This window comes from Macrobrachium rosenbergii, chromosome 52 (genome assembly GCF_040412425.1).
Source record: "Macrobrachium rosenbergii isolate ZJJX-2024 chromosome 52, ASM4041242v1, whole genome shotgun sequence".
NCBI classification, from domain to species: Eukaryota; Metazoa; Arthropoda; class Malacostraca; order Decapoda; family Palaemonidae; genus Macrobrachium; species Macrobrachium rosenbergii.
The window spans coordinates 29,547,634-29,619,722 of NC_089792.1; the positions used below are offsets into that span (position 1 = coordinate 29,547,634).

Genomic DNA, 72,089 nt, shown 5'->3' on the forward strand with positions numbered 1-72,089 from the left:
ACAGTGAAAATGGTTACATTAGTAACGCCAACAAGTTTACACCATGTTGCTTTATTGGTTACAGGTTTTTCCGTTCTTTAGGCTTTCTGGTGCTTGGTTGCTGTTTGTTTGATCAAAGATGTATTTTCAAATATATGAGTATTGCTTTGTAATTAAGGTAGGAAGAGACTCACTTGGTACTTGTTGTTTGGGTATATAATTGATATTGGCAAGAAGGATGGAACTTAAATATGATTGTGATGCATCATTACAGAGAACAACTTGAAAAGTGTTAGTTGTGTTGCTGTATCTTCCAGTGTATTCAGTATCATCTTTAGTTACTTATTAAGTAGTGTAGGCAAAGCTTTTGAATGGGTATTTTTTCCTTATCATATTGTCTAGACATTACTCCATGATAGGAAGAAAACTAATTAGAAATGGTATATAAGAAGCTAGTGGGTGAAATTAAAGCAGACAAATGGCTTCAGGCACGAAGGTTCTGTCGTGAAGTGAAGAGGGTAGATATGAGCTGGAGGTGCAAGAGAACAAAGCAGCTTTAACCAAGTGGAGACAAGTTTCAGGGGTGATTCTTGATAAGACGATTCCTTTGATACTTAGTATGAAGGTCTACAATACAACAATCTGGCTAATACTTTTGTATAGTGCAGAAACATGGGCAGTGTGAAGAAAAGAGGGATCCCTGAAAGGACAATGCCATTGCTGGAAAGAATCAAAAGTGAACAAATAGGAAAAATGGGGTTATTTTTTAATAAAAGATAAATTCTTGAGGTGGTATGCAAGGGGATCAGGATGTTCAGGTTAAGAAAGCATATGATTTGCTGTAGAGGGTAGAAGAAGTGAAAAAGGCATAGAATTAGATGGGTGGCATTGTAGGGATAGACATGAAATTGTTGGGTTTAAAACACAATAGAATTCTGTGGAGAAGGTAAACTTGAGTGACTGACCCAATGGGAAGGTGGAATAAAGGCTGTACAAAAGAAGAAAAGTGTGTAGATGTACTAGCACAGAAAGTACCCCAGTTTAGGTAGTGAATTTCCTTGAAGAAGACTTCCATGTGTCTGACCTTTTAATCCTTCTATATTAGCCTGAGGGGTGAAATCCATGGGCTTATTATTTATTGGTTTACCTCTTTTTATTTTTGTAGGATTCCTAAATTAATTTTTTCATCAGCCAGGCATGCTATTGACACATGTTCTAATGAATGAATCATAACTAAAGAGATTTATCAACATAGTTAACTGCTAAGAATTTACTGTCTCAAATTTTGAATGGCTAAGCCAGATTTTCATAAAGTGAAATCAATTCTTTGTTATACAGTATTGGAAAACAATTAAACCCTGTATGTTACAGTATTAAGTCTGTAAGTTATTCGTTTATAGTCTACATTAGACCATAGGTTGTGAGTAATGCCTAAAGCTGCCCTTACTTTAAAACATATGGTTTTTATTAAACCAGAACTCAGTGGTTACCTTCGTCACTTTAATTTTCTACTGTGTTCTGTGAATGAAATTTATGCCTATTTGATAGAAACCAGCAATAATGGGAGACGGTATTTTGAAGAAATATTGTAGGAGGTAAAGCTCTTTTTGGCATTGATTACATATCATGATTAGAGACATTCTTTTAGTTGCATTTGTGTATGTAGTACTAAAATTCTTTTTCTCAAAGTTTGAGTAATGAGGCATTATTAGCCATTGCAACCTAAGTCTTGGGGCTGAGAGATTATATGAACAATGGGGTATCATGGAAACCTGTTGGACTCATTCAGAAGTATCATCCATGGGGATTTCCTATCAACAATCACATCCATGGTATCACTGAAGATTTTGCCTAACTCAATCTCAAGATTTTGTTGACAGAGGCTTCATCTAAAATTATGGACCACTCTAAGGATTCATGTGTTGCAGGATCATGCCAATCAACCTGCATCATCCCACACTTCAGCAGAAGGGGAAATACAACCACCTCTTCTGATTCCAATTGTCATTGGTTGTTGGTGTCCAAACATTACTGAGAGCTGTCTGAACTAGAACTTCGCCAAAGAATAAAGATGGAAGACATTATTCTGCTTATTTATGACTGAAAAACTTCTGTTGGCAATCAGCAGATTGAAAAATGACAATTTTCTTTTAGTGCTCTTTAGTCTGGCATTATTAAGAACTTGTCTAACTATTCTGATCAACTATAGGTTCTTGCTGTGTGAAAATACCATCAACATGGAATGGCTCAACATCCCCTAAAATTTCATTTCAAAAATATATCTATCAAACAGAAAAATGATTTCACAAGGATCAAAAGAACAACAGTATGAAAACAGCTTCATGAGTTTTACCTCTCAACTCTCACCTTAAGGTGTTCTACTCCTCATCTGCGCCTTCATCACATGGGACATATAAATTTGCAAGATTAGATACAAAACTTCAACACTGTGCTGTATGCCCCAAAAGTTTAAACACTGGGGTCTTGGGTATAATACTGGCACCTATGAAAGATGCTGGCATAAGCTAGAGCACTTTGTTTTTAGGGTGAAAGATGCCCTAAAAGGAAGCTAGCCTGTGAATAATCTTCAGTATTGAAGAAATGTATAGTGTACATATTGTATATAAGTGAGTATCCACTTCCTTAGCAATACCTACTTTGTTTCTGCCCTTATATCACGATTTTTTCATAAGTAGTATACAGACAAGAATATAGTGCAGTGTGAGAATAGGGAAAATATGCTCACAGACTTGCATTAATTCATCTCAAAACTCACAGAAAAGATTGTTTTATTTGGTTAGGTATTTAACAGCTAAATTGAGCATATTTTTAATACAAAAATTCAGCCTAGTGGTTTGAAACTTAAAAGTAACAATTGGATTTGTTTTCATGTTTAATTTTCACATAGCAGTTTAATATTCCTTGATGCACTATTGTTGCATGGGAAATGACAATTCTAGTGGTGATAATATATAATAGTTGGATGTTTTGAAGAGAAATAAGTGAAATAACGTGGTTTATCAAGAATAAAACTGCTTACTGTGGTCATCTGTAGACAGCATCAGTGTAGCAAATTGTGAGGTAAGGTAAACTTTGGGCATTCATTGGGTGTGATTTCTGGTATCAAGTAGATTGATTCACTTATTCACCTCTTTAGTCTTGTGTTCCTAATTGTGTTCTGACTCTACTGTAGGGATGAAAATGATCAACAGTGGGTTTGGTGGATGAAAATGATCAACAGTGGGTTTGGTAAATTATGTGGTCATTTAATAACTCGTATCATTGGAGGAATGAAACCCTTAGGGCCAGATCTTGATGTTAGGTGTGGATGGTTCCAGGTTCCTAACCTGGATTGGAAACTTTTTTTTTTTGAATGTCTGCAGTTTCCACAAGAGCACAGTGTCTTGGGACAGTGAACCAAGAATTAAAAGTGTAGTGTGAGGGCTTCACTTATGGAATGTGTTCTGGGACCTAGACAAGGAGTTTGAGAACTTGTCAACTCGTAGAACTTAGGGTGTCTTGTACTGTAGATATTAGTTTGTCAACACCAGTAAGCAGGAAAATATGTTAATTGTCATAATAAAGGTAATATACAAATGGGGAATAGGTTTGATATGATAAAGGTAGAGAAATATTTGTAAAAAAAAAAAAAAAGGGAGGGGATGACATGGATGTTTTGCCTTAATTTTGTCAGTGTGGTTTGGGTTTTGTCAGTGTGGTTTGGGTGCAGTCATGAAATGGAGATGCAAGTTTGCTTGTGGTCCTGCTGTGAGTTAAGTTCCCAGGTGGAGTGTGAAGAACCTATCCATAGTATAGTTTTCTTTCCGAGGAAAAATAATTGTGGGGTGTTGGTTCTCGTACCTAGCAGAGGCACTTTAGGTAGCACATCCTTCCCATGAATGTGATTCTCATGCAGAAGAATAATACAAAAACAGCCCGACTTCTTAGATCTGATCACTCTTGTTTTGACATTTTGGATATTTGATGAGCCTTAATTTTTTTGTGTGGATGTCTAAAATATAATCAACAATGAATGTCAAGTTTTGGAAACAAATCAAAGAACAGCAATCTTTCTGTTGGTAGTGTTTCTCCTACCTTGAAGGAGACCTCCCACATCTGTGTGTTTTGGCTTACGTTGCCATCATCAGTAGTGCCATCTGGTTTAAGTTTAATTTTGATGTAGGACTTCACAGCTGTCCATTAGTACCAGTGCAGTTTCTTGCTACCAAGACAATCCCCATCAGTAGCATGGCTCCTGAATTGAGCTTGAAGTTCCAGTGCAGTTCACAAGAGTGCATGGAACCCTGGCTAGGTATGCAGTTGCTGTGAGCAGTTCTAGACAGCCACAAGACCTTTGCTTTGTCTGCTGCTTGGCTGGTGGTTAATAGGAGTAAAGGATTTGTACTGAAACAAATATTTGTCAGCAGGGTGTCTGTGTGCCAAATCATCTTTTGGCTGCATGTCTTATGGCAAATATTCCAAACTTTCAGGAAGAAATTATGGTCTTAGAATCTTGTTAAAATTTTCATCTATAACCTAGCAAGGTAGTTGTTTATAGGAGGCACCCAGGAAATAAAAATTGTGTTCTTTCATAAAATTTTCATATTCTAGTGCAGTAGTTGTTTCATAGGAGGTAACATGAAAAAAAAAAAAAAAAAAAGTGTTCTTTCATACAGTGCAAATGGATTCAAAGGTTGCTGTGTATTTATCGATACACAGCGATGGTCATTTAAGAAAATGTCCAAGCCCTGTTCTCAGTGATCTTAGAAAATCCCAACACACTTTTTTCATTTATATTGATTGAATTATTTTATGAATGTATCATTTATATTGATTGAATTATTTTATGAATGTATTTTTTTTTTTTTATTTGCCACCGAGCCATATGCTTGTAAGATTGACAGCTGATTTCGTAAGTGCACTGAATAGTTATTTACTGTATTGCAGGTAAATGGTAATTTCAGAATCATTGTTGAACAATCACTTTATGATTGTATTTATATTTTGGTGTGAAGAATTCTCAAACTGAAAATTAACTTATTAGTTAGCAAAAATGTTAATTTATGATATATCTGCAGGTGCTTATGTTGAAATGTCTAGTTAAGTGAATTACAAATTATCTCAAGATAATTTGTAAGTGTAGCTCACATTTTTGTATTAAATCACCCATTACCTCCATCATGAGTGTTTTCATTATGAATAATGCTTTTGTATCAGATAGTAATGCTGTGAAGTATTCCATAACTCTATATAAAAGAAAAGAAAGCCAAAGAGTTTATGGCGTTGTGCTAAGCATCTTATTTGGTACAGACTAATAGAAAATTGCTTGGAGGAGCCAGTCTGTTTTTAAAAATACAGATGTTTTTAGGTTACTTCCATGAGAAGTTTAAATTATTTACTTTCAAATGTATTTTTAACAAATATTTCATACTTATTTAACTGGCTTTCCATAAAGCCAGTGAAAGCTTTAATTAAAATAAAATCTTTGAAGGGTTTTTTATTATATCAAGCTTTATGTTGATATGTTGTGCTGTATGTATATGGTTTTACCAAGTTATCAACCAACAGTCCATTTACACAAGGATTAACTATTCCTGAACAAGTGCCAATGAATGAATAATGATAAGTTAATCCAAACAACTAGAAATAATGTAAAATTTATAAACTACTTCATAAAAGATAAAAAATGGACAAGCAACAATAACAGCAAGCAGCGATATAACAATTTTAATCATGTGCAACACTACCCTGTTACACCTGGCTATACTATTGAGCTCTGTTTCTAATGACTATTCATGAATTAAAAGACCAAGTATGTGACTGCACTCAACTTGTGTTGTAGGGTCACGGTCCATGATTATAAACCCCTACAGGGGTAGTGCCGCAGTGCACCTCACACAGTGCATTGCAGGCATTACTTGCTGTTCTTGCAGGGTTTCTGGTCCCTAGCTGCAACCTTTCATTCCTTTTTACTGCACCTCCTTTCATATTTCTCTTTCTTCCATCTTACTTTCCACCATCTCCTAACAGTTGATTCAGCTGCAACTGGTGAGGTTTTCCTCCTGTTACACCTTTCAGACCTTTTACTGTCAATTTACATTTTCAGCGCTGAATGCCTCATTGGTCCCAGTGCTTGGCTTTTGGCCACATTCTATATTCAATTCAATTCATAACCCACCCACGCCATCAGTCTACATTAAAGGTTTTTTAAACTCAGATAGGGTTGAATAGCCCCAGTTTCTTGTAGATTAACAAACAAAACATATTGTATTAAAAATAGTACAGAAAGTTCTCACATCAGTTTATAACAATAAACTGCACTCACATGAAACTTTTCCAATCCATGCATGATCATCTAAAAATTTCCCTGCCATTAAAAAAGTGCAATAAGACAAATCATTACTGTTGAGAGCTATCAGCACAGTACAATTACAATGACGGGTGAAGAAGGCTGTTGAGGTTTGTAGCTGACCCACTCCAAGTGAAGAGCAGGAGGACGAGATGTGAGCTAACAGCCCACTGGTCACAGATGAGGCAATGGAAGAAGAATGATGCCAACAGGAACAGGTCTAAACAGAACAAATACCATGTTTCTCCTCCAACATTTTTTGAATTGTTGTGAGGTTGCACAGAATGTAGACACTAATGCTACCTGTCAAGAAGCACTGCATACAAACCATGCAAGGATACACCAATGACATTTGATGTCTTGCACCCTGACAAATTCTGGCAATTCTTCCATGGACTCCTATGAACAGTTAAGAATGTAATACAAAAAGAACAATCATGTTAATGACATATGCAGAGACCAAATAAACCATCTTGTGTAGACTTTTATAATGTTATAAAATACAGAATGTTTAGCTTTCAAGGTCTACTGGCCCCCTTCATCAGAAGATGAAAGAGATGGTGGTCGGTATGTGTAGGTTCCTGGTTTTGACTCAGGTAATTTCACCCTGGTATTTTGACTCTCGGTAAACTGAACTGGTTTCATTAACACCAGGTAATTTGACACCCAAAGTAAAACAAATAGCCTATTTAGGAAGGATAGTTTTTGAAATAGCTTAAGGTAATAACCTTACTTTAGGAATTTGAAATGACATAATTTGATTGTTTCTGTAAGTTGAAAGCTTAGTTTACATATTTTTTTTTTTATTCAACTATATAAGTAACATTTAGCTTGAGTTTCTAGTCTCAAGCAGAGAGAGTGAGACAGGACCAAGCCTGGTGGGTAGACATGAACCTTGTAATAGGAGTCCAGTTTCACACTCCCCTCCTGAGATGCTTCTGTTTTTGATGTCTCAAGGAGGGATGGGGCACACACCTGGAGAAGTTACTAACTTAGCGCGTGGAATCAGAATGACCAACACTTGCATATCAACATCCAGGAGTTCCAGGATCGAGTAACAGGGCACTCAATGGTACTATGAACGATACAATACTTCATGGCAGTGGTATGTCAACAAGCAAGAAGGCATCAGTGTTTCTTCAGTTGACAGCAAGTGCATGAGTGGCAGAATAACTCAGTGGAGTTGTCAGCCAGATACATCCCAGGCAAAGGGATGTAGTGGCAGACAAACTCAGCCGGCCAGGTCATGATAGGAGCAGGATGGTCCCTACACCTAGATATCATGGAAAGATTGTTCATCTTTGGGGATCTACTCAGTTATAGACCCTTTGCAACACGGCATAACACAGAAATTGCCAGTGTTTGCTCAGTCATCCCAGCATCCCTGGGCTGCAGCAGACGACGCCTTTCAGCACCCATGAAAACAATCTGACACATACACTTTTCTCCGGGTTTCTATCTTATTCATCAAGGAGCAACAGGGTAATGATCACCATGAATTTACAGAATGACCTTTGGCCCCAAATGGCGCATGTTGAATGGTATCAGGACCAGCTGGCCTGCTATCCATTCGAGCCACTGTTCAGCAGGTAGTAAACTTTCTCGTCCTTCCTTCGCCAGGAGAAGCCGCCTCTGCCTCAGCACTTTACATACTGGGAACAGAGCCAACTCCAGCTTAGTCCTACACCTAAAAGACATAAATCTCTTCCTCATGGGAGATGTTCATGTTGATGAGAGCTTTGAAAAGTCTTGCTCTCCTAGGGGAACCCCAGGCCCCTGAATGGGATGTGACCCGTCCTTGAGCCTGACCCGCACCTACGTGTTTCTGCGAGAGTCGTCAGACAGGGATCTGACCTCCGACTGAATCTCCTGCTTTTACCCTAGCACGGTGAAGAGAGCAGACGAATCATGGTCTTTCTATATAATGTTAAACACTGAGGGGATGGGGATCTGTTTTTGTTCGAATTCACCAGAATTAAAAGCAAAGACTAGAATCCATTGGTTCCTGATGCCAGATTCGAGTCCTTCTCGATCCCCTCCTACAGGAATTTGTAGGTATAAACCAAAAAAAAGATTACGCACTTTTGTCCCGTTACGGTGCTGTGCTACCTTAAGTGCGATTCTGTAACTTAAGCCTGAGGTCATGACTTTTCGTTAGCACTGGCAAGACACAAGAAAGAGGTGTCCAAGAACACAATATCTTTCTGGCTTCATGAGACTATCGAAAGGCCATAATCATGCTTCATGAGACTATCAAAAGGGCATAATCACTGTCAAACGAGGAGGACCTCGAGTACATTCCGGCCCAGAGCTCACAGTTAGGGCATTGCATCTCTTCCTCCTGCCAGGAAAACTGGTCGGTATATCAGGTGCTGAGAAGGAGTGTGTGGTCACGTCAGATGACCACACATTCACCTCCTTTACCTGAGGGACATTGCCCATAGGCCCTGGACTCCTTTTCCTGGGTTCTGTGGTGGCTGATCAGGCCTCCTCCTTTCTCCTTCTAGTACCTTTCTTCTCCCGGGCAGAGCGTCAAATCATCATATGCCGGACAGACACAGATGCAGGTGAGTATTTGGCCTTTTCGTATTTTTTTCATGATTATGATCTAATAGAAGTATGTCCTGCCCTCTCTAGCAAGGGAAGAGAAGGTTGGGCAATAAAAGTAACCCGCATTTATCTTAGCTTTATTGCTCTCCGACAATATTCTTCTTCCAAGCCTTTTGGAGTAATGTTGTTACAACCATTACTTGAAAAGCCCAGAAGTCGGACATCCGAGCACACTTTTGTTCCTGATCAGAGGCATGGGACTGTTTCCTCTGCTCGACACTGCACGACCAGTAAAGTCCTAGGTGAGGCAAACTCCAGTCAGTTAGGAAGTCTACTCAGATCCTCCCACTAAGCAGTAAGTCTTCCTATGTAAAGACCGATGGTTTGTCTAAAATTCTAAAGAATAATCTTCCCTTACACTTACGAAAAAGGAGGTAATAGCGCTTGAAAGCTCCAGAATTTGTATGTTAATACTGTATTTGATACTTCAAAAATCTATAAAAGAAGTCCTTTGTGACTACAGTGGGAAGAGTGTATGATTAAACCATTTATGAATAATATGAATAATAATCCTCACATTTCTCCACTTGGTTCTGCTTCACCGCTCAACATTTATCAGCCATTCCCTGTGAACTCAAGCAGCTTTGCATCATCATCCTCAATCACCAGATTAAACCCAATAACTTTACAGTACAACTTCATGTCTTGACTGATGCTCTGAGCAAAGTTGTGGACACATGTAGATCATATTCTCCTGCAGGCACAAGTCAAAACACTGGACTTCAACAAGCATCAACGATGAAGCCAATTACTTCTCTCATAATGAAATTAATCTAATACTGTTTTCTGACTATCTTCTGATGGGTAACAATGAAATACAGGACCAAGCTGTTTTTTATGGTGTTAGCAGGGTGAACAACACTTCGTTATTATTACACCATGGCTTTTGAGATGACTATGAGAATTAGCTATTAGGAGGCATCTGTTCGGAATTTCATTCATCTGGAGGAGGTATCTCTTTGGAGGTTTATTCCATTTGGAGTTCTGATAAGTTAGGCAAACAAAACTATGTACCTATAGTCGACAGCTGTTGTCATCCATGTCTAAGAGTTGAACTTCAAGATTACACAAAACTTAAAGAATCCATTCAGTGCCTTGAACACTGAATGATAAATCAAAATGTCCTTTTGCACTGGAAAGCAACACAAGAGTTATACAGTCCTCAGCAACATTTGACACTGATGAAGTTTTCCTGGGTGATGAATGTCTTGTTATAAATCTTCCAGAAGAGAACTGTCCCATCCATGTTGAAGACTTAGCACTACAAAAACTCACAAGTTTGTTATTCAAGGGTCTCCAGGAACACAGTAAAAATCTGTTTGCTAGCATTTCCATCTTCTGTTGGTAAAGTGTACAACTCTATAAAAGCCTTCTTTCTAATATTGTCCCCTTTAATCTAGTCTTCACTTTAACCTTCAGAGAGGCAAACAAAGATAATGCCTTAATTATTACCAACTGGGTGAATATGAGCACACATTCTTATCCTGGACCCAGATGAATAAAAGAATCTCCATCTCCGTGATAATTGGACTTAGTCATCACGGTTTATCCTCTTTGGAGCCAAAATAGATTTGTCCCACGGGATATAACTTGCCTTTCACATATACAATAATTTTCTCCTACAAAAAATACCACCAGTATAAGAAGTTTCAAGTGACAGATTGATATGGGCATCATTCAGCAGGTATGTAAACATCAAAGCATGTAAAGTTTTTATGAACTCAAGAAAGGGTTCATGCTTAATTCTAACAATATTATTTATAAAACATTTATTTTTTTTATGTTAAGGGTTAAACATTTCTTTTCGTAATTTATGTCCTACTGTATATTCCTGTAGAAACAATACTTGCAAACATCACTATTAGGACTTTCAAGCAAACCAAATTGCTAAATTATAGTAATTACTGCACAAGATTATATTTTAAATACTTTATATAATTCCTGATGATTATTATAAAAAATGTATATCATTATATAGTGATTTAACAAACCAATGAGGTCATTTCAAGATCTTGCAGAACAGTATATCATTTATAATACTCAATTGTATTACAGGTCAATAGAAGTAATAAGGCGTCTGATGGACTGTGATGAAGACATCTGCAGGGGAATTTTCTGCAGCTTTATTTACTATGTTAGTAAAAGCCCCATGTTCTATTAAGAGTTGTACTGCTGCCAGCGCTCTTCTTCACATGCCAAATGCCTGTTCAAAGATGATAATTATACCACTTAAGATCTATGCCTTATTTTTTTCAAAATCGATATACCATTGTTTTTATTCAAAATTAATATTATACTAAGAATATCCATTTACAAAAATTACACTTACAAAGGAGTATTGCCTTGAGTCTTTGTAAATTCATGGAGCACATGTTGCACTGAAGTATGTGATTCATAGAGACACATTTTCTTTAGAAGCCTTGCGACGTGTAATGGTGCAGCACCATACTTGTCCTGTATATTTACATCAGCCCCATTCATTATCAAGATGGAGACTATCTGAAGCATTTGAGGTTCCAATGATTAGAAAACACCAAGGGTAAATGCATAATTTCTGAATAGATAATACAAGTGTCACTTATACATTATTTAAGGAAAATTTTATTGATAAATTTACCAATTTTAAACATTCTGTTGGTTCTAACTGGATTTATCTGAACAAATGAGTAAATACATTTCTTTGATGAAAAATCTTACTAGTTGAGAGTCAAATGAACCTTTATTGCACTTTGAATACAGTTACTCGGTCAGGTGATGAGAGGTGATTCACCACCATGGACTTGAAGATTTAGCTGGGGATTGGATTATAAGATTTAGATTTAAAAACCAAGCACTGCATTGAGGTAAAAGTCCAACCAGTCTAATTCAGATAATTTTAAAATTCATTTTAATAACTACATTCTTTTTTTATCTAAAATCGATTCAACATGGAAAATCCTTTTTCTTTTAAAAAATGATATTTTAATGATAAAAATAAAGTTTGTTCATACTTACCTGGCAGATATATATATAGTTGTATTTCTCCGAAAATCCGAGAATTTCAAATCGTGGCACCGAAAGTGTGGCCAGGGTGGTTAGTACTCATTCCCCGCTGGGAGGCGGGAATCGAACCATTCCATTTTCTATTCAGATTTTTTCTATGCCATCTGTCTCAAGAGGGGAGGTGGGAGGGCACTAAAGTATATATCTGTTAGGTAAGTATGAACAAACCTTATTTTATTATTAAAATATCATTTTGTTCATGAAACTTACCTGCAGATATATATATATAGCTGAATCCCAATCAGGAGGGTGGGAAGAGACAGAATAGGATTTAGAAACAAATAAATGTAGGCGATTGACGCCTTGGTTCCTTACCTGTTAGCATAGCTGACTTCTGAGGGTTATCTGTCACCCAAGCCTGCTTCTGCTTATCCAGAGTCTCCAGCAAGGTAGGGACCTATAAAGCTGAGAGATCCAGATGACCTGTCCACGGGGCGTGACCACAATAGGACTAGATCATGCGACCATACAGAGAGGAAAGGAGCAACGACCAACCACCTGACCCTATCTAAGGTAATAAACCTAGCATAGGCTAAAAATTGGGACGCCCATCTCAATGGCCACCCAACAACCAAAAATAAACAACAACAAGATTAAAAAAATACAACCTAACCCTAAAGGATAGGATGAGTATTGCCTTCTTTCCCAACATTGTGTCTGAAATGAAACGCATGGTCCCAGCGAAGAAGCAGTCTCAAATGTCGCTCTTCACATCCCGCAAGTAATGCGAAGCTTAACACTGAATTACTTCCCAGAAGGTAGCACCAAGAATATCATTCAGAGACATATTCTTTTGAAAGCCACCAAGTCGCGATGGCTCTAACTTCATGAGCTTTTATTTCTTGAAGTCTCATGTCCTTCTTGGCAGGAGGAATGAGCCTCTCGAATAGTACTTTCTTAAAAAGAATGCTAAGGCATTCTTGGACATGGGAAGATCAGGTCTCTCACCGAACACCACAGATTGTCCGATGAGCCTCTAGTCTCCCTTGGTCTTGGCTAAGTAGAACTTGAGAGCCCTGACAGGACACAGGACTCTTTCTGACTTTTTGTCCAAGAATCTCCGCCAAAACCTTGATCTCAAAAAGATTTGGGCAAGGGTTTGAAGGATTTTTCATTTTTGCTAAGAACAAAGGATTTAGGAGCAAACAGCATTAGGGACCCTAAAGCCAATATGTTTGCTAATTAGTTTGAACTTCACTAACCCTCTTAGCTGTCGCCAGAGAGGTTAGGAAGACAGCTTTCTCACAGTCATTTCTTGAGGGAAGCAGAAGACAGAGGTTCAAAAGTACTCAGACATAAGAAATTTCAGGACAACATCCAGATTCCAAGGAAGGTGTCCTGAGTTGAGGAATTTGACAGTTTCAAAGGATCTCAAGAGATCGTGAAGATCCTTGTTGTCGCATGTTCAGGCCTCCTGTGCCTAAAAACCGATAACATACTTCTATAACCTTTAATAGTAGAGACTGCCAGTTTATTCTTTCTGCCTGAGATAAAAAAGGAAGTCAGCTATTTGGGGCACAGAGGTCGTGGTCGAGAAACCTTTACTCTTGCACCATCTCCTAAAACATTGGCCCACTTGTACTGGTAGACCGAAATAGAAAGGGTCTCCTGGCATTGGCGATGGCCTTGCCACAGCCTCGGAAAACCTCTTGCTCTGGCCAATTTTGAGATAGTCTGAACGCAGTTAGACCAGAGGAGAGGTTTTTGTGGAACCTTAGAAATGGGGGCTGCTTGAGAAGGTCCACCTCAATGGGAGTGTCCTTTGAAAGTCCACTAGAAGGACAGGGTCTCTGGGAACCAATCCGCTGCTGGCCAGAAGGGGGCTATTAAAGTCATCCTTGTTCCTTCTGACATTAAATTTCCTGATCACTTCTCCCAGGATCTTGAAGGGAGGAAAGCGAAAGTTGTCGAGGGGCCTTTCCAGTCCCAGAGGAGAGTATCTACTGGCTAACGCTCCTGGTCTAGGACAGGAGCAACAGGGGGAAGCCTTTGCCCTGGACGTCGCAAAGAGGTCTCAACAGAGGACGTCCCCATAATTCTCCACAACCAAACATACCTCCTTGTGAAGAGTCCATTCGGTCGGCAGAAGCTGATTTTGCCGACTGAGAAGGTCTGCTCGATATTCTCCACCCCGCAATGAACCTTGTGAGAATAGTGATGACTCCTTCGAGCATGAGTCCAAAGCAGGATCTCTTTGCTAGATGAACAGGGAACGGTAGAGCGAAAATTTCTGCTTCTTGAGGTATCGCTAAGAGCTGTGGTATTGTCCGAATTGACTTGACAACTTGCTTGCAACTTGGGCTTCAAGAATTGAAGAGCCAGAAAGATAGCACCCAATTCTTTTGAGATTTATGTGCCAGGACACCTGTTCCTCTCCAGGTGCCTGATACCCTCCTCCCCCCTAGTGTTGCTCCCCATCCTTCCCTGACGCCGGAAAACAACACTAGGTCAGCCTGAAGATGAAGAGAAACCTTCTGCAAGCTTTCTTTGCGGGTCGAACCACCACTTCAGATGATCCTGATAAAAGGAGATATCGTCAAAATCTCTTCCAGATTCTCCTTTTCTCCACCTCCGCCAAAAAACTGGGAGTGGTCTGAGATGGATTCTCCCCCAGGGAAACAAACTTCAGCGCAGGAAAATGGTCCCCAGCAAACTCATCCATTCCCTCACCGAGCATGTTTCTTTCCAGTGGACGAAACTTTCCTACAAAAGCAGTTGCTGCTCGATGGAAAAGCCGTAAAAGCTACTGAATCCACTGAACTTCAGATAGACCATGGATCGCGCTGGATCAGATGGGACTTTTCTTGGTTCACAAGAGTCCTAGACTTCGCCACCCAGCTAAAGTCAGGTCCTCCAGACAATTCTCCCGAGAAGAGGCCCCGATGAGCCAATCGCTCAGGTAGAACGACACACCGAACACCCGCCAGGTGAAGCCACCTCGCAACGTTTTTCATGATCACCGTGAAGATCATGGGAGCTGTGCACAACCGAAAGCAGAGAGCTCTGAACTGGAAGACTCGTCCCCCAGCACAAATCTCAGGTACTTCCTTGATTGAGGATGAATGGGAACATGGAAGTACGCATCCTGTAAGTCCAGAGAGACCATCCAGTCCCCTGGTCTTAAAGCCCCTAGAACCGACTGGGGCGTTTCCATCTTGAATCTTCTCGAAATAAAGCGATTCAAGGACGCTTACATCTAGGACCGGTCTCCACTCTCCCGACTGTTTCGGGACTAAGAAAAGCCTGTTGTAGAACCCCGGAGAATCCAACTTCAGAACTTGTTCCACGGCTCTCTTCTCTAACAACTGCTCCAGGAGGTCCAAAAGAATCTGTTGCTTCTCTCGGTGGTAAGACGGCGACAGATCCCTGGGCGACGTGCAAAGGGGTGGAAACATGAGAAAGGGGATCTTGTAACCCTTCTCTATAACAGTTAGTGACCATGCGTCCGCCCCTTTCGTTCTCCAGGCTCCCGCAAAATAAAGAAGCCTGGCTCCTACAGGTGTCTGGAGGTGAAAGGAGTCACTTTTTTCCCCTAGGTTTAGAGGGGGCCGCTCCTCTGGTGAAACCTCTTCCTCGCGGAGACGATCTAGAGGAAGAAGTTCCTCCGCGAAAGGGCTTCTTCTTCCTGGAGGACAAAACTGAAGCAGAAGAAGAAGAAGGAGCTGGAGGACGTCTAGAAGAATGAGCCAACAGATCTTGCGTGGCCTTCTCCTTAAGACTTGCGGAAATGTCCCGAATCAAAGACTGGGGGAACAGATGGTTAGACAAAGGGGCGAACAATAACTCTGCCCTTTGCGAAGGAGAGACAGACTTAGCTGTGAAGTCGCAAAACAAGGCCCTCTTCTTTAAGAGGCCCGTACCAAAGTGAGACGCCAGTTCTTCAGAACCATCCCTAACTGCCTTGTCCATACAGTTAAGGACGCTAGAGAGCTCCCCCAGGGTAATTGAATCCGAGCTTCGAAGCTTAAGATCTAAGGCTCCCAAGCACCAGTCCAAAAAATTAAACACCTCCATGGTGCGGAAGAGACCTTTGAGATGATGGTCTGTCTCTGACAAGGTCCAAGAAACCTTAGCAGTAGGCAGATGAGACCTTCTGGAAGCGTCGACAAGACTGGTGAAATCCCCTTGAGAAGAGGAAGGAACTCTAGGGCTGAGATCTTCTCCCGTCTCATACCACATACCAGCCTTGCCTGAAAGCTTAGACGGAGGCACAGCGAAGAGGGTCTTCCATGGGACTCCTGCCTCATCCCACGCTGACTTTCTAGTGCCCTCTTGTCGCCAACCAAGCAAGCCATCTTCAAAAACCCCGGGCGCCCCTAGCTTGGAAGAAGCCACTGAGAAGGAGGAGAGAGAGGAGCCGAAGGTTTAAATCTTGTCTCTAACAAGTCTTAGCAAGCTGCCAAAACTGATAATCGGAAGAAGAGGAACAGACGCAGGGCTCGACGCCAGCAGGATCCTAACGCCAGAGTCCTCTCCCCGCCACAGCCGGGAGAAACCAGTCACCCAACACTTTAGGGGAACGAAGGCCTCGAGGTCCGATACATGAAGAAGAGATCTTCTTTCTCAGACGCAAAGAGAATGCTCCGTGAACGTCCTGAAGAGTGAACCGAAGGACGTCCTGAGGAGCGCCCTGGAGAGGTCCTGAAGAGCGCCGACACAGCGCCACGCCTTAAAACCGGGAAGAGCGCCCTGTCGAGCGTCCTGTACAGAGCGTCCTGATTTGGCGCCACCGGGCCGCCCGGGAAGAAGTCGCTAAGGCCATGCTGACGAGAGCGTCACGACGAGGAACAAGAGAGCTAACAGGGCGATCAAGGCGACGACACAGGCGAAGGAGACGACGAAAGCGGAGCAGGAGAAGGAGACTTCCTTGATCTTTTGACAGGCAAAGTCAAGTCCTTGCGACGACGAGCAGAGTCCTTCTCTGCAATAAGAGAAGACAACTGCCGCTGCATCTCCAACAAAATCTTCTTAGATGGAGAAGAATCATGTCTGGGAGGAGAGACAATCCTATGGGAAGACGATCGATGGGCGAGGGGACGCTTCTTCCTCACAGGAGCAAGAAAGGTTCTCTCCTTAGAGTGACTGGGACGTCCAAACATCTTCATCAGACGAAATCCCTAGTCCTCTTCTGCGGTGGAAAAGCTTCAAAATAACCTGGCGACGAAGAAGACTGACGAAGCGCCCTCTTGAACAGCTCCTCTTTGAGAGGACGAGAGTCCTCCATGAATTCCACCTTTGCGCAGGGGAGTGACGCCTGAGGATCGAAAAGCAGTCCTGAGAATGCGCGCCAAGCACGATCTCTGCAGCCTGGGAAGCGCACAACAGGACCTGCCGAAGGGACGCCAGATCGGTGGAAGCCCCGCAACCTTCTTTGCGGCTTTCGACATGCCTTCTCCCTGAGCCCTGGGAGTCTGACAGCGGTCCCAGGCCTAGAAGCATTATGGGGCTGATCTGACGCCTCCACAACACTGGGGAGTACTACACTTCACAGCACTTTGAGAGATGTCACTTGTTCTCGAGCGCACGGATAGAACTCATGATCTCGCCAGGCCGAACCCTCCACAGACACAACATCAGGGCCTGGAAGGCAAAAACCACAGGACAGGTGCAACATCCAACTGTAGGATTATCAGGAGAGGAATAACCTGACTCTGCACACACTCTGGAGGAAGACCTCCCAACCCTGTCACGCCTCCAACTTCGGTAACATTAATCATAAGGCCTACTTGCAGATCCGGATAAAGGTTCACCACCTTTACACTGATCATCTATAAGACAAACATGCCCCCAACACCTCAAAACAAAAACTGAGAGGGTCCACCTGCTTATAGCCCCACTACCTACAATCACTCATGCAACATATACAGAAATCCAGTGAACTAGAACCAGACATAGTTTAAAGAGAGGTCATAGCAAAAATCCACAACAGTCCAGAAAAGGTAAACAATCCACAATCCAAGAATCAAACAACTAAAAGTCAAGAGAATACTTATGTGGAACAAGTGTTAACTTAAACTAGAGGCAGGTACTATAACAGATGCAACAGTACTCAAGACAGAAAAATCTGAACAGAAATGGGAATGAGCCCCGATCCTTCCCAGCCGGAATGAGTGATTAACCACTTATGCCACTGCGTAAAGCCGCGTGAGTTTTGAAATTCTGTCGGATTTCGGAGAAATACAGCTATATATATATCTGGCAGGTAAGTGTCATGAACAAAATGCACTTTTTCTGTTGGACTTGGAAGTTGAGAATAATTGGAAGAGTGGAGTGGTAGGAGTAGTAGTAACGAAGGTTTGAGTGAGGCAGAGGAGAAAGAGGCCAAAACAGAGTTCCTGAGGGAGGTTCCCAGGATTGAGAAATTTTGCATCGGGAAGGGAAGAGACATATGTGAGTTTTCTGGTGAGTATGAGAACTATTGTAGGCAGAAGTATGAGGAGAATGATAGTGTGTGGATAAAGCAGGTGGGAGAGTTCTTGGAAGGGTGACTGAAGATGTGCTATAGAAGTATGTGTGAGGGGGAGCCCGGGTATGAGTCTGTGAAGGCTACAGTGATTAGGCAGGTGAAGAGAATGATGGGAAATGTTGTATACAAAAAGGATGGTAGGTTCAAGGAGGCGAAGATGAAAGCCAGAGAGGAAGTGGACCCATAGGTTAGAAGCTTTGGCCAGGAGGAAATATGGAGAGGAAGGAATTGAGTAAAACAAACACCTCATGGAGAAGTTCTTGGCCACCATTCCAGAGAAGATTAGGGTAATTTTGAAAGAGAAGATAAAAGATCTGGAAGTGGTGGTCGGGAAGAGCGAATTGGGAGGATGTTTTAGAATCCTAGAAGACCCATGAGTAGATGATGATGAACCAAATGAGATGTACGTTAGGTCTGAGTTGAATGAAGGATAATATAAAGAGCGCTGGAGCAAGGAGATAGGCATATAGGTTTCTGGAGGAGTGTAATATAGACTGGGTGGAAAGAGAACAAAGAAATGCAAGTGAAAGTGGGGAATAATGAAAAGGAGCTGCAGCACAAGCTGAGAGAGGTTTAGGAGTGGCAGTGTGAGTAGAGCGAATGTGAATGTGAGGGGAAGTCACATGGGAATGAGTAGCAGTGATAAGGCAGACTGCAGATGGGCCAATGGTGAGTGTTTCGGCTGTGGAAAGAGAGGACATATGTTGGGGAACTGTCTGCAAGTGAAAGAGTTGAAGTGTTTCGCTTGCGGAAAGGTGGGACATCGAGTGAGAGACTGCCAGAGTGGAAGGAGAGTAGGAATAAGAGGAAGTCACTGTGGAAACTGTGGAATGAATGAGAATTTTGCCAGGACATGTAAGAACCTTCGAGCAAGTGTGAAGGTTATGGAACGGGGGTCACATGAAGCTGAAGTCTTCTCACATAGGGCCTCAAACCCCAAACCCAGGGAAACCAACTGTGAAGGGGGTTTACCGTGGTGAGCCCTCTGGTATGGAAGGGATAGGTGTATGGTGTGTGGAAGATGGGGTTGTGATAAAGAGAATTCAAAGTGAGGCAGTATGTAAGGCCAGGTTTGTGGGAGGATTGGTAGGAGTCTGAGGAGGAGGACAGTGTTGCTGGAAAAGAGGAGAATGAGTTACAACAACAGAGGGGATGTTGAGATGAGCAGAAGTGTTTGATAGTGAGTAGCTACAGAGGCAAAATAGAGAGGAGGTCTAAAGAAGAAGGCCTTTTTGTTGAGTAAATGGATAAAGTTTGTTGAGAGATTTAGTTGAAGGATGGTGTAATTTTCTAAGAGAGAGGATGGGTGTGTTGATGTATGAGAGTGTTCTGTGTGAGTGAGCAGTATGATGCATGTTGTTAGTCCATGAGAGATATGGAGAAATTTCTAAATTAATCGAGTGTATGAAAGAGCAAAATGTTTTCCCCATATTTGAGGAAAATTTGTACGATGTGCGGTTACGCGTGAAGAATGTCAAAAGGGAAAAATACTGTATGCATAAGCAAACACCTGTTTTAGCGTTGATATGAAAAGAGTGACAATTGATTGCGCACGTCAACTGCAAGAGTTGAGATTTGCTGACATTACTGCATTTTGACTACTGCAGTATTATTACGCCAAGTTATGTATAGAAGATTGGCTAAGATAGGAAGACTGTTTTGATAAGCTGTGGTTGGGGCAGGAAATAAGTTAGATTAAGCACAAAGATGATAAATGACACTGGAGTAAATGCAAATAAATTAGGATAAGGTTCTATTTGAAGTCTTCAGACACTGTAATATTAAGGTTAATAAATTAGATAAAAAGAGTATTCTTCAACCTCTGAATCTGTTCCCATCATCCTGCACTAATTGTGTTAAAAAGCCTCTAAAACCTGACGTCAGAAGGTCCTCCCAAATACTCCCAATCTTCATACGAGGAGTCCAAGAACAGGAGAATTTCTGGAGGAGGATAATAAAGTGGCACTTCTATAGTCGAGTTTTTGTCAGCTAACCACCACAGTAGGTCCCTTCTCACCTCTGTAGACAATGGTGCCTGGAACAAAGGAGAGTCCCTTGCAGGGGACCAGAACTCTTTCAGTCTCCACTGGGGAGATCGAAAGTGGAGACGGCTGTGGGGAACGAGTTTTTCTAGTGAGGTTAGGAGCCATAAAACTACTTGCTATTGATGTGATGGCTTCTTTTCTGACAAAGGACCGCCACTTTTTCCTGAACTTCTCGATTTGCTGGTCTGATAGAAATATCCTCAACAACATCATGTCTATTACCACTCCCAGGTAAAGAATCTTTTGACTGGGGAGAAGATTCGACTTCTCCAAATTTATCAGGATGCCTAGGCCACGACAAAATTGAAGATAATCATCTCTGTCTTGGATTAGTTTTTCAGATTTACCAGGACCAACCAGTCGTCAAGATATATCAAGAGAAGAATTCCCTGAGAATGAGCCCAGGATGACACTGGGGTGAACACTCTTTTGAACACTTGAGGAGCTGTTGTTAGACAGAAGCATAGGACTTTGAATTGAAACACTAGCTCTCCTAGGCTGAAGTGGAGAAATTTTCGGGAAGAGAGATGGATCGGAGTTTGAAAGTAAGCATCTTCACATCTATCATGAGCATTAAGTCGTTGCTTTTGACAGCTGACAGGACCGTACGAAGAGTCTTTATCTTGAATCAGGTCTTCCTGATGAGCAGGTTCAGGGTTGAAAGGTCTATCACTGGTCTCCAATTGCCTGTTGCTTTGGGGACTAGGAAAACCTGACTGTAGAATCCTGGAGAGGGATAAATGGGATGCTTGGAGAGCGGGGGAGGGAAATTGAAGGGGAGTAGATATCCCACCCGTACAGAACATCTATTACCCAAGACTCTGCTCTGAAACTCACTAACCATGAGCCCTGTCGGCTCGCTAGGGCATCCCCCTGGTGGCAAACAAGTAGGAGGGGTGCCCACTTATCTCTTCTGGCTTCTCTTCCTAGTCTAGAAGAGTGGGGCTGAAAGTGCCATTGATGAGTAGTTTTCCTAGTAGTAGATTGAGAAGGCTGACCAGCTCTGGTAGTATTTGCTGCATTAGTGGTCTTCTTAGGAGAACACTGAGGTCTAGATCTCGATGAACTAGGGCAAGAAGGCCCAGCTGACTTTGACACTGCTTGATGAACTAGCCGGTCATTATTGTCTGCACTATGTCTATCAACTGCTAAGTCTAGTTGCTCTGTAGGGAAGTTAGAAGGGGTGTTCAAAATACCCCCGTTCCTCAAGCACAGTAAAGAATCCATGCTGATACATCTTGAAACCTTGGAGAGGGCTGCATCTATTCTTTTCAGCAATAGGTTAACCCAAATGTTAGCATTTAAATGAGCCAGGTAAGAAATAGCTTTACTGCCTGACTGTAAAAGTCAAATGAAAGGGGCAATGTCTTCTCAATCACCTAAAGCAGAGGAAAATATTTTTGCCACCACTGTAGACCATAAGTGTAACCAAGATACAGTCTGAAAAGCAGAAGAGGCAGTCAGCTCTAAGAGGCAGCAGCCTCCTGATGAGTGGGGAAAGGGCCTAGGGACAATCCAGGGCCTAAACGGACCAGATCTGGGTTGATTGGTCTTTGGTGTAGAGCCACACTAGGGGTTGTACATGTTGAGGAAGCAGAGGGGGTAGAAGTTTAAATGATCTACTAGACTAAAGCAGTTATCATGCCCGTTGACAAGAGAATTCACATGGCCTAAGACAGAATCAGCAAGATTCGAGTACAGTGACTCTATCAAGCCTTTAAATCCTTCTTAGGACCCAGTAAATTTTCTACACCCGTAGGGAAATCAGAAGAAGCTGTTACTGCTTCATGAGAAAGATTATTATACTCACGAATGAGTTCAATAACCCCAGCATATGTTGTAATAAATTTTTGGTTCTCGACATCTATCTCCTGGCTGCAGGGATCGACTCTATCTATTGGGTCAGATGAATGAAGAATATCCTTATTTACAACTTGGGCGCATGCCCTGGGTCCTAAAACTCTAGGGAGCTTGGACGCCTGATGATGATGAAGGTAATCTATCCTGAGGATCATCTCACTGCAAGACGAGACTGAATTTCTACTTCTGTGAGACAGATGTGTGTCAATATACGACCGTGCATCAATGATGTCACATCTGCGGCTGAGCAAGCTCAAACTATGATCCTGATTTCTCCTAGGAAATCGTGAACATGAGAGACATCAAGAGGACGAGTGAGACTGAACACCCGAGAGATTCAGATTATCTGCACGAATGTGCTGGTCTTCATGGGTGTGTGAAAGAAAACGGCCATGAGAGCAATGATCAGGGGCCCTCTTTGGAGAGTGTGAACAGAGAGGATTCTGAAACAACCAAGTCTATCAGCATGGACTTGCGAGCTAGAGAGAAACATATTGTCTCTCATCGGGGAATCCGAACAAGGAGATTGACAAGGAGGCAACGGCCGATGCTGAATACACGTACGCGTGCGAGTAGAATACCCCTCATGACCACTGTAGAGCTGTGGGACCCAGAAGGCAATGGCTGATCTTCAGAAGAGTTCTCCACATGGGATTTCTTAACAGGTTTTATCATCCTTCCTACAAACACAAACTACTGGATCGGGGGAAGACAACACTGCTGTAGATTTCCCTTGGCAGACCCTGCTTGGAGAGATCTATCGAGGGACAAGAATCAGCTGACATGACACATCGGCGGCATCAGAGACCCGCAGTGAGCAGGAGCAGGAGACCCACGCGATGTGGTCAGCAAGGTGACATGAAGAGAGAGAGATAATGAGGTCTTTTAGGCAAGGAGCATAGCAATGAAGTCTCTAACCTCCAATGACTAACGGGGGAAGACTGGACAGGAGAAGAAGACAACCTTGAAGACAAAGAAGAAGACGATGATGGATAAGGTGGAGATGGAGACCTGCGCAGTTTCTTCTCATCATAACACGTTTGTACTTCTCTCAGATAATAATGCCAACTCTGTCGACCACCGATTGAACAAGAGCATCAGAAGATGGCGAGTGCCAGGCACTGCTGAGCAGATGAGAAGACAGGGGCGTGTCATGTAGGGGAGTGAGGAGAGCTGAACTGAGAACTGTCATAATGGACGAGCTTGGGACGTGAGCAGGAGTCGTTGCAGACACCAACTGATAACGTTGGGCAGAGTATACTGATGACTGATGTGGCAATACAGGAACCGAAGCTCCAGGCACCACAAAGGAGACAGCAGCAGGGATGGTAACCATCACTGAGGTCGACACTGGAACGTGAGATGACAGGAAATGGGATAAAGGCCATCCAAGGTTGGTACTCCTGGTAGCCCTAGAGAAGCCAAGATGTCAGCCATCTTCTGGGCCTCCGATCCTGAAACAGTAGAACAAGATGGTGCTGCCTCCTCCCTTCCAGGCGGAAACCCCCTCCCCAAAGAGAGAGCAGGGGCAGCAAAGAGATGATATCTCCCAACCCCTCTCCTGAAACCTCCAAAGATGAAACTATGAAAGAATGGAAGGGAGTAAAATCTTCCAAGGAAGATGATGCAAATGGAGGAAGACTGGGCAAGGAAGAGGAACAAGGAGGAGTCTGAGAAGCAGCCACTGAATGAGGAGTAAACCCCTTCCAAGATGGCGCCTCCAACTTCCTCCTATGCTGCCTCTTCTTGGCAAAAATCCTCCACTGCTCAAGAGGCCAAGAACAACATTCAGAACAGGGATTAGTAATATTAAAAACATTAGATCTCCATCAGCTGCAAGTAGAATGTGAGTCAGTCTCAAAGGAAGCCAGAAAACGAAAGCAAGGGTAACCACCAACCCCAGGACATTTTCTCTGAGGCTTAGTACTGGGAGGCTGAGATGAGTTATGGGTTGCATAATCAAACACACAAATAAGCACTCATGCACAAACACACAGAATAGCACTAATTCACGACACAAAAGGCAAACTGAAGAAGGTAAATGGGCAAGAAAAACACCGGCTTTTGGAAGGAGGGGCAGTAGCACATCCTTCTAGCAAGGCGGTAAGGAAGAAACTAGATGTGTCACAGCACTCTTAGGTTAAGGGAGGGTTGGCTGGTGCCTCTCTCTCTCATCCGAATGGCTGAATCCCGTTGCCACCAATACCTTGTTCTACAATTTTATGTTTTTATTTTGGTTCCAACTGGTGCCAGAAGATTTATCCCACGTTAAGACCTAAAGTAGGTTTGTTCCATGTATGAACAAATGATTTTTTTTTTTATTTCCACAGTTCAATTACTTCAGCCAACCTCCAATGTATTTGAAGACTCGGTATACAGCACCAGAACTGATGTGCAAAATAAAGTTTGTTCATTATATGAGCAAATTAACATAAAAAACCAATGAAAACATTCCTACTTCATGATGGTCTTTAGATGCAGCATACTGAAGTGCACTGTGTCCACCTCATCATTCTGAGCATTTAAATGGGCACCACGGCCACGAGTAGTCTGACAACCTGTACATGTCCTGCAGATGATGCTATCAATAGAGGTGTCCAGCCAACCTGCAAATATTTATATTCATAAACCTGAGAAATCATTTATCATTTATAGTATATAGATACTGTTATAAACCTACACTAAGCCTTGAGCCAACTTTTGATACCATTCAGTGTATATAAGCCTATCTATGCAGTCAGCACTCCAACAAACACACCACAGAACAAAGAACATTTCCCTAGCTGGGCACACATCCACCAAATCCAATGCCACTAATGGTGGTAAGTCATTTCCCTGATGTCTGGACTTTCCACAAGCCTAGGGGTGGTGGGAGGTGGGGCCTCTGTAAGCTGATGGGTTTGTATTAAAAATATAAACTGTGTTGTTGTTGCTATACAAATTGCTGAGTAAACTGTACTGTACAGCATTACCTGGAGGAATTTTATTTTAAGGAAGCTCCTTTAAATATAGTTGTTCATAAGATCTAGTATAAGCCTTAGTTGGTAAGCATAAGATTGGCTGGAAATAATTCTTCATGTATAAGTATTCAGTATAATAATTAGCTGTATGATTGTGAGGGGTTGTATGTATATTTGTTTATAATGTGTGAGATGTTGTATGTGTATATTTGTATATAATGTAAATATCCAGCCCTATGACAGAGTGAGACTGCTCAGCAGGTCGATGCTCTAGAGAACATGCATATTTGCTGCTTTTCCCATGTGCCCCTGGGGAGGCATGATGGGAGGTCCACCCTGTTGTCTGAACTTCTGGTGAGGCCCCACACACACACACACAACAAATGGTAGCATATGCCCTCCTCCTGTCTCCTTGGAGACACAAGGGGAGGCAGACTGTTTTAAATAAAACCATTAGCACACCAACGGATCACAATTGGAAGGATCTTCTTATCTAAGTAAATGCAGTAGGGCAGAAGTAACCCTACCCTGCCAGGGGCTGAACAATCACATGCTGAAGACAAATATTCCCTGCCCCCCCACTAAGAAGGGAAACTCATGCATGAAATCTTACAAGACGTCCCACAAGGGGCCTTAAACTTCTTCTTTTCTCCTACATGGAGGAACAAAAGCCAAGGAGGAGGAAGATGAGCTTGCCTATGACAAGGAAGTGCTCTTCTTCCCTTTCCTCTCGCATCTCAGTGATCTTTAATAGCAAAGGGACGGTCCAAACAAGAACCAAAGACATTGAAGCAACCAGAGGATCTGCTACAGAAAGTACTACCATGCAAGGAAGTTACCCCTCCTTTGTGACAGCAGAAGCAGCTGCAAGTACACCAGGAGGAGCAGGTGAGGGAGCGAGCTCCTTCTCAGCCAGGTTGTTTAGGAATGCTGCAAAAGATGGCATACCAAGAATATTCAAGAGTCCAAACCCTCTGCAAATACTCCAAGGAAGATGTCCTCTTTGTACCTGGAACGTAAGAATCAAATAAGAGGGCGAGGCTACTGTTGGGGATGAGGCCTGATTAGGGAGCACCAGGCCCAATAGTAGCATAATCCACCAAAGAGTGGGTGTGGCTGTACTCCTCCACCACTCAAGTATTAACCTCCCAAGGAGGGAAACATCTCATCCGAAACAGGTGAATAGGAACTGAAGAGGAGCAAGGAAGGATCCTGAAGGATTCAGCAGTGTTATGGGGGCATTTCCCCGATAAGGCTGGTGAATGCTTCTTGCCCTTCTTCCTTTCTCCTACCAAACTTCTCCAACTGAGAAGAAGCCCAACACACTCCATGCAGGGAGAAGCATGAGTACAAGCTTTCCCCTCAGAAAAAAACAGTACCCGTTGGAGTCAACAGTTACAGGAAACGTGAAGAACCCACAAAGGCAGCCATGACTTCGCAATGGGGTTGTTTATGTTTTTCCTCCATCATCAAGGAAAAAACAAAGTTAAGCAAAAAATTAACAAAATAGTAATAAATAATCTAGCTATTCATCAAGCATTCAATGGCAGAAGGAAGAGAGAGAGCGCAGAGTGTGTTTCACTCTTCAAAGCTGCTGAAGTAGCAGTTTAAAAACCTAAAATCATCTTGTGTTGTGGATGCTCCTATATAAAAAGCAGTGGTTTGTATTTCCATAGCATTTGTATTTTTCCTAGGTATACAAACCGTAGCCTTTTATGTGGGAATATTTTCAGCACAAGCTGGAAATGGTCATTGAAGCTTAGCAACTAAGTGGTTAATTGGTGGTAGCTAGGTGAGTGGGAGGCATTCTAGCCAACCTAACATAAACCAGCACTTTCTTTTGGCATCAGAACTAAGTTGGGTGGTTGTGGCACTGGATAGTATGGCTAAGGAAAAACACAAATTACTTGAAAAATTTGGTATCTTTTGTATGGCACTACAAAACCACTGCCTTTTTATGTGGGAGACTTACTCCTCTGGAAGGATGATAGCCTCACTACTGACTGGCAAGTTGAGTGATATATTCCTGATCATGATAAAAGACATGGACCGATACTAACTACTTTCTATACAATATGCAAGACTCATGAGTCTCTCAGCCAGACTGAGATGTTTGTACTTTCACTCTACAAAAAGTTTGGAGAACCAAGTGTTGCCCTAAAGATAGGGCAACACAGTCTTACGGAAGCTATTATCTGGTTCAGTCATAAACTGATGGGTTCAAATGATAGCTTTACCTCTGAATCTCTAAGATAGGATGCTTGATTGTAACATTTACCCACACCATGGGCCATCCAGCATGTAATTGGCCTAACTACTATCTTGAAGAGGAAAGAAGGAAGAGAGCGAGCCAGTCACTCTATCATTCAATCCCAGCCTTATGCCATTCTAGTACTTTTGATGAAATGCTTTTTTGTCAGCGTAAGATAGTTGAGATGCTTTTTTCTCAGAGAGGTGTTTGCAGTGCCACTCAGATAATGACTTGTGGGCATTATCCCTGAGATAATGAGGGCAGGTGTCTGGCATCTCAATATAAGCAAAACTTAAAAGTTTTTCTGAACAGCTAGGGTCAAGCCAAAATCTCTGGCTTCATGACATCTCGCCAGAACTGGACGACTATCCTTGTAGGAAGAATGTAACTCCATCTGATTACAAAATATAAAAAAAGGCAGGTGTAAATTCCTGGACAATTTCTAATACTTGCTGGTACCACAAAAATTCCAAAATTCTGGGCCTAAAAGGTTGAGTTTTCATTAGACAATGCTGAAGGTTCACACTGGCACAAAATCATCTCATCTTTGTCCCAATAAAAAAGTTTTGAGAGAATGGATCATAAAATCTTTAATTTCTTGTCCGAAACTGACAGATTTGGAGCTTTTTGCCACAAACTCAAGAAACAACAGGAACGAGAGGGATCCCCACCCTCTGCTTGGTAGACATAGTACGAATGGTCATACAACAACATACAACTCACAACTTGCTAAAACAAGGGTGAGGCTAGCAGAATGAATCTTGGAGGACAGGTCTCACTCCAAGGCCCTTCCCAAGGGCTCCATGGCACCAGTTTGGCTGTCAAGGACAAGAATCACATCCCAGAGGTTGAAGACCTAGATCAAGGAGGAGGAATAGGCTTCCACCACAGGGACTGAGGTGGAGCTTATGTCGATGAAGGTGGATGAGTATGTCCCAACCACGAAAAGTAGCACCAGCCAAAGAGAGAACCCACCAATGACAATAGTCGGAGTAGAGACTCGACTTCCTTGGCACACATAGTCGAAGATACCTCAAAACAAGCAGCTAACAGAGGGGAATTGCTGGGGATCTCAACCAGAAGAACTAGCTGGCTGGGATACCACTCAGCATAGGGCCATTGAGAACTGCCAAAGTTATCCAAGATCTGCAGTGACAAACACTTGGTTGAAAACTCAGTGAATTGACTGACAATAAGAAAAGGCTAAGGTGTCCAGATTGTCCAAGAAATGTTGAAAAGGAGTCCTCAAAGGAAACCAAAGGGTCTAGAGCGATAGCAGAACATCATGAGGCTCTTGGTTAACCATGTGGCAAATAGTGATCACTGGAGGATCCCTGAACTCTAAAAGCTATTTCCCACAGAAGAAAGTAGAGACCAATCTGTTCTGACTAAGTACCCGGCAGTTGAGTTGGTCTACAAAACGTTTGTTCTAGTTGGAATGTCCTTGCTGACCACTCACTGGAAAAGCAAACTACCCATTTATGCACCTGAATCACCAACTGACAGAAATGACACTGCTGTCATGTTGTCGTTCATCAGTGCTATGGAACAACCATCACATGATCTTGGAATGTTGCAGCTACCAAATTTCTAAGATGTTAATATACAGATGAAGGTGGTTCTCTTCTGACACCTGAAGCCAAGCAAAAGAGATCCCCAGGTGTGCCCACCCCTTGATGCATTCAAGAACAGATTTCTATCAGCCAGCCACCAGCAAGGTTTCCCTTGCTCTTGGTTCAAGAACATGCAATGAAAGGAGAGATGCTTGTGGTCAACTAACACTGACTTAGTTGCCAATGAAACAAATGTTGGTGGTGGTGCAAGAGAGGCAAAAGCTTCTATTCAAGGGCGACTATCAAGCCACACTGGTTAAAACCTATTGTGACAGGAACTGAGCTGTTACTTCTCTCTGAACTTCCTGAAGTGAAAGTCTTGCAAACAACTCCCTACTGCTGTGTCAGATCAGCATACCATCTTCTGCCATGAGATTCAACTTCCCAAACTATCATGAACCCCAGGTCGTGACCAAACATGTGAAATGATCTCTGTTCTGGAGCAACTGAGCCTCTCAAGATGCCATAATCAGCCAGCACAAGTAGGCCCACTGACAAGGTGAGCATTTACATGAACACCTGAGAGGTTACTGCCAGTCCAAAGCATGGGGGGCTTTCAACTGGCTGACAGTCCTTTCACAAACAAAATAAGAGGTACTTCTGGAGGACTGACTAGTGTGAAGATGCCCTCTCTGACAGCATCCAACATGAAATAAATTTTTACCATCTTGAAAAGAGTCTGCAGCACAAAACTCTTTTGACAGAGAGAGGTCTAATGACTGATATCCAACCACCAGCTGACTTATCACTACAAAAACCAATGATCAAAGGCCAAAAGACAGGTTATTACAACTTCTGGTGCATTCTTTTCTAGCATTGCCTCACCTATGCAAACAATAAATTCATAATCTCGGGTACTTAGGTATATAGGATACATCATGAAGCCAAGTTGGTAATTGTAATTCAGTGTGTTTCTTGGTAATTGTAATTCAGTGTGTTTCTAAGTCTATAACAAAATCCATTAGGACATATAGCCTCTAGATATCATTTGGATAACCTAGTTTCTGTTAAAGTGACTAACTCAATAACAATCTTTTCCTTAACTAATTGCAGTACTCAGCACTTAAAAAAGCAAAGCTCTAATACATAAAAAACTTGACAACTTACATCATCTGCTTTATCAAGTGGAGCCCATGTTCTACTAAAAACTAGCTAATTCTTCGTGGCCTCCACTTGCAGCCCAATGTAATACCTGACGTCCACTCTGAAAAAGTAAGATAACTCATGTATAGTACATATTTATCTATGCAGTGCATATACAAAAAATATTTTTAACCTTATAACAAACACTTTAAACAATTTTCATTTCAAATTTACTAACCTACTGTTTTATAAGTACTGTACTATCAATCTAAGTGGAGACAACAAACTCTGATCTCAGCAAAAAGAAGAAAAACACTATTTTATATAAGTAACCTGCCAAGTAATTACATTGCTATAGTTTCTAACTCGCATGGCAGCTTAAATTCAAAATTCGCAATAGCGCTTCAATTGTTTAGTGTAGATGACTAGTCCCGCCCACTAACAGGAATACCAGGAACAACTTAGCAGACAGCATCATTCTGTGTCTGCCGTGCCCGATGTAAACATCGGGTGTTTGAAGCAGCTTTGTTCATTATTTTCTGGTTGTATAACCAGATTTCGGTGAAGTATTATCGCTGATTTCAAGTAGCTGTCAAGCTTATAACTTTCAGGATCAGTTTTTTATTTTGTTATTATTGAGATCTCATTCAAGTTCGTCCTATTTTCGCTACTGTAGTGAAGTTGCAATCAAGATTAAACATCATCTTTTCACACTTTTTTCCTTTCAGAAAACTGAAAAAGTATAAGGTCAGGAGTGTAGTAAGGAGAGATTTTGTACTTAATGTTTTGGTGGATGAGCTTTAGGAGAGGAGGTTTTCTTGAAAGCTGAGAATCGTACTCCAAGCTCCCAGCACCAGCTCCCAAGCTCCCAAGCTCCCAGCTCACCTGGCGCTAGCCACAGCCTGGCACCAGTTTGCACCCAGCTCCCTCTCATGCACCCGGCCAGCACCGAATGCCTGGCGCCAACTCTCCCCTACATCCATTTTTCTCTCCTGCTACTAGCCCTCCTACTTTTTACCCACTTGCTCCAGTGCCTGGCTCCCTCGCTTCCTTCCCATGCCATTACCAGTCTTGTGTCTAGGTTAACAGAAAATTAACCTTGTAACACTGAAGTGTTGTAAAGTGGAGGAGGTGATTATCTGGCCCGCTGGTTCTCCTAGACCTAAGTCAATGTCAGACTCCCCAAACCTGGGAGGAAGCATACTGAAAGTCCAATGGAGGTTGGTGAGAAGTCCCCATGCAGTTCCTCCTTGGTCAAACCTGTTGCATATTCTAGATTTGACAACCAGCCACTGAAAAGGCATCTGATGGATGTAGTGGAGGAGGTGGTTATTCAGCCGTTGGATCTCCAGACCTAAAGTCCCTGCCATACTCCCCTAAACCCAGGAGACATACTGGCGGTCCAAGGGAGTCTGAGGGGCTTTGCCCCCCAGTTGTTGCCCCCTCAGTTGAACCTGTAATATATTCCCAGGTATCGGCAGACAGCCACCGGAAAGGCGTCTTAATGGATGTGTAGTGTTAGAAAGCCAATGGAAAGGTGTCTTGAGGGATGTGTAGTGTTATCATCACTTGTCAATTGACATCTTCCTGGGTGCCTGGTGCCATCCTACTTGTGTCCGGTGCCAGTTCCTGTTCTCTCGGTGCCTATTCCTGAACGCCTGACACCAGTTCCTGGGTGCTCCAGCACTCTTTTTAGTATCTGGCACCAACCAGAGCTTTCATCACCCGCTCTCATCCCGGTAGCCAGATAACTAGTGTCTGGCACCAGTTCCTCTTCATTACTCGGTGCCTGTCTTTGCTAAGAACACACTGTTGTTCTTTCTTGAGTGCCAGTCTCCAATTGAATGCCTGGCTCCAACTTTCAAGTGGCCAACGCCAGTTCCCAATCACCAGGTGCCAACTATTCAGTATCACTCCCGCCTCGGTGCGCCATACAGACTGCTCACAAGCGTTTTGGCTCTCTTCAGTCTGTTCCAACTTTGACTAGACTTCAACACAAGCGGACGTTCTTCCATTTTTAGCGACAATTAGTGTCTCGGATTCCTGTTCTTTGCAGACAGGGACTTTTGTATCCCGAATTTAAGAGCTTGTTGAAGAAAGCTCCACCTCTGGCATATTCTTCATCCTCAAAGAAGTCTCTCAGCGAGTGGGAGTTTGACTTTTGTTGAAAAGGGAGCAAGACAAGTGTCTTTGGACTTTCCTTCCTCTGGTGCTTCGAAGGAACTAGACCTCCTTGTTGAAGAACTTGTCAAGATTTTTGAAGTACAATATTTTTTTTTGACTGGCAGCAGGAGCACGGGCTGAAGACAGAGAGGACTCCCAAGTGTATACTGAGAGACACGCCTCGGATTGTCTCTTAGTCCTGTCCTGTCTTAGGACAGGACAGTTGAGATGGTTTTAGAGGTTTCAGCTCTTTTCTTTGGAATCTTGAGAAGGGAGAGATCTGGTCCTCCTTTACTATACTGTGAGAGCCTCACAGTCACAACCAGCCCTGTTATTTTCGCCTACAGACCTACATCACCTCTTCATCAGAACACAGCCTCCATCGCACGAGTCAGTTTTTTGGATGTCGGTCTCAACTCTCGGAATTTTCGGGCTTTCCGTCTGCGAAGAGAATCACAGCTAATTTCTAGCCCCCTTTTTATTCTTACTCGGAACATTAGTGGATGAGTCTACTGGGGATTCTATCGTCCACTGAGACGTTAGTCAAGTTAGAAAGGCTTCATGTGAAAGTTTTGAAATTCTTCCTCTAGTTTTCATCCAGTTCCGAGTTTTCCAGTGCAGACAGTAAGCATCGTAAGGTTTTTGGTTCTTCAGAGCCGCTGAAGATACACACAGACGATGGATGCCATTCTCTGCTTCCTGTCAAGTGGTAAGGAGGCTAGTTTCATCTCACAGCCTTCCTGCAGTTTTCATGGCAGAATCATCCATATACAAGTTACTTTTAATTCTTGATAGGTAGATTATTACTCATATCATTTTTTGTTAAAACATGTGCCACTATGACACTTTCATGTGGAACACCATTTCAAATGGAAATGTACTTTGTAATACATCAACAATTCTCACTTGAAAAGTGCGATTTGTCAGAAAGTTTTGAATAAACTAAGTAAATGTCCACAGATCCTGTTTTTGTGTAATGTTTTTAATATTGCATATCTCCATGTACTGTAGTATCATATGCCTTTTCAATGTCAAAAAAGACGGCTATAGTAATTTGTTTTCATTCAAATCCTCTTTGTATGTGGCCTTCCAAGTTAGACAGAGAATCCAGTGTAGATCTGTTACATTGCAACCCAAATTGAGTGGAAGTCAAAATTTTATTTTCTCGAATGTGCCTTGTTAGTCGGGTATTTACCATTTTCTCTAGTGATTTGCATAAACAACTTGTTTAAGAAATTGGTCTGTAATTGTTTACATTACTGGGGTCTTTTCGAGGTCTGGGGATAGGAATAATTATAGCTTCGAGCCATTCATCATGAAATAAATTTCGAAGTCATAAGTGGTTATAAAACTCTAATAAGTATGTCTTTGCCAAAGGGGGAGCAGGAGCAACCCAGGCAGCGGAGACGCCAACAATCAGACCAGCAGCGACGGTGCAGGCAGAGCAGCGTGAGCCAGGGAAGCCAAGTCGAGACTTGGGTGGTCGGCATGGGTGGAGCAGGAGCAGGAGCCAGGGTGAGCCAGGAGCCAGGACTGGAGCAGGAACCATGATGTAGGACACAGATGAGGTTACCATACTGGAGGAGCCTGGCAGGGATAATGGGGCCAGGAAGCCAGGTGGCAGGCGCGGCTGATACCTAGGTACCCAGGTGCAAGGCAACAGTCACTGGCAATTTAGCAAAGGAAGTCATGGTGACTGTGGACGTGGTGGCAGTAGCCGCGGCGTGGGTGACCACTGGAGTGCCAGATAGATGGGAAAGCAGGCCCTCCAATGACAGGACACCAGGTAGACCCAGGTGATGCCAGGTAGATGTAAGGTCTGTAGTCAGCCCACCGAGAGAAGTCTCTACTGCCAAACCTGAAAATAAAGTCGGGTCAAAGGAGAGAGTCTCTACTCGCTCAGGGGAAAAGATCCCTCCAAAGCGAGGAGAGGCCCCCGAGAGGATGTCCTGATCGCCCGCTCCCCTGCAGCCTTCCACACCCGATGAAGCGAGTGAAGAAGACGAGGGGGAGTCCTCATCCGAAGGAGATGCAGCAAGAAGGGGAACCCTGATGGGAGGGAGAAACGACCCCGATGGGTCAGCCACCAAGGGGGTCAACGGAGGCGTATAACCCTCACATGATGCCTTGGTGGACTTCCTTCAGTGCTGTCTCCTCCTCTCAAACTTCACCTATTGCTCAGCAGACCAGGAACAACACTCCGAACAAGATGAAGTACGTGAAGAACACACATGCCCCCCGCAAGAGGAGCAAAGGGTATGTGGATCCATGTCAATATTAGACAGGGCACACACGCTCGAGGAGGGAGGGCTTAAGAGGATTATCAAAGGATTTCATACTAGCAAACAACAAGAAGATCCTACCGGGGAAATCAGCTCGACGGAAGTCAGGGCAGAGAGCGAAGAAATATATCCAAGCCCGATGACAGCCAGAAGTAAATGGGAATATTTACATCTGGACAGGCGGGACTCCTGTTTCCCAGACAGTATCTAACCGCCTAACCACCTTGTCTGAAAGTTCAATGGCCATTTCCAGCTTCGCTGAAAGCAATTCCTAATGTAAATGACTGAAGGTTTATAGGCCTACATTGTGTCGAAACAAACTCAATTTTCAAGGTAATAAGCCATGCAGAGTTTTACTATAGTACTACCCTGTTTTGCAGAAGGCCAGGGAAACGTAAAACGAGTGGTTTGTACTAAAAATAGCTTTTAGCCTAGACCAGGCTAATGCAAACTTCCTACTCAGGTATGTACAGACCAAAGAAAAGTTAAAACCAGGATAAACGGGAATGGGCCATATGGTTCGTGCTCTTGGCGATAAACCTAGTTAAGTATCTCATAATATTACTCAAGTTCTACAAAGGCCTACATACTCAACGACAGGTTTAAAAATAAGCTAACACAGCCTAAACCTCTTATGAAGTTACGCCTAGAATATTTGTAAGGCTACTTACGTCATCTTTGGTGGTAAGAAGGCGATTATTACTCAGTATTCTTGTTTTGACTTCTTCATACTTCCCCAAACGACAAGCCTCATGGATATTGAACGTATTATCGTCATTTACCAAGTGCATTTCGAGAGGTCGACTAAATAACTTCTCCACAAGTCAGTAACAGTATGATAATGACACTTGAAGTTTACAGCAGCGATAGTAGTAGTAGTAGGTGTGATCTGCCCTAAAACAGCTCCCTTGCTCTTTCTATCCATCCTTTGTTTAATTAAGTTTATTGTCTCGGTAATAATAATATCTTAATTTCTTCTTTCGATTGATCTGCAAAATAGAAGAATGTTGGCTATCAATTCCTCTTTATTTTCTTGGTATGGCGTCTGCACGAATCTATATTCATTTTTAATGTCATTAAATGCTGGGCAATTGAGTAAGAAAAAATGTTTCAAGTTTTCTGTTATTTCTTCACAGCACAAACATTTTCAACATATCTTCCTTTTAATCCATCCCTATCTTTAATTAAACTCCATGAAGAAATAACAAAAATATAAAAACGTATGGAAACAGCAAGCGAATGTTGCCTAAATATAGAAATAAAGACGAGAGCAATACTTGTATATTAATATTAAGTGACTGGTATAGTATAGACGATGTAGAAAATATGCAGCACATAGAAGGAATAAAAACAGTTAAGCAAATAAGATACCCGGGTGTAACAAGAGAACACGAAAGACTTCTTCTAAGGACAAATAAAAACGGCCCAAATTAAAGCAAAGCAGATTGCAAACATGGCTAATGCAGTCATCAGTAAGAGCTGTAGCAGGGTGAAGATAGTAAAGTTGTATTGTAAGCCATGAAACTCTGCAAGAAAGATATAAATGAACTACAAAAAATAGGAGGTAACCAAGTGTATGTGGCAATTATGAAGGCACCAAGATACACGGGAAGTTGTGCTTTGAGATCTGAAATAGAGGCCTCTTCCTGCCACTCAAGGGACATGATGAATAAACTATTCTATCTGAAGCATACACTTGTGAGTGGTGGAAATAGGTTCCTATATGAGATTACCATAGACCGATAGAAAAATAAGGAAACCCCTTGGATTCTGCAAATAAAAGAGTACCTGAAAGAGTTAAACTTAAGTAAATTAGAATCAATGAAAGGTAAGCAGTTGAAAGAAATGATAAATGACCGAGGCAAAAAAAAATCATGGCTAAGAGAAATGAATGACAAGACAACCTTAAAAATCTATAAAAAAATATAAGGAAAATAGTAGAAGAAACCTGGTATGATAACACCGAAATAACAATGCTGATTAGTAGGGCTTGATTAAGCACACTGGAATTAAACGATAGAAATTGATTAAAAGGGGAAGATGCAAAATGTTTGTGCTGTGAAGAAATAACTGAAAACTTAGGGCATTTTTTACTCAACTTCCCAGCATATAGTGACATTAGAAGCAGATACAGAGGAATTGATAGCTACCATCCTTTTATTTGCAGATCTAGCTAAAAAAGAAATTGGAAATATAAAAGAATTTATAAGAGATATATGGTAATACGGGACAATAAACTCAAATAAACACAAAGGAGGGATAGAACGAGCAGGGAGCCGTTTCAAAGGAAAATCCTGTCTAGGTTTACTACTACCAGTCTGAGATTGGTTTGCACCTTGCAGCGTTTATATTTGTTCTTCTAGCAATGAGTAAATTGGCAGGTATCCTTATCGATACCGGGAGCAAATATACTGTAAGTAGGCTAAAAAAATGTAGTTAGTTACTCATTGAAACGTAAGATTAGCCCAGTCCTATCTGCTAGCTAAACGAGGTGGGTTATCGTGGGCTAACTTTGGTTCGGGAATTATATTTTCTCCCCAGCTTGGGGGCTGATCTCTCCTGCCCCAAAAAGTGACCTCCCGCCACGAGGGGGCTATCCTCCCCACACCTAACCTAATTATTTAAAACTGGGTTTTCACTCGAGGGCCTGCCCACTTCACTGTAAAATGCTGTGTATGGGAACGGGTAGAACTAAGTAGTAGTTCCGCGGCGGCGACTACCTTCTAACTTGACTTTTTCTACAGTTTTTTTGGGTGCTAATTATGGATTTACATTCAATTTTTGTCGGACGAATGTAATTAACCTGTAATTAACCCCTGAAGTCCGTCCAACAAGGGGTTTCCATACGTGATCTTCATGAGACAGAGCACGGGTACGTCTGTTTCGAACAGTTCATATCCCATCCGGCAAGTGCAATAACTTTTTAACGTATGGGTAACCTCGCCCCCCCGGGCCAGTACTAAACACGGCAAACGGATATTCCATTTGGCCGACAACAAACAAACCCACCGCCAGTATCAGAAGCCCTAAAAGTGTAGAAAAAACCAGTTTCCGAGGTAAAAACAGGCGCAGAGCTAAATACTTGGAATTACCATACACTTTAGATGCTACCACTTTTCCCAGATTTGATTCGCAAAACCCTCAACTCAGATGGGATATTGTGAAGATGTGGCAGACATGTTGCCACATCTGCCTTAGGCTATACCAGGTCAGAAAGGTTAATACAGTTTGACACTATTGTTCTGTGTATCTAGCCTAACTGTGAAGATGTAAAATGAGTGAAAGAACTGAAAATTGATGACGAGTAGAGGATGATTTATTTTATAAAAAATTACAATAAATGCAATGAATTCAGTTCATATTAACTGTTTTGATCACATGGTAGGATAATGATGATTTAATTTCTACTCATCTAGATGAATATAAATGGCCAAAATCTAGCCCAGACTCACTAATAAAAATAAATGCTAAGATGAGATTAAAAAAAAAAATAGTGTTGTTGACTCCCCTAGTGATGATAGACTGTAAATTAGAACAAGTCTGCCTAGTCCCGGAATTGACTCTGGGCACCCTGTGGGAGGGATAGGTATGATTTTATGACCAGATTAAAGAGACCTGAATTGAGGGATGCAGATTAACTGAGGCTAGTCAGATTTTAAGTCAGGAAGAAGTTTGGCAATGTAGCTAATGACAGCCATGTTCATAGTCATTTCGGTTTGATTGTAGTAGACATTTCAGTGGGAGTATGACATAACCAGATTTACCTTGACTTTACCTAACCTCGGACGCTGGTAGGCTGACAGTGGTGAATAGTTACACTCACTGCTATGTGCAATAGCTATCTCATTGCTTAGGCTAAGGCAAGGATATAGCAAAACTTGTATGGAATGTTTTGTAATGTTAGATAGATTGGGGTTGGGATTGGGTTGGGATTCCTCCCTCCTTTACCCTGGCTCCAGATTAGGACACAATCATGTAGGCTAGGTATGAGCTAGCTCCTCTGTTTTTGTTCTCCATACTTACTGGAAGGGGGTGAGCAAGACGCTAACATGGGAGTAGAAGCTTTATTTGCCGTCTCTTTTCCTCCTGACTTTGACTTCCTCCTCTCTGTTCTTTCTGTTATCCACTTTTTCAGTCTACAGACTGATATAAAGGTGGTGTTGAGGAAAATATCCTCTGGGATCCTCCGTTGTTTCTTCTGTATGAGGAGCACTGGTCTTATTTCCCACAGAAACCAAGCTCTGGGAAGTAAGCATTTCCCATCCCATGTCTGTAGTACATGGCTCCCTTTGTGATGCCTCGTCCAGTGATAGTTTTCATCAGTGAATTCTGTTAGTTTCCTACGGACTGATAGGAATGCAGGAAGGTACTAGCAGGAAGCAGTTTGATTTTTTCTTCTCCTCCAATCTTAGTTCTTCCTTATGATGGGAAGGTCATATATTTGACCACAGGCCCAGACCCCCATGGAACCATTGATGGGTATGCTAATCATTGCTGTTGCTATTCCCTTGCATAACCTGGGTATAATGGGAATGAGTGGGTTTCCCTTTGAGATGGTGCCTTTGTTTTTTTCAGAATCATTTGTTATGGTCCTGGGTCTTCATAGGATGGAAACCATTTTATTATGTCAGCCCCTATTGCCTACCTATAGTTGTGCCTGAATGCTGCTTGTGAACTATTTATGCTTATGCCCTGCATTATGCTGCATGTGTTCAAACTGCACTTGCTCATGCACTGACCATGCTCATGCACATGCACTACTTGTGCCCATATGCTGCACATACCTGTGCAATTGTCTGTGCTTGCGCCCTGTACATGCACCACCTTTGCCCTACACTACATTGACTTGGGTGTGGGTGTTGCTTGTGCTGGCTGGCTTGATGTCTGCACACATACATGCATTGCCTCTTGTTTTGGGGTTGGATTGTGGAGATGTAAGGAGGTTTAAATAAATTAAAAGGAAAAAATTATTTTCTCAAAAGTTTTAATAATAATATTTACACATACAAAGACACACAATCATACAACTAATATTTATACGAGGCTTGTATTTACAAATATGCTTATCCTAAGATTTTATTCACAGCTAACAGTAACATTCTAAATTTTTACTGAAATAACAGTAGCTTATCTTACTAATTTACAACTTTACCTTCTACAGTATCAGGCAATAATAAATTCCCTGTATACAGAACTGTAACAACATGAATTGAAGTTCAAACTGTATCTCTAAAATCACACATCAAACTCATGGTGTTGCAAATTAATATACAGGGAATGCCAAACTCTACTGTTGCAAATCAATATCTGAACACCTAATTTCACGGTCATCAACGAACTACCAAATTCCATGATCAGTTCTCATTTATAATTACTAAACAACACTTATCATCAAGGGTGTTCTGAATAGCTGTGTCTAAGTAGACCCTATTATTCAGTATTTATTTGAACACACTACAACTGTCTCAGAGGTACCTATCAAGGAGTGGCAGAAGAGAAAGCATGCAAGTGACATAACAGAAATCAACTTTTTCTACCAACTCTCAATTCTTGCTGTAGAAGTCAACTAAAGAAAGAAAATCATGATTATCAAAGTGAATAATTATTACAGACAAATTAAAAAAAATTAAGGTTTCGTGTATAAAACTTGGGTACCATACTGTGCTTGTACATGGAGAATGCTTGTGCATACTCAGTGCCCCACTATTGCAGAATACCAAGACCAGCTTACTGCCTTGCTTACTTTTGTGTGCATACAGGACTGCTTTTGGATAATGGCTCAGTTTGTTGCTGATCTGCTTCAGTATCTTGGTTTATTGTTGTCTGCAAGACACCATTAGGTTCAAGAAGTAGTGTTCCTGATTATGAGAGCAGTTCACCTTGGGCTGCTGTGTAAACTTCCTCTGTTCCGGGGAAGAGCAGAGATCGGTTGCAGTCTAGGGATTCCTTAACCTTAAAATCCATGCAACCAGTTGGATCAGCTCATGATGGTTCATGTTTTCATGATGTTACATCGCAAAACCAGCTTACTTTGCTGTGTACCCTCTCAACTAGAGATTACCTTGTTGAAGTCTCATGGCTTCACTGTAAAGGTTCTGTGTTGAAGCTGCTTGATGAGTGAAAGGGCTTTCAAACTGGGGAAGTGAGATTCCCTGGTACAAATCTAAATCATCACTTTCATCATTACCTCCATGTTTTTCAGATTTTGATAACTTTCTTCCACCATATATCCAATTCTATGTCTGCTACTTCCAAGTGCTGACCTCAGACACTGTCTGAAGTAAGTAACATGCACATTTCCATCACAAAATTTACTGCCTAAATGGGTGGGAGAAGGGTTGGAAGGGTTTTGCAGGCAAGGCTAGTTATGAGAGTTGCAGGTGATTTCAGCCACCTCTAAGATTGTTTGGACCTTTTTGACAGATCTATCCTCGAGGTTTGGCTAATCAGAATCTGGGGGGAGCCAGTCCTCAGCTATAGCCTGAAAGCCCATCATTACAGATAAAGAGAAGATAATTCCATGTTCACATAGTTATCATAACATGCAGGTATTTTGTCTCTTTCTTTTACAGGTGGGATGGTATGGCCATGTGTAGAATGTTCTTATTCATCCCTGGACGATGGTAATGCAATCTGCTGACTTGTTTTTAACCATTCTGTAACAGGAAAGACAGGATTCCTGGACCTTTCCTAGAGTTTGTTGATGAACACACTAAATTATAGCACAGTGCCTTATCAGGCTCAGCTTCCCTATGACAGGCTATGTAAGAGGCTACAGGAATTAGCCATCCTGTGCTCATATACATAGGACTAAGAATCTAACAATTCTGGGTGGGTGTTTGAGCTGTCCTTTGCTGTGTTTGTTGTAAGTAGTCTTATAAGATATGGCAGAAGTTCACAACCTAGCCTATCCTCAACTTACAGGAGTAAGTCTCCGTATAAGGTGATGGTTTGTTTTCTTGTAAGAACAAATGCCCCATTTCAAAGATTATATGTATTGTTTGTAGATGTAGAAACTAAAGCCTTTTATTGTAATCCCACTAACCTCAAATAGTTCCTATTTGCTGAAGGAAAAATTAAGGGGTTAATGACAGGTGAATGGGCAGTTGTCCACCACTTGCCTGCCTGTACCAAGCTTCTACAACTGTTTCTGCGAAGCACTGGTTTGTACATCTATGGAAAATTCAAATTACAGTAAATTTAAAATCTGTTTCCAGGTATCAAGATTATTTGGACGTTTTGTTGCACAAAGATCCTTCAGTCAAGTAACCCCAGGAGCAGCATCCTTGTTTGCAAACAGAATAATGCTTTTCCTACAAGACAAAATGTCTCGGCAGCACTTTCAGTAAAGTACCCCATCAAAAATATTCTCAACATTCTCCTGTGAGTACATTTAAACACTTTGACCATACAGTTTTGTTATATTGAAATTTTTGAATTGATTAACATGTACAGTATATGTAAGAAATCATGTAGGGAATGCCGTGATTAAAGATATTTATTATTTTCCTCACTTACCCTACCAATATAGATGTATTTTCTTTGGCAGGATTTAGTTCCAACAGAGCCTGATAAACTGTACAGTATGGTAGAAGTTGAATGTCGAGGGCATGAACCTGCAGTTCTTCGATCATATCTAACTTTTGTATCTACAGCAGCTGGTCATTTAGATGTAACTTTGCAAGAAGTGTAAGTAATTTATAAGTTGCATAAATTATTGATGTGTAATTATGTGACAGGTGGACCACATCATGCTAAGCACATTTTATGGCTTAAGTTAAGTGTCATTTGTTCATATGTGGAACAAACCAGGTCTTAACATAAGAATAAACCTTCTAGTGCCATCTAGAAACTGGTAAAAAATGTAAAAAATTGTAAAACAAGGTATTGGTGGCAATGGGGTTCAGCCAGTCGGATGGGAGAGGAGGCATCAGCCGACCTCCCTTAACCCAAGAGCACCGTGATGCATCCAGTTTCTTCCTTACCACCTTGCTAGAAGGATGTGCTGCTGCCCTTCCTTCCAGAAGCCGGTGTTTACCTTCTTTGGTTTGCCTTTTGTGTCTTGAATTTACGCTACTTTGTGTGTTTGTGCATTAGTGCTTATTTGTGTTTGATCTTGCAAACCCATAACTCATCTCAGCCTCCCAGTACTAGGCCTCAGAGAAAATATCCTATGGTTGGTGGTTACTCTTGCTTTCATTTTCTGGCTTTCTTTGAAACTGACCCACCTTCTATTTGCAGCAGATGCAGATCTAATGTTTGTAATGTTACTAATCCCTCTTCTGAATGTCATTCTTGGCCTTCTGAGTAGTGAAGGATTTTTGCCAAGAAGAGGCAGCATAGGAGGAAGTTGGAGGTGCCATCTTGGAAGGCGTTTTCTCCTCATTTGGTGGCTGCTTCTCAGACTCCTTGTTCCTCTTCCTTGCCCAACCTCCTCCAGTTGCTTCATCTTCCTTGGAAGATTTTACTCCTTCCCATTCTTCCATAGCTTCTTCTTTGGAAGTTTCGGGAGAGGGGTCGGGAGATATCATCTCTTTTGCTGCCCCCGCTCTCTTGGGGGGGTGGGGGGAGTTCCCCTTGGGAGGGAGGAGGCAGCACCATCTTGTTCTGCTGTTTCAGGATCAGAGGCTCAGAAGATGGCTGGCATCTGGGCTTCTGTAGACCTACCAGGAGTACCAACCTTGGATGGCTTTTATCCTTTTTCCTGTCATCTCGGGTTCCCGTGTCGACTGCAATGATGGTTGCCAGCCCTGCTGCTCTCCCCTTTGTGGTCCCTTGAGCTTTGGTTCCTATGTTGCCGCATTGGTCATCTTTGTACTCTGCCCACCGTTTTCAGTCGGTTTCTGTAGTAACGACTCCTGCTCACGTTCCAAGCTCATCCGCCTATGACAGTTCCCAGTTCAGTGGCTCTCCTCATTCCTCTACATAGGCCTACAACCCGTGTCATCTCATCTGTCAGCAGTGGCGACTTCTACTCCTCCATCTTCTGATGCTCTTGTTCAAGCAGTGGTCGACAGAGTTGGCACTGTTATCTGAGAGATGTACAAATGTGTTATGAGATGACTGGTCTTTTTCCTTTCCCTTTTTCCCCTTCTTCTCTAGCTGGGGGCAGTAGGAAAATTGACCCATCATGAGCTGGAACTGGTCAGATACAGGTGAGTGAGTGGTCATTCTGTTTGACAAAGTTTATTCATACACAAATATTTCCTTGCAGAAGTGTCCTTTCCTCTCTCTAACAAGAGAGGAATGATGACAAACAAGTTGGTGGCTAACATAGGTTTGTTATCGTGAATAGATATAGCTCTTTTAACTTCCATTTATATAATGTTCTTCCACCTTGTGTATTAGCCCAGTAGTCTGACCGTTTGATAAATTATTTATCTAACAAGTCGGAGGCATATGTCTCCTTTCCCTCTCCTTTGGTCAATCCAGAAATGAGGCCAAAGAACTCCTCTAGTCAATTCAAGATTTTCACTTTCCTCCCACCAAAAGTGAGTCTATCTCATGTTAGACCTAGGTTTGTTCTGCTGCTTATACAAATTGACAAATTTTTAATTAATTGTATTTTTCACAGCTAACAAACCTATGGTCATAACATATATTTTGCATTCCAGCAGAAAATATTACTTAGGTTACGGAAGATTTGTTCAAGAACTTCATAATGAACTTCAACAGTTTGTTAGTTGGTTGAAAGACAACTGTTTTGAGAAAAGGAATATTCGGGTTAATGGCAGATATACTTAATTTTTTCCACAGTAAATGTGGAATGTTATCAATATTCTTTAAACAACAAGGATAGTGGACATATCATTTAGAAGCTGCTCACTGAAAACTGCAAAATCTACTTGGAGTGCAATATCCTACAATTTGGAAATTTATTGACAATCTGAAAAAGATTCAGTAAGGAAGAGATCTGTTTACAGGCAGCTGGTAGCTGGTCAAAACCCTCCTGTTACGTTAAAATAGTTCAGAGAAGTGCAAGGATATAATCCATTGTTATGAAATCTGACAACATAAATTTTGTTGAATATGTAAGAGAAATTACTCATAACTTTTAAGTATTTGCAAATTACAGTATAGCTCTGATAAATGGTAATAAAGCGAAGAGAAAATATAAAACTGAAAGTATTGAATGGAAATAAAATTAAGAGGAGAAAATATATGTCTAAGTAAAAATTATCAAGATTCATTCAAGTGAAATTATCAGAGTATTTGTTGTTACTGGATATGCAGTACTACTGGACAACTCCTGCGAGGACAGTTTCAGGCTAGGGTTCTCAGGTGGGCTAAATTTCTAATGCAGATCCCTTCCTCAACCTAAATATTTCGAAAGACTTCCATCCAATACAGTACTACCCAATCCAGAGGAAGAAAAATGTCTCAGGACTTGATGATGCAAGGGAAAGTTAAGTATACCTCATTGTTTGGGAAACATTATAAATAGGATCCTTATGCTGTTCATGTTTAACCCTTAACTCTATTAATATGTACTTCAACTTTTCATAGTGCACCAATTTCACTTGTGCCATTTAGAATGTAACAGTGAACCCTGTATTCAAGGAATGCAGCCACACCCCCGCGAATAGCCAAACTGCCAATACTTAAAACCTCTAAAAACACTTAGAACTGCCCATTTTACAGTGTAAACACTAGAAAAACCCTGTAAAATGCTTACACCTGGAGTATTTTAACAGTTTTATCACAAAAGTGCATTTTATTCATGAAAATTATATGAAAAACAGTATTAGTGAATATTTCAGTGAAAAATACCAAATAACGGGCGAATTTTCCACAGAATAATGGGTAGATATGCAAAAAAGTACAGAGAAAACCCAGAATGTGTGAGTCCGCTAATCGTGAGAACATGAATATTGGGGTTTTTACAGAGCTGATGTTTTGCAGTGGTACTGGCATGTATATATACAATTCCTTTTTTCGCTTTCCTTTCAATCAAAATAATATAGAATTTAGGCAAAGGCCAAGCACTGGGACCATGAGGTCATTTACTGCTGAAACAGAAATTGACAGTAAAAAGTTTGAAAGATATAACAGGAGGAAAACTCTGGCAGTTGCACTATAAATATCAATTGTTAGGAGGGTGGGAAAGGAAGATGGAAGAAAGAAATATGAAAGGAGGTACAGTAAAAGGAACTAAAGGGGTTGCAGCTAGCGGGCCAAAGACACGCTGCAAAGAACCTTAAACTTGCATTATATAAGCTTCATGCAGTCATGCGAATCATAGTCAAACAATAACAGTGCCTTTTCTCCTTTTTCACCTCACTTTACCATTCGTCATCTAATGCATCACTCAGTGTATAAGATTGAATAGATGTGGAGCAAAATAAGCAAAACAGAAAATACAAAACAACATATCACTAAAATAAAATGTAAGGTGTTTGATTACAGTAAACTTATGTATATGACCTGGTTGGAATAAGGTGTGTATATATAATGTGATCATTTGAGGGTTGAGTATCTGACTGATGGCGAAATTACTCTTGGTGACATTTGTCAAAGCTTAAGTCTTTATATATGTGACAGTCAGCCTGTCCTTCCCTCACATGTATTTCATATGCATTTGTTGTTGTTGTAATAAAAATATATAAAATTACCTATGTAACAAAGAAAAGAAGCAAGAAAAGTAATTAACATAAACAAGAAAAGGAGTGAAATAGCAGCAGATTTATTAAGCAAATGGTACATGGTAGGGACCCAGATTACAAAAAGAATTAAGATGGTAAATCTGTCATAACTGTCAAAAACACATTGATTGGTTGTATGTTGTTAGCTCCATTATTATCTAAGTTTTGCATTGACAAAAGATTGTGATAATGGTAATAATTGAAAGTTGGGCACCACAACTGGGCTTTTTTCATATAGTATTATGACTATTGTTGTTATTTCAATACATGTATATCTGTTCTGTTGTTTCAGAGATAGCCTCAGGTTAAAATGATTATTTGTCTCCTTTATGATCCCAAAATTTAGGAGCTTTTTCTGTTTCTTATAGACAGATCTTTTTATTTTACGGAGTGTTCCTCCTAACCCATCTAATTGGATCTGACAAACAGGTCAGTTGGCTTAGGTTCAAATTACAGATGATATAGTTGAGTTGGGGCCACCTTTAGCAATGGTGATCACATGAGAGAAACAAAAATAGTTAGTATTTAAAGTAGTGAGATTTGACTGTCACTTTGCCTACTATATTTTCATGACTCAGTGCAGAACTCTTCAGTCAACAAGTGGCAATTTTAAGGTAAAAAACTCTGTATTATTCAGTATCTGCCTCATAAAAATTTAAAAGAAAAAATAAAAAAAAATTGTAAAGAAAAATAAAAAAAAAAAAATGCCATCCCTGCTATGGAGATGAAAGTAAAAATGTTGGGATGCAGGTAATTAGTTTTAAGCACTAATGTTGGCAAAGAACTTTTTAAAGTACTTTTATGTATCCATGAAACAAATATTGATAAGTATTTATATTTTTAACAATTGTCTATTTTTATATCTTTTAATGCCTATCCTGCTTTGTCATACAAGGATGAAATAGTTAATTTCTTATTCCAAATTATCTGTTAACATGCCCTGAATCATTATTGAGCATTTTTGTATTTTTCCAGTGAATGGCCCAGGAAACACATCCAGAGATGGACTTTATTGAAATCAGTGCACATTTACAAAAACACCGTCCAGTATGAAGTGCGACCCATTTCCTGATCATGAGATTTGTTGTTTACAGGGTCTACTGCTGATACCTTCTTAGAGTACATTCAGCTAAACCTGCCTGAGGGTATGGCCATGAAAGTTACCAAGGTGAGAATTATTTTCAACCACACTACAGTGCATGCTTATAGGAAGGATAATTATTTATCTCACATAAGAAAGAGTTGTATTTAAAGAAATCAGTTGAAAGCTCTCTTGTTTATTTCTGTTGCCAGCCCCATATAAAAGGTATACTAGTTAAGGGTTGTGAGAATCGATGATTTGTAAGACAAGAATGTTGATCATCATCACCACCTGTAGTTATGTGACACAAAGCTACTCTGTTAAACTCTACCACCATGAATGGTTTTTTGTGCTGTCGTACTCTTTTGACTTCCACAAATCTCCACTCTCCAGCCTCCTCTTATAGTTCTCATTGAAATAGGCTTCTGGTTTTCCTACTTTTTCTGTGTGTCCAGGAGCTCAACTGAAAATGATCAAGTACTATTCACCTCAAGATGGTGCAAAGGACATTTCCAAGCCATCTGCCTCTTATCTCCCTTTCATCATTATCTCCATCTACATATGGAACTTCCATAATTTTCCTCTTATATTCATTGTTTCTAATATCTGAAAGACTAATCTCTCATGAATCTTTCTCCAGATAGTGGTATTTCCTACCTTTGTGCATACTCTCCTCATTACATCTGTTTTTCTTTTGATTTATCTGAAGTTCTAACTATGGATATATGATGTATTCTATTAAGTAAGCTTTGTAACTTGTATGATGTTTGCTGATTGAAACTGCATCATCTACACATAAGTCTATCAAGTTTCTGTCGTTATCTGCCTGGAGTCTTCTCTTCCAACTCCAACTACTTTTTCAATGATAAAATCCAGGAGTGGGACAAAAAGCAAATGTGACAATATGAAACAATACCATCCTTGATAATAAAGCCATTGTAATGGAATTCTAAGTTCTAGTACATTATAGCAACTGTATGTTTCAATAAAAATATATGATCTCTGTAACCTAGCCTTTTCTAAAATAAATTTGTTCATCTCAAATTATTTATCAGTTTTTCTCCATCTTAGTGAGTAGATAAGCATACTGAGTATATTTATTACAGCTGACATTAGTGCAGGTAACTCTTTTTTTTTTAGTTTCTTTTGCCATGACCCATAATTTCTGAAATGATTTTACTTAAAATAAAAAATTACTCCAGGATTATATATGCGAAGCAATTCAGCATTGTACTTTCAAGGGGATTTTGTAAAGTTGTATTTGTTTTGTTGGGAGCTTTGCTTTTGGTGGACGTCACAGGTCTCATCTAGAATTTATCCAGTATTCTATAGTCAAGTAGTAAATAAGGTGTATAGTAATGAGAAAGGCTTTCAGAAAATTTTCTCACACAGAATAATGTAAGCATTTGGTATAGGAGTAACTTTGTAATGTTGATCATTTTTTCCATATCCTAAATCATGTCAATATACAGATTCAAGGAAGGGATGGTCTCGGTTATTTAGGAGCAAACATTTATTTAACAATGAAAGACTCCATTTGATAGGTAATAACCTTCTCATGTTGACAACCATACTTGCCGGACAGGTCATTTTCAGGTCCCCAAACCATGCTGATAGCATCTACTACTTTATATGGCATTACTACAAGAAGGCCAAGAGATGATTAGTAGGTTTTCATTTAAAACCATTTTGGCTTTATATGGCATTTCTACAAGAAGGACGAGAGATGTTTGTGCAATGCTTTTCTAATTAAAACCATTTTTGCTTTATATTGTTTTGCTACAAGAAGGATAGGGGTGTTTATGTGTATTGTTTTTCATTGAAACTATTTTTCTGCTTTATTTTGAAAATTCCTATTTTTAATGATTTTATTTTAACAATTTTCTATTATATTGTGAAAATCGTCCCTTTTTTTTTATCCTGCATTTTACAAAAAGACTAAAGAATAAAGGGGAATATAGTAAAAGAAAAATTTTGAATGGCTGCCAAAACTTCATTAGGACACCACCTTGTTGCTACCTAAATCCAGAACTTCATTGAAGGGTTCACCTTCCACAAACATTGTAAGTCTTTGAGATTCTCTCACAAGATTCAAAATAGAGTATGTAGTAAGTAAACGATTGTATGAAAATCAGATCTCATAGATAAGCTTGAAAAATTTAAAAAGAAAATAGAAAAAAAAATACACTGTTCGGGAAGCTGTTGTTCCACAGGTACAGTCGACGACACAGAGGTGCACACTATTTTTCTTCTTGGAATATTTCCTTGGGAAATACCAGTTCACTGACTTGGTATATAAGGGAACTTGCTATGAAGCAAGCTTAGAGCATCTTTCATTGAAAACAAATAAACTGGAGATTCAGTGAGTAATGTAATTCCTGTACTGTGAGGTAATGAATAATGGGTTATTTTGGGTAAGACAGTGTATGAAAGTTTTGATATATCCGACTCAGTTTGACATTTGTCAAGAAATTGACAGACTGCAAAAGTTAAGTTTAATATTCCTGTATATATTTTGTTATTATGTCAGATTTGAAGTAAGTTTCTCATTTAATGAGGGTACTGGTTATAGGAAAAGCCATTATCCAAAACCTATGAGAGTTGGTAATTTTCTCAATTTGCATATCTCTTTACAGCATGAACTTCAGAAACTTCCCGAGCATGTGACGCCATCATCAGAAGTTATTCAGTAGTTGCTTGATATAGACATATTGTGCACAAACCGTAGTTTCATACTTCAGCTTTTTGAAATGTATTTGTAAATAAAAAGAAATTCTTAGTATGATTTTATTGTCTTGAGTTTTATAACTGTATATTTCATTCAGTGCCTCAGTGTTCATTCATTATGAAATTTTTAGATTAACAATGCAATAATGTCATTGCTTTGGTTCAGTGTAGGTAACCCTGTACATTATAGAGAAAAAGATTATGCTACTTTAATGGTGAAATTTGCCTCCCCTTCTGTAAGGATAAGCTCCCCTCCCATCTCTCATCTCCAATGCAGTCAGACACTTAGCTCTCAAAATGATGCATCTATGACCAGTCTGAATTGAGGAAGGGACTCCATCTAAAGACAAAGTTTTGTATATACCAGAGAAAATTTTATTTAAAGTTGTGTTCAGACTTAGATAACACATTGCTTTACACAATGATTATCTATTTAGTTTACGAATGGGAAGTAGAGAAACAAACCTTCCAACTGGAATGGCATCATCAGGTCCAGGAACTAAATTCTATCAGTCCCTTTTATCCTCCCTAACCTCTAGTTTTACTTTTCCACTGCTCATTAGTTCAGTTTTTATAAAACATAAGTTATGCAAATTTTTAAAATCTCGAGCTCTTTCTGCCATGTCTTATTAACCTGGAGGATATAGGACTACCCAGAGTTCAGGCTATGGGTTTATGGTAGAAAAAGCTTCATACTGAACTATAGAAAGGAGGTGATCTTATTTCATGATAGGGGATTTCTCTGTCCTACATAGCAGCAAGATCATCTTTTTCTAGGCAAACAGTTCACTAAATTAAAGAGTAATTGGTTTTTATGCATGAAAATTAGCATTCCTAGATTTTACAAAGCTGAGGATTATTAAAATAAATCTGAGAGTTTAAAGTCTAAAAGTACAGCACTGAAAAACAACTGAACATTCTAACAGAGCTTTTACTTAAATGTTTTAAATTTCAGTCTTTGCCGGTGCTCTTAAATATGAAATTTTCATTTTGTCCAGCAATTTTTGTAACTTTGTCCCTCCAGGTGATTTTTTCCTTTCCTGTAACTCTTAATATGAAATTTTATTGTTAAAAGAATTATTTTTATAATGAAAACCCATCAGCTTACTTGACCCTATCTTATCAATTCAATACTCCAATAGACACAGAGCATAGTGAAGAAGAATACTCATCCTAATGGCCCACACATCCAGGAACCCCAGCACCACCAACAATTCCCACAAGACTAGAGGGGTCCAGAAGGGCCTTCTATGCAAACTGATTTGTTTGTATAAAAAAAAAAATTTTTTCTCAAGAAATTTCATTTGTTTTAGCACAAATCCCATCAGTTTACAAGAGCCTCAACAGCTATTTATGAGTAGGTATCTCGTAGACAGCAAATTTTTGCATTTGGGATGCAGAAGTGGTAAACTGATGAGCAAATGTGATCTGCAAGCAGTTCTCAAGACTAACAAGCAGTTGATTTGGTTTCTTGTTAGAGGCCCTGCATTTGTAATCATTCTTTGAATACTTCAGCAAAAGAAGATACACTTCTGTGAAGCATAGCTGCAAGTAGCTGGAGTAACAAAGGGATAGAGTCAAGAAGAAGAAGGAGACATAGAGGGGGCTGTTCCCTTCAGGACACAATACTGCCCGGTTTTGAGAATCTCATGCCTCTAACTTTAACTTCAGATGTGTGAGCCTTGGAAGTGTTCTGCTACTTGCTAAACAGTGGCTCTGATAGAATTAATATGCCTGCTGACAACAGTCAGAAGAAATTCTATATTTGGCTTAGTGGCCAAGGGCCTAGCTGAGTTAGTAATGACTCTCTTAAGGAGGGCCTTGCTTGATAGCCCAAGCATGAAGGTTGAGCTGGTGCAGATTTTGATGGAGGTTTCAAGGTACAGTTGACATATTAACTTACCTTAAGGTCCTGTGGAGAGAGTATCAGGAACACTAGAAGGTCCGGTACCATTCCTCTTTAGGCCAGAGAAGCTACCAGTGTCAGACTTTTGTCTTTCAAAGCTCTTAGTTCATCTGGTACTCCCTGATTAGTAAAAAGGTAAGGAAATTGTAATCTTCCAGTCCATCCCATGGTACAATTATTACACTGCTTCTCCAGGTGACCTGATCTGGAAGGGCAGAGCGATACCTTGAAAGATTTGCTGTTCAAGTTTGAAACAAATTGGTTCACCAGTTGAGTGCCCCACAATTTCCACAAAACACTGCACACTTCAGGGTAAAGAGACCATTTTGCAAATAAGAGCTGGTTCTGTCTGTTGAGAGGGTCACCCAGTATATTGTTCTTTCCTGAAACATACTTAGGAGAAGCAAAGTTATGGCCTTCTCTTCCATCCATAGCAGGATCTGTATCATCACATGACACATTTCCTAAGATCTGGTCCCCTTCATTCTCAGGTAAGCCAAAGTTGTTGGAATTGTCCAACATGAATCCCACTACCATGGGACAAATGGCTTGAGAAATCCTTGAGGGTGAGGAAGACAGCTCTCAGCTCTGAAGAGACTGATGTAGGGTAATCTTTCCTCCTCTGACCAGTGACCCATTGCTGCTAGGTCTGAGAGATGAATACTCCATCCCTCTCTTGAGGTGTCTGAGAGTAGAGAGAAGGTCAGGGATGGAAGGTTAAAGTACCCCTGCAGGAGGTTTCACAAGTCCTGCCACCATTTGAGGCCTAGCTAGGAATGGGACCCCAAAAATCTTTTGGATTTCTAATGGAGAAGACCAATTTGTACAACTACTAATAACAAGGAGTGTAACCTGCATCTGCTGGGACGTACCAACTTAAGGATTCTAGAGACAAGAAGTGGCCTAGGACCCTTGTCCATAACTTTGCTGGAGCACTTGTGATCAGAGAAACTCCTGCAACAAAGACAGTAACCAATGTACTCTAACTAAAGAAAGGGATACCATATCCAGATCTATCCCTAATATCTTGTTAACTTTGACCAGTTCCAAATCTTATTTCCCTTAACTGATGGCCAAACCCAAGTAACAACACAAACTAAGAAGGAAGCTTCAGGTGCTTTTAGTTCTTAAGGACATGAGGTCATCACTAGCCAACTGTCCAAGTACTCAAGGTCTGATGAGCCTAAAGGGCACGGGGGTGAGTAGTCTGATACATACCTGAAGGGCTGTTAATAGCCTGAAGCATGAGGTCCTAAATTTATTGATCATACCTGCCAAAGACTGAAGAAATACTAAGGAGGAAGCACCTCTCAGGAATTTGAAAATACACTTCCCTGAGTTGTGGGGATCTAAAAAAGTGTTCTAAGGGACCCAGCGCACCACTACGCCTTCTCCATCTGAAAGGGTGTCTTTTGAAAATGTGTTCAAGGGACTTAGCACGATTATGGGTTCATCCCTTGAAGGCTTTTGGGATGAGAAACAGATGGCAGCAGAATCAGCACCTGAGTAACTCCCTCTGAGCCTCCTTGTATTATTATCCACACCTCATTGCCCAATGACAAAATCTGTCCAAATCCTCTGCATAGCACTTGAACAGAACTGGCACTGGAGATAGAGAAAAGGGGCATGTCACAAAGAGACTGCAATCTACAACCCTTTCTCAAGGTACGTACCACCCAAGGATCTGAGCAAATCTGCTCCCAATGAAGGCAGAAGTTCTGGAGACAAGCTCTCATTGAATGAATAGTGCTGCAGTTGGAGAACCCCATCTACTCTTCCTACCAAAGGAAAAAGACTTTTCCCCAGCATCCCTTCCCCTGTTCAGCCAAATGGGAGCCCAATGCCCCCAATAGTTACAAGTCTATTGAGCATGGACTGATAAGATCTGGTTGAGGTACCAGACCTTTATTGTTGGTGAGACCAAGAATGTCTAAGTCCTTGCTTGAATAGTTCACAGGAGAATGGTTAAACCTTGATGGTGTTAAGCTGCCAAAAAATGCTCATTACCTCGCAAGTCTTGGACGCATCCAGATTCAATTATCTTAATAAGCTCTTGAAGAAAATGTTGATATATTATGCCTAAGAAGGAAAATGTTGATACTGTACAACAACTCCTCAAGATCTCATGCTGTCAGGATGATGTGAAATTTCTATGGACTGCATTGAAAACTGAATTCATAAGGCACCCCAGCGGTTCCAATCCATTTATCACTTTAAAATTTCTTCGTGATAATTCCCCATCGGGGATATTCCCAAAGTAGCGTGAATTGGATATTAAGTGACATTTGTAGCTTCATGAATGTATATAAATCACGGTGCGATAAAAATTCATATATATATATACTGTATATGTGTATGTATATATATAACATTACAAATATACATATATAAATATATGTATATACATGTATGTATATACTGTATATACATACATATATACATGTATATATATATATATATATATATATAGAGATATATATATATATACTATATATATATATATATATATATATATATATATATACTTCTACAACTCTTATAGGTGTGAGGATTCTTTTGACTGTATTGTGTCCACCTCGTGAGTCACTACCGAGTACAATTTTGGTTGCCAATATTGTGCCCTACCCGATATTTCTATGTATTTTGGTGTGTGGACAATGAGGGAGGGTGCGCCTCGTTCTCCTTCATTATATGGCGTATTTCTTGGAATGTGGATCACACACTCAGTCTCTTGTAAATACCACAGTAGCCACACATGATAGCATAAACTTTTTTTTTCTAAATACTTAAACAACTTTCTTTGGTTGGGCTTTAAATTTTTGCCATAGTACAGCAAGGGAGAAAATTTGTATTGTGACTATCGTTTATTTACTAGATATTTAAACTGTGCTTTATTGGTAATTACATAAATGAAACTCCAAATATATATCATGTGACACTGAACAGGCACCCACAATTGTAACCCTACCAAATGTTAAAACAATTCTAACATGGCTAAAGAGAGATCTATCCAATTTCTGAGTAACTGCAAAGCTTCAAATGCAAGGGATTGCCTCTTCAAATTACCAAAATCTAACTCATGCAAAGTAACTGAAGTATGATATTGCCCTGGTATTGTTACAGAAATTGCATCCTATATTATACACAGCTGTGTAGCAGGGACTGAGAATCTATACGCTCTGAGGCATAGATGAATCTACATAGTTTTTTTTCTTGATATGAAAGTAAACATCAGCAAATGATACAACTAAAGGTTCTGTGTTGCTTCTGATTGGCTGATGCATCTGAACTGAGATCTGGTGGGTGGCGAGCACCATGAGCGCCCGCCAATCATTAGTCTCAGTGGCACTGGCTGTGGGTATTTACCATCAATGCAAAAACAGCAAGGTGATCGCCACCCAAAATAGTAAAAAAAATAAAATCAAGAAAGAACTACCTCTGTAAATCTTGGTGGATGAAAATTTCGTTAATAAATACTATAGCCAGTATTTGTTTCAACACACACCCAACAGTTATGTTAGTCTAATCTGCATTAGCAACAATCTCCAGACGTCCCGAAGGAAGAAGAATCTTTTTCACCAATCAGAGTATGCACCAGGGTCCCTGAGCGCCCCTTAGTGGTTAAATGGTTAATACGGTCATTCTCTGAGCGGCTGGTGTTTGTATGACACCTGCAGTCTTCTTCTCAGGAGTGTTTTGCTATAATCTTTTAATAAGCTCTAGTAGACGATAGGAAGAAGATAGAGCAGATGTCATTATAAAAGGACAGAGACTGACAAAGACAATGATTACACTTGCTTCTACTTTACTGGTTTGCTCTTTTCCCGTAATGTACTCCAAAAAATATTCTTGAGATACTTGTAAACGTCCGTCGGCTACTAAACAGATGACTAGATTAACTAGAACCAACAAAGGTGCACTTCTGTGCTACATAAGACAAACTCAGATTGAGCTGACAAGGATGAAGCTAAATAACATGATATTTGCAACAGTATAGCAGCTAGAGAGAGAAAGAGGATAAAATCAGCCTAGGCTATCAAAAACACAATTTGAAAGTGAAAGCCTAGAGGTCACAGCAAAATAAGTAAATGATGTTTACTTTTCAGATGACCAACAACCCTTGAATGAGGGTGTTCAATGAATGGATGGCTGTAGGTATTCAGACAAAACAAAAACGGTCCGCTATGAAACAATGAATGTCTTTTGCATGATAGCCACCGTCTGCAGGCAGATGAAGTCATTAACAATCACATCATAGATTTTTGAAATGATATGATGTTGGTGGGCAATGATGACTGACTGCTGACGACTGACAAAGGAGAGTTTATGATAAATATCAGATAACTGAGAACACTACCTAAAAAGTATTTTAGTGGCATCTTTCGTGAACTTCAAAATTGGCTTCCAATGACTTTCTCTTCTAAATCTTTTGCAAAGGACCATCTCTCCTCCTTGCTGCGCTTATTCATACCATCAGGCGCTAATTATTCTCCCAAATATCTACAGTACGTGAATTCGCTGCGCAATCGTACTTTTATCATCCTAATGCAGCACTTCGCTTGTAATCTCATGAACTGCTGGCTTCTTTCCATTCTTCAACCTCTCAACTTCCTCCCTTACGTCATTGACAATTATACCTACAAGCACTCTCAGATTTACACTGACATCTTCCACTAACATTATTCACTTTTTCCTTTCTTCTGTCCTCCACATTCAACAGCTCTCCAAAAACGGGAACTCCGTCTAAAAAGGCTGCAGTCTAAACAACATCGGTCTATTTGCGATTTTTATTCTAGATCAGTGTGCTCATTAATCTTCATTCCCTCATTGCCTTTCATGAAGAAAAACTTCTTTATCCCATATATATATATATATATATATATATATATATATATATATATATATATATATATATATATATATATATATATATATATATATATTACATATATGTAATTTTAACGGAAAAATCTTGACAAATTCAACATTTTTCCAATGACTTCTGTCTTTAACTGCATTATCCAACAGCACGTACATGGCTACATGTTCATTTGTTTTGTCATTCGATTGTACTTAAAACAATCCTTTTCTTTTCTTTCTGTACAAAATCAATCTGAGCATTCCAAACTTATCTATTAACAATCCTGGCTACTTCTGTGATCCATTAATTCGATTTTTACAAGTTGATCATTTATTCCTTCTCATGAAACGCACTTGCCTTCATTACATTTTCATATCCTCTTGGCCGAATAAAATGTGTAATCCATTTCCGCCTTCGCTTCAACTAATGAGTGGGATATACCTCTATCCGACTCCTCTTTTCACACTACCCATTATTAACTTCCTCTTTCATCTAAGCAAACTTTTTCTCGCCATTTTTCCTCTCTCTTTTGTAAACATCTTCCCGGCAATGGAGATTCTTTACACATTTCACAAACCTATCTGCAGTCTCATGCAATGAGAATATTCTAGCATAAACGACAACAAAAATTTAGGGGGAAAAACGTATTCACATGTTAAAGACTAGTTTGAAACACTCCGAAAAATAAAGAATTATGAGGTACATCCGCAGAGTTCATTCCCATTTCCTGCTAACTCACTGACACAGCATAATTATCTTCGTGTATGCAAAACACAGCACATGTTATTCTCCTGGATGTATATGTATTTTATTCTTCCAAGGTGCTCCTCTCGGAGAACACTGGAATTCAACTTCACATTCTAAATTGATTAAGCTCTTTAAAGTGAACTGCACTTCGAAGAACAATGAACCTATGAACGCTGACTTTCTAAATGCACTGTACATACAGTGTACAATATGCAAATTATATATACATATATATATATATATATATATATATATATATATATATATATATATATATATATATATATATATATATATATATAAAAATGTACAGGTAACTGCGATATCATTCAAGTTATATTTTCATTTCATAAATAAATTACACGCTTTCAGGTAAAACTTGAAGAGATTATATTTAATTACCTGAATGACTTTCAAATTTTTATCAGTCATTATTAATGATTTAAAATGATAAATGGCAGTACAGTGTACAGAAGTCCTCATCTAACTCGTTCTTATTAATTTTTCAGAGAAGCTGTAAATGAAAATTGTTTGATATAACCTGCTATGTAAACCATCTCTTTGAGCAAGAACTCTTATTGGTCGAAAAGTGTACAGTATCTGGAAATTCTCTGCAAGAGATAGTATACATAGCATGGTTACATTATAAAAATTTCATTCAAACCTTCTCTGAAAATTAATAAGAACGACTTAGATGAGAACTGCTATACACTACACTGCCGTCTTATCATTTACTTAATCATTAATAATGACTGATAAAACTAAGAAAGTCATCAAGGTAATTAAATACACTCGTCAAGCTTTTACCCTGAACGCGATATTTTATAACTTTTTCAGAGGTGGAAACGAGATCACGCGTCGTATATGTAACAGCCGAGAGAAAATAACCATCAACATAAAAAAGTTAAATGCCAGGCTCACTTCACTTGCGCCAAGGCCAGGTATACAGTGACTCACTCCACGCCAAATAAGGCCATACTTGACCCTTGCACCGTATCCTTCGGTCAAACACGAAGGAAACAGGAAGAGTCACGAATCAGCACACCTTCGGTACCCATTGAAAAACGGCCTTTTCGAAAATTACCAGTCGGAACGGGTTAAACCGAGGGGAGCAGCAAGGGAACGAACCGAGACAGGTGTAAAGGAAGCAGCCGCTGGTACTGTTTGGGCCGAGGTGTTGCGGGGAGGCGGCCAGACAAGGTTTCTCGCAAGGGACAAAAACCATAATATACTTGACTCTCAACGCCTTTCAAACGAGAGTAAGTTGGCTTTTTCCATAAGTTAATACCGCAGTGGATCTGATTTGGCTGCGGTTTATGCTGCCTTTCCTAAATCCAGCACGGGCACAACTTATTTCACTGAGAATAACGCAATCTGTTTGGGGTGACAGTAAGGACCGGGAGTTTTCTACGTTCCTTTATTTGGGCTTGGGTCAAACGATTCACTAAATTGAACTGTTGATCGGGATCCAGGTTACTTGCACATCTCAGAGCCATAAAAATGTAAAACAAGTTTTTCACATATTTCCTCTCCCTCTCTAACAAACATGATAATGACTGCATTCACTTCCTCCTAACTTTCTCTCAGTACAAAGACTTGTTTCATGACTTGTGCAAAAGACCTTCATCTTATTTTACAACTATGAAGAGAGAGATAGATATCCTGTTAGAGGTTCGATGTCAATACATATATGTATATATACATACATATATATATATATACATATATATACAGTATTTATATATATATATATATATATATATATATATATATATATATATATATATATATATATATATATATATATATATATATATATATATATATATATATATACATACACAAATACACATATATATTATATGTACACATTTACTTATATAAACTGACCACTTTTTGTCGATGCAATCTAATGAAGTGCATAAATTAAGAACAGTTCACTGGCTTCCGGAGAGGAAATTTTCCTGAACGCTTTCCCTGGAGAAATGAGCAAAATGTCCCCTCTACTTTTGATTTTGTATCACAATGAAATAACTGTGAGTCTTTTGTTTAAACTCCCTTTGCATTCAGTAATGGAACATTACCGTCGGCAATTAACGATATCAAGAACATCCTTATAAGTTCTGGAGGTAGGTTTTATGGTCTCCTTATTTAGAAGAGATAGATTTCTAATGATAAAAGGGAGATCGTCGCGGCAGAGCTTTGTGTGTCAAGGATTTCTTTTCTTAGCTTGCATCTTTCGTGTCTGCTTCACTGTTCAGTCTTCACAGTGAGGCGTTTTGGAACAAGTTGTTTCTTCAACCCTGCTGGCTACTTCATACATGTATACATATAATGTATATGCTCGCACATACATAGTTATATACATTATACTTACATACATAAATACCCAAATACACACACATACTATATATATACATACATATATATTAAATATAATATATACATACACTCACACACACATATACTATATATATATATATATATATATATATATATATATATATATATATATATATATATATATATATATATATATATATATAATGTCTGTTTTTGGTTGCGGGTGGGTGAGTGACATAATTAGTGGTAGAGCACCGGGCTTACAAACTGCCAGGTACACATTTCTGATCCGAGTCTGTCGCCCCTAGTCGACTCAGCTGCAAAAGCTACCAGTGTCAACTAGAGTCAATTAAAGGGCAAGTAAACAGCAACGTCATCCTTTCATACTTACTGAGAACTGGAAGGTTCTGCTCATCTGATGCCATCTCCTCTAAAGGAGAAAAGGGGATATATATATATATATATATATATATATATATATATATATATATATATATATATTTTTTTTTTTGTACGTATGCATGTGTGTACTGTATGTGTGTGTGTGTGTACGTGCCAGAATAACTCTGAAACACATTGAGCAATTTCAACCAAACTTGGTATACATATGACTTACTATCTAGAAATCAGCACTGTGTGGGTAAGACATCACTAGCACTAAAGAGGGGTGGGAAGGGCTTCCCTGAAATGGGCCTGGTCTGGCCGTGAAACGGGGCTGGTTATGCCCAGAGACTTAGTAACTTTACGAATTTATCATACTTAATTTCGGTATACAAATGACTTACTGTCTGGAAAAGAATACTGTGGGGGTAAGACATCAATGCCACCAAAGGGGGTGGTGGTTGGAAGCGGGTGACAGAGAGAGAGAGAGAGAGAGAGAGAGAGAGAGAGAGAGAGAAGGGGTGTTAGGGAATAGAGAGAGAGAGAGAGAGAGAGAGAGAGAGAGAGAAAGTTTATTGGCTGTCATTCATAGTTATCCCTGAGCAGTGCTGGGTTGGTCAGCTAGTGTGTGTGCATATTATGTATATATACATATATATGTGTGTGTACACACACACACATATATATATATATATATATATATATATATATATATATATATATATATATATATATGTATGTATATATATGTAACATACATACACAATAGCTGGCCAACCCGGCTCTTCCTGGGAAAACTCTGAGTGACAACCGATAAACTCTCTCTCTCTCTCCCCAACTCTCCCTCACTGTTTTCCTTCTCTCCTCCCTAACACTCCTCTACTCTCTCACTTTCTCTCCCTCACACTCTCTCTCTCTCTCTCTCATTCTCTCACTTCCTCTCCCTCTCACTCTTTCTTTCTCTCACTCTCTCCCTCTTTCTCTCTACAACCCTCCCTGTCTCCCTCTTTCTTTTCCCTAACACCCCCACTACTCTCTCACTTCTTCACCTCTCACTCTTTCTTTCTCTCTCACATATATACATATATATGTGTATATTATATATATGTATATATATAATATATATGTGTGTATACATACAGAGAGGAGAGAGGGGGGTTAGGTGAAAGATGCATTAATGTTCTGAGTTGATTTGGTCATGCGGAAAGAATGGAGAACAACAGATTAGTGTAAAATGTTAAGACGGAGGAGAGGAAGACCTGCAGACTGCTGGATGGATAGTGGGAAAGACATACTGGAAAGGAATGATTCTTAATAGGTCAATCTAGGAAGTCAGCAAAGGACTTAAATCAAGCAATACAAATGTTACTTTCTGCAAAGGACTCAAATCAAGCAATACAAATGTTACTTTCTGCAAAGACTCAAATCAAGCAATACAAATGTAACTTTCAGCAAAGGGCTCAAATAAAGCGATACAAATGTAACTTTCAACAAAGGACTTAAATCAATCATTACTAATGTAACTTTCAGCAAAGGTCTTAAATCAAGGGCATACATTTTAACTTTCAGCAAAGGACTCAAATCAAGCAATAGAAATATAACTTTCAGCAAATGACTCAAATCAAGCAATACAAATGTAGCTTTCAGAAAAGGACTCACATCAAGCAATACATATGTAACTTTCAACAAAGGACTCAAATCAAGTGATTGAAATGTAACTTTCAGCAAAGGACTCAAATCAAGCAATACAAATGTAACTTTCAGCAAAGGACTCAAATCAAGCAATACAAATGTAACTTTCAGCAAAAGGACTCAAATCAAGCCATAACTTTCATCAAAGGACTCAAATCAAGCCATAACTTTCAGCAAAGGACTCAAATCAAGCCATAACTTTCAGCAAAGGACTCAAATCAAGCCATAACTTTCAGCAAAGGACTCAAATCAAGCAATACAAATGTAACTTTCAGCAAAGGACTCAAATCAAGCAATACAAATGTAACTTTCAGCAAAATGACTCAAATCAAGCAATACAAATGTAACTTTCAGCAAAGGACTCAAAATCAAGCCATAACTTTCAGCAAAGGACTCAAATCAAGCCATAACTTTTTCAGCAAAGGACTCAAATCAAGCAATACAAATGTAACTTTCAGCAAAGGACTCAAATCAAGCAATACAAATGTAACTTTCAGCAAAATGACTCAAATCAAGCAATACAAATGTAACTTTCAGCAAAAGGACTCAAATCAAGCCATAACTTTCAGCAAAGGACTCAAATCAAGCAATACAAATGTAACTTTCAGCAAAGGACTCAAATCAAGCAATACAAATGTAACTTTCAGCAAAGGACTCAAATCAAGCAATACAAATGTAACTTTCAGCAAAGGACTCAAATCAAGCAATACAAATGTAACTTTCAGCAAAGGACTCAAATCAAGCAATACAAATGTAACTTTCAGCAAAGGACTCAAATCAAGCCATAACTTTCAGCAAAGGACTCAAATCAAGCCATAACTTTCAGCAAAGGACTCAAATCAAGCAATACAAATGTAACTTTCAGCAAAGGACTCAAATCAAGCAATACAAATGTAACTTTCAGCAAAGGACTCAAATCAAGCAATACAAATGTAACTTTCAGCAAAATGACTCAAATCAAGCAATACAAATGTAACTTTCAGCAAAGGACTCAACCGTTTACAACTTTCAGCAAAGGACTCCAAATCGGGCTAAATACAAATGTAACTTTCAGCAAAGGACCTAAATCAAGCAATAAATGTAACTTCTTCAGCAAAGGACTCTAAATCAAGCAATACAAATGTAACTTTCAGCAAAGGACCCAAATCAAGCAATACAAATGTAACTTTCAGCAAAGGACTCAAATCAAGCCATAACTTTCAGCAAAGGACCAAACCGCTCATACCCTCAGCAAAGGACTCAAATCAAGCAATACAAATGTAATCAAGCAATACACAAATGTAACTTTCAGCAAATGACTCAAATCAGCAATACAAATGGACTCAAAATCAAGCCAATACAAAGGACTCCAAATCAAGCCATAACTTTCAGCAAGGACTCAAAATCAAGCAAAAAATGAACTTTCAGCAAAAGGACTCAAATCAAGCCTTCTAAATCAGCAGTGGCTCAAATCAAGCAATACAAATGTAACTTTCACAAATGTAACTTTCAGCAAAGGACTCAAATCAATAATACAAATGCAAAAGGACTCAAATCCAAGCAATACAAATGTAACTTTCAACAAGACTCAACAACAATACAAATGTAACCATAAATCTACAAATTCTTTCAGCAAAGGACTCAAAATCAAGCCATAACTTTCAGCAAAGGACTCAATCAAATAACTTTCAGCAAAGGACAATACAAATGTAACTTTCAGGACAAAGGACTCAACAAATCAACAATACAAATGTAATTTCAGCAAAATGTAAATCAAACAATACAAATCTAGCAAACTGATAACTTTCAGCAAGGACTCAAATCAAGCAATACAATACAAATGTAACTTTCAGCAAGGACTCAAATCAAGCAAAGGACTCAAAATCAAGCAATACAAATGTAACTTTCAGCAAGGACTCAAATCAAACCATAACTTTCAGCAAAGGACTCAAATCAAATAACTTTCAACAAGGACTCAAATCAAATGTAACTTTCAGCAAAGGACTCAAAATCAAAATGACTCAATCACAAACAAATGTAACTTTCAGCAAAGGACTCAAAATCAAGCCAAACTTTCAGCAAATGTAACAACTTTCAGCAAAGGACTTTCAAATCAAGCAATACCAAATGTAACTTTCCAAGCAAAAGGACTACAAAATGTAACAAAAAAGCCATAACTTTCAGCAAGAGGACTCAAATCAAGCAGCACAAAATGTAACTTTCAGCAAAGGACTCAAATCAAGCAATACAAATGTAACTTTCAGCAAAGGACTCAAATCAAGGTCACAAATGTAACTTTCAGCAAAGGACTCAAATCAAGCAATACAAATGTAATCCTTCAGCAAAGGACTCAAATCAAGCCATAACAAACTCTGGAAGCCATAACTTTCAGCAAAGGGACTCCAAATCAAGCAATAAAAATGTAACTTTCAGCAAATGAATACAAATGTAACAGCAAAGGACTAAATCAAGCAATACAAATGTAGCTTTCAGCAAAGGACTCAAATCAAGCAATAAAATGTAACTTTCTAAGCAAATGAATAAAAATAACTTTCAGCAAATGACTCAAATCAACAATACAAATGTAACTTTCAGCAAAAGGACTCAAATCAAGCAACAAAAATGTAACTTTCAGCAAAATGGAATACAATCAAATCAAAATCAAACCATAGCAATACAAATACAAATAGTAACTTTCAGCAAAGGACTCAAATCAAGCAATACAAATGTAACTTTCAGCAAAGGACTCAAATCAGCCATGTAACTTTCAGCAAAGGACTCAAATCAAACAATACAAATGTAACTTTCAACAAAGGACCCAAATCAAGCAATACAAATGTAACTTTCAGAAAAAGACTCCAAATCCAAGCAATACAAATGTAACTTTCAGCAAAGGACTCAAATCAAGCCACAACTTTCAGCAAAGGACTCAAATTAACAATACATGTAACTTTCTGCAAAGGACTCAAATCACAATACAAATGTAACTTTCAGCAAAGGACTCAAATCAAGCCATAACTTTCAACAAAAGGACTCCAAATCAAGCAATGCACATGTAACTTCCTGCAAAGGACTCCAAATCAAGTGACAAGTGTAATTTCAGCAAAGGACTCAAATCTAGCAATACAAATATAACTTTTGTGAAATGACTAAATCTAGCAAATGCAAGTGTAACTGCAAAGGACTCAAAATCAAGTGATAGAAATGTAACTTTCAGCAAAGGACTTAAATCAAGCATTACTAATGTAATTTTCAGCAAAGGACTCAAACAAGCAATAAATGTAACTTTCAACAAAGGACTCAAACAAGCGATGAATGTAATTTTCACCAAAGGATTAAAAGCAAGTGATGTACATCTAATTAATATTATTATTATTTAACACTTCAGTTTTCATAGGGTGTTTACTTGTTTTAAATTCCCATCGATCAAAGGCTTGAGATATCACTGGAATCACACTTTACAAACTAAATTACAAAGTTCCTCCTTCAGTGCAAATTACACAAATCACACAGAAAGATAACTGCAATGTTAAGAATAAAATTAAACCAGTAAATAAAGCACTTCAAAGAAAAAATGGCACAAACATGACAGACAAAATGAATCAAAGATTAAAGAACGCCAATCAGTCAACAAAAAGAAACTTCTAATACTGTAATAATGGCACCAAAAGAATCACAAATGGGTCAAATGATGATAAGGATAACAAATCAAATCAATTATAATATACACTGAAAGTAAATATACTAAAATAGAACCAAAATGAAACAAACAGGCAAAAAACACATAAAACACTACATAAAAATGCAATGCAAATTTATTTATACAATGAACGAGAATCTCGCAATAATGCAACAGCAACAAAAATCAATGGGATTACAGATACAAGCACTTTTACAATACATTTTACTTTAATTACTCAAGTCACGAGACTCACATGTATATAACAGGAACAGCACAATTGAAAATGATTACAGCACATTCATTCATGATGAGACTAGAAATTACAGCACATTCATATGATGAGTCTAGCAGTAACACTGCATTAGGTTACCACACAATGACTGAGTAAGACAACATGAGAATACTCAATAACTCTAGGCGGCAAAATAGTCGCTGCTCTATCTCTCCCCAGAAGGAGACGAGACAAATTCTATCTAACACGTGGAGTGAATGTGTATCGCAGTCCCACAGCACTTTAAATTAACACTCCAAGGACAAGACCTATCAAAATACTATTGTAGCAATAACATTCACGCGTATGCAACGAAACTCTAGGTTAACTCCTTGGAGAGAAAAAGACTCTCCGAACTGAATCAAAATGAATATGAGTTAAGTTCAGCTACCATTAAAAACAAACCTCATTTGCAATACTAAAATTTACTACAAAGAACTAGAGATTGCAAGACAACAATCTGTTTCCAAATCTCACTCAATTTCTGTCCAGAAGAATCAGTCAAACATGCAAACATTTGTTCAGCACGAATCCTTAATCTAATCCAAATCATGTAAAAATTCGCAAGCACAATTACCAAAAAATATTCATGAAAAATAACACAGTAAACTAAAACATAAGCAAATAAAATAACAATGCTCTCTTTTCTTAGGGTGATATAACCGTTTTAAAACCCAACAGTGACCTGGTTTACATAAACTGCCAATTCACATTGGCATAATAATAAACTTGTTTGACACTACATTCGCTGACTTCCTTTGGAATATTGGGTAGAGCAGTTAAATGAGCTGTTCAAGGACGACCGTATTATACAAAAGACAAAATAGTCCATGATATATGATACCCCTTTCAGGGACTTCCTTTGAATATTGCACAACAAGAAAGTTTTAATGGGTAATATACATACTATTACTTTAAAAAAAGGCGAGGCAGGACTTATCGATTCCTCTAAGAATCTAATTCAAGCAATTACCCATATATGCTTTGCAATAATGGAATAACAATTTACTGATACAACAGCTTCACAATACCAAGACAACTGAACAATGAAGGACTACTTCAGTTATTCCGCAGGCAACGAGACATGCGTTAACGATTTACAAAACTTATAATACCATTAAGTTTTTACGTTGCCCTCAAAATTGTTTACTATTATCTCTTCCTGACTGACTCACTTTTAGTTACGTCACCATAACATGCCTCTGCAACACCTAAGTATTCAAAGTGGTTGCTTAACTTTGACTGTGCTACTGCGTGTTGCCTTGCCTGTTGACTATGCCGTGGCCTCCGACGTCAAGTCTACTCAACAGAGGACATCAGTCTGGTCAGGAAGGACTGCTGTCCTCAGGTTCTCAAAAGTGGGAAGGGTGATGCCTGGACTTTCTTTTTACAGGTCTCGTCAGAGTGCATGCTTCCCAGATCTAGGCAAGCAACTAAGGAAGGCCTATGGAAAGCAGGAGGCCATTGGTTGTTTTCATATATGAGGGCATGTAGGCCCCTGGGTGGATCTCGACATCTGACTAGCTGGTTACTTTAGGACATCCCATCCTAGGTGGGACTTTTTGAGAGGACATTTGTATGGAGGGCATTCAGTTGAGGAAAATGAAACCCATCGCCACATGATCCTCGATGCCCGATGAAGTTTCTCAAGCGTGAGCTGCGTTTTGACATCTCATACCCTGCTGACTTGGCAACCGTTATTATAGTGAGGGTCGACTCCTCCATCTCTCCTCCCTGCAGATTATCGGAGGAAAGAAGCAATTGAGCTTTGGCTGTATCTTCACAAGGGGATTAGACAGGACAGAAAAACAGAAATTAGAAGAGCAGCCAGGGTAGAAGATAGTTTTGATGCTCCCAAAGGGGATCAACATCCTTTCAAGGAAGACACGATACAGGGCGGGCACAATTTTCTCTCTCTCTTACAGCTAAATGTCTCTCAGATAATGGGCGACCTTCTGCTTCATTACAATGAACGCAGCTGTTTACATCTGGTCATTGCCCCTTAGTCCACTGTAGTCTTAAATAACCATAGGACTGTCTACCTTTTTCGTTGGCGTGTGCGGGTACGTAAAGAAGGAAAACGAACAAATTTTAGTTTGGTTTAATTAGGAAACAAGTTCTTTTCTAAATCCATCTTCATCCTGGTTTTTATTAGGATGAACGTGGCCTGTTTCTTCACGATGTATATATATATATATATATATATATATATATATATATATATATATATATATATATATATATATATACATATATATATATATATGTGTGTGTGTGTGTGTGTGTGTATGCATACATGCATACATACATATATATATTTATATATACATACACACATATATATGTGTGTATGTGTATATATATATATATATATATATATATATATATATATATATATATATATATATATATATATATATATATATATATATATACCTATATATATATATATATATATATATATATATATATGTATATATGTTATATCCTACAAAGTTAGGCCATGTAATGCCATTACAAAAACAAATGAAGAGATTAGAAAAGGAAATTGTTTCTGTTAACAAAACAAACTAAAGATTTTATCATTTTTTCTTCTTGCGTACCAGCACACGCCTACGAAAAAATGAGACTGTCCTACGATTATTTAGGCTACCCTGGACTGAGGGCAATGACTGATGGGATCCATCTACTCTGGAACACTCGTATGATTACTCCCATGATAGGATATTTGACAATTCTTCAGTTACTTGACTATACTTTCCTCTTTCTCATATATGTATGTATGTATGTATACATTTACCGCGCTTTAATCGCACCAAGAATAGAGGAAGTGACCATTTCCATTATAAACTAACTTTTGCACATTGTATGACTCACTGAAGTTTCTTAATAATAATAAGTAAATGAAAGTTGAAATTCTTAATGTGAGAATCTTACCTACTTCGACACGAATGGTTACCCATCTTTGTTATTAAATCTATGGTCACTGAAAGTGTCCACGGTTTGATGCTCCTCGTTGGCGGAGGGGTTCGTTCTCAGTTAGCACTCTGCTGGTCGCGAGTTCAATCTCCGACTGTAATAAAGAATAAGAGAATTTATTTCTGGTGATAGAAATTCATTTCTCGCTATAATGGTTCGGATTCCACAATAAAGCTGCAGGTCTCGTTGCTAGGTAACCAATTGGTTCTTAGCCACGTAAAGTAAGTCTAATCCTTCGGGCCAGCCCTAGGAGAGCTGTTGATCATACGAAGCATTTCTCCCATTCCACTGTCAGTTACTTTATCTACCACAAGCATAAATGATTTGGTACTGAAGTGTGTGCTCTTTTGCAAACGTTTTTATTACAACAGACTTTTTCGACAGACGTAATTTAAGGTGCATAAAAGGTTAAGTTTTAGGAAACCAGAAATCCTGATTTCCCAGTGAACAAAGAGGTGTTCTCTTCGTGTCACTGGTTGATGCTCTTCAACCATCTTAAAAACAGTTTCTGTTCGAATTACCACTCAAAAGTTTTATCACTCCTGAGAGGTGATTCTTTATTAATACACTTAAGTGCCAACATAAATGTGGACAGCTGCGAAGAGAGAGACGCCCTTATTCCTGCTTATATAGAGCTTCCTTTTACATTTTCTATTCAGCTGAAACATAGGCTATACAGTAAGTCTACTGTACAAAATTATAAATAGGGAGTGCAAAGACACTAACTATAGAATACTGTAGAAAAACTATCACGATCTTTAACAACCTGACTGGAGTTACGATTATCTGAAAAGATCAACAGTGTAAATTTACTGTGATAACCACTATAGTTTAAACCCATGACTTGTTCATGGTCATATTGGAAAAGAGAAATTAAGAGTACAGTGAGACACCAAAATTATTTTTTCGCTGAATTCACTGCGGATAAATGCCAGAAACCTCAGCGCGAAGGAGCAATTTTCAACAGAGATACCTGGAAAATGTTTTCTACGGTAGCTCGTACATTTTATTTTTTTCGCCAACAAACACCCATGGAACGTGCAACCAACAGCCCTTATCTAGCTCAGAGCAGATGGAAGAAAGAAAAACGCACAGGAAAGAAAAAGTTGGTGGGTTTAAATCCATGGTGGAAGTGACAGACTTGCCTCTTCAGGAGGAGCGATTATGCCAGAGAAAAGCAGAAGCAAATGAAAATGTCAAAGGTTGTCAGAACGAAATAGCCACTGAACCATATCTCATCCGATGATTATCGATTTCCACAGTGTCATTGTGGAATCCGGAGGCTTAGATGCGGCGGGGAAAGGGAGGTGGGGTGTGGGTTACACCATCACGTCTAGGTATCCTGGGTCACATTGAAAAATGGTCACACCCCAATTGGGTCGGTTATGTACGCAAAGAATGGGGTTATATAAGTATGAATATCCAAAAACTTTAATTTCAAAACTAATTTTTGTGATAATTTTTTCGAAACAATATAAAACAGACAGCAATCATTTATTTAGCTTATTTTTCCTGACATTAAAAGCAACATGGACGGAAAACAACATGGGCATCAGGGGCAGTGCCAAGATCGCACGCTTTTATTTACAAGCTTACAGAAGTACTGAATCAACTGACTGAAAACATGCTGAATCCGCATGGCTTGGGAGATGAGAAAGTGACATCTTGATAAAGACGTAACGGTGCTACTTTGGCTTGTTATCTACGCTACCTACTCCGAGGTTAGTACTGAAATGCAGAAGCTCCCTGGACGCCGTGTTTAGTACTAGCCTCTCAGGGATCAAAGCATATATTTACCCATTTCTATATTGTGTGGGCCGACAAATTATATTAATAAAAGATATCTTCGTGCGGCCGTCTACTTTACATTTGCCATACGGTGTTTAGTACTAGCACCTTGGAGTAGTGCATTTCTCGAAACAAAAAAGAAATTCAATTGCTTCTCAGCTCATCCTCAAGTGATTAAATCCGCTGTAGACTATCCGCTCAAACAACGACGCTTTGCGGTCCTCATTACAGTCAAGCAAATCTGAATTGCTTGGCATTCCTTCGGAATCTGAGCAGAAACGTGAAAGCGGAAAGCCGAAGACGAGACGATCACAAAATACAAGTGGCGGTCTCGACTGAATGTTAACATTACTGAGTAATGCCATCGTTTCAAAGTGACGCGGCTCGTCTAATGTCAGATTTTGATGGGTCCTCGCCTCTCAAATACAAAAGGCAGCCTATTCCCGCTTGTTCTGAAATTCAAATGACCAATTTCATTAATTTAACTGCACTTCATAATGTGCTCGTGAAATTTATCAATAAAAACAAAATTGTCCTTGTCTTTCTCAATTCAACGAATTTTATGTGGCCAAGACTTACGTCTCAAGAGACTCCAAAACCTTTGAAATTTAAGTAGCCAGAAATTTGACATGTTACCAAATTTGTAAACTATTGGGATATCATTAACGCTGCCGACTAATCCTGAAGCTGTGCACATTCTCGACAACAGAGCGACATGAAAGTTTATATTCGATCAACGGCTTCTGAGAATCGTCCGTCGAATCAAGCAATAAACAGAGATGCATTCACCAAACTCACTCTCTCAAAGCTTCAAACCTTTTTTTACAATAGACCGTTACAGCAATGTTTTTGTTATTCGTGTTACGAAGTCTGCATAAAATATATGTCTCCTCATGTTTGTTTGATTAATTGATTTAAAGGCTTAACTGGTATGCAGCACTGTATCTGCAGTTCTCTATGTGGATATTTGGTGCAGCCGTAACTGTAGGCATGTATAGTCAAGTCGGAAATTATAATACAATCCCCTACCTCCCAAACGTGACCACACCAAAAATATCTTTTCAACCCCACAGGAAGTGCAGTAGCCTGGCGGGTGTTCCGAGACCGTCTGAAAGAATGAGATGAAATGATCTTGAAAACGTTCACGATATGTGCGAGATGTCATAATTCACTTCATAACTGCTCCGAGCGAAATTTGATTAAAAGTCTGCGTTTAATAAAAAGAACAATAAAAATAAGTATAGTATGCTAAATTCAAACAAATAACTATCCATTACTTCAGATGCCACCTCCTCTCAAGTATTTGC

General features: G+C 39.7%; 1 protein-coding gene and 1 long non-coding RNA gene across 2 annotated transcripts; one reads left to right on the forward strand and one right to left on the reverse strand.

Moving 5' to 3' along the window:
* Nucleotides 1-9,337: 9,337 nt before the first annotated feature.
* LOC136833919 (uncharacterized) lies at nucleotides 9,338-35,549 on the reverse strand. The gene is made up of 5 exons (XR_010851626.1): nucleotides 35,375-35,549; nucleotides 30,283-30,379; nucleotides 24,810-24,957; nucleotides 11,268-11,437; nucleotides 9,338-11,141 (listed from the first exon to the last, which is right to left on the reverse strand). It is a non-coding gene; the product is annotated as an uncharacterized lncRNA (long non-coding RNA).
* Nucleotides 35,550-36,221: 672 nt separating this feature from the next.
* Nucleotides 36,222-50,119, forward strand: LOC136833951 (uncharacterized). Its single transcript, XM_067096230.1, is given in 9 exon segments — nucleotides 36,222-36,401; nucleotides 36,810-36,922; nucleotides 41,276-41,326; nucleotides 42,017-42,086; nucleotides 42,253-42,392; nucleotides 47,321-47,400; nucleotides 47,403-47,430; nucleotides 47,432-47,513; nucleotides 50,063-50,119. Coding segments are annotated over 9 exon segments (801 nt in total).
* Nucleotides 50,120-72,089: the final 21,970 nt, after the last annotated feature.